At 37.7% G+C, this 72,089-nt stretch overlaps 3 protein-coding genes across 12 annotated transcripts; 1 reads left to right on the top strand and 2 right to left on the bottom strand.

Moving 5' to 3' along the window:
• Positions 1-11,235: 11,235 nt before the first annotated feature.
• On the bottom strand, positions 11,236-16,733 carry LOC112796853 (CMP-sialic acid transporter 1). Of its 9 annotated transcripts, none has more exons than XM_025839507.3 (10): positions 16,283-16,733; positions 15,162-15,209; positions 13,966-14,115; positions 13,726-13,809; positions 13,414-13,628; positions 13,216-13,294; positions 12,867-13,036; positions 12,261-12,447; positions 11,985-12,062; positions 11,236-11,571 (listed from the first exon to the last, which is right to left on the bottom strand). In XM_025839507.3, exons 3-10 carry the CDS (start codon positions 14,014-14,016, stop codon positions 11,422-11,424), a joined length of 1,014 nt encoding a protein of 337 aa, XP_025695292.1. In that variant the 5' UTR covers positions 14,017-14,115; positions 15,162-15,209; positions 16,283-16,733; the 3' UTR covers positions 11,236-11,421. The 9 variants fall into 9 exon arrangements, with proteins under 9 accessions (XP_025695292.1, XP_025695291.1, XP_029153714.1 ...); XM_025839506.2 differs by having other exon boundaries at positions 13,966-14,107; XM_029297881.2 differs by having other exon boundaries at positions 13,966-14,036; positions 16,191-16,729.
• An 18,819-nt stretch (positions 16,734-35,552) lies between these two features.
• Positions 35,553-47,489, top strand: LOC114927663 (1,4-dihydroxy-2-naphthoyl-CoA synthase, peroxisomal-like). Its single transcript, XM_029298104.2, has 3 exons — positions 35,553-35,864; positions 35,941-36,063; positions 47,357-47,489. Exons 1-3 carry the CDS (start codon positions 35,571-35,573, stop codon positions 47,432-47,434), a joined length of 495 nt encoding a protein of 164 aa, XP_029153937.1. The 5' UTR covers positions 35,553-35,570; the 3' UTR covers positions 47,435-47,489.
• A 5,736-nt stretch (positions 47,490-53,225) lies between these two features.
• Positions 53,226-68,250, bottom strand: LOC112796852 (uncharacterized protein At5g02240). 2 transcript variants are annotated; one of them, XM_025839504.2, is made up of 7 exons: positions 67,670-68,250; positions 66,113-66,384; positions 65,977-66,013; positions 65,786-65,883; positions 65,643-65,704; positions 59,374-59,497; positions 53,226-53,523 (listed from the first exon to the last, which is right to left on the bottom strand). In XM_025839504.2, exons 1-7 carry the CDS (start codon positions 67,908-67,910, stop codon positions 53,518-53,520), a joined length of 840 nt encoding a protein of 279 aa, XP_025695289.1. In that variant the 5' UTR covers positions 67,911-68,250; the 3' UTR covers positions 53,226-53,517. The 2 variants fall into 2 exon arrangements, with proteins under 2 accessions (XP_025695289.1, XP_025695288.1); XM_025839503.3 differs by lacking the exon at positions 53,226-53,523 and adding an exon at positions 58,083-58,601.
• Between the last annotated feature and the right edge of the window lie 3,839 nt (positions 68,251-72,089).

Below are 72,089 nucleotides of genomic sequence, written 5' to 3'. Positions count from 1 at the left end.
CCATCATAGAAGATACCTATGATGCTCCATTCAGAAAGCATGTCAGAAGGACACCTTCTGATTAATTGTTTGTATCTTTCCCAAGCTTCATAGAGGGATTCACCTTCCTTCTGTCTGAAGGTTTGGTCTTCCACTCTAAGCTTACTCAATTTTTGAGGTGGTAAAAACTTTGCCAAGAAGGCATTAACTAGCTTTTCCCAAGAGTTCAGGCTTTCTTTAGGTTGTGAGTCCAACCATATCCTAGCTCTGTCCCTTACAGCAAAAGGGAATAGCATAAGTCTGTAGACCTCAAGGTCAACCCCAATGGTCTTCACAGTGTCACAGATTTGCAAGAATTCAGCTAAAAACTGATGAGGATCTTCCAATGGAAGTCCATGGAACTTGCAATTCTGTTGCATTAGAGAAACTAATTGAGGCTTAAGCTCAAAGTTGTTTGCTCCAATGGCAGGGATGGAGATGCTTCTCCCATAGAAGTCGGGAGTAGGTGCAGTAAAGTCACCCAGCACCTTCCTTGCATTGTTTGCATTGTTGTTGTTTTCGGCTGCCATGTCTTCTTCTTTGAAGATTTCTGTTAGATCCTCTATAGAGAATTGTGCTTTAGCTTCTCTTAGCTTTCGCTTCAAGGTCCTTTTAGGTTCAGGGTCAGCTTCAACAAGAATGCCTTTGTCTTTGCTCCTGCTCATATGAAAGAGAAGAGAACAAGAAAGTATGGAATCCTCTATGTCACAGTATAGAGATTCCTTGATGTGTCAGAGGAAAAGAAGAATAGAAGGAGAAGGTAGAAGAATTCGAACTTATCAAGAGAGATAGAGTTCGAATTGTGCATTGAGGAGGAGTGTTAGTCCATAAATAGAAGGATGTGAGAAGAGAAAAAGAAATTTTCGAAAATTAAAGTGAATTAATTAAAAGAAATTTTGAAAAATTGTAATTGATTTTCGAAAACTAAGATTGGGAAAGAAATTAAGTGAAATTTGAAAAAGATTTTGAAATTAGAAATCAAAAAGATATGATTTGAAAACTATTTTGAAAAAGATGTGACTGAGAAGATATGATTGAAAAGTTATGGTTTTAAAAAGATATGATTTGAAAAGATATGATTGAAAAACAATTTAAAAAGATTTTATTTTTAAAATTAATGACTTGGCTAACAAGAAATTTAAAAGATATGATTCAGACATTAAACCTTTCTCAACAGAAAAGGCAACATACTTGAAATGTTGAATCAAATCATTAATTATTAGCAAGTATTTTGAAAAATGAAAGAAATTGATTTTGAAAAATTATGAAAACTTGAAAAAAAATTGAATTAAAAAAAAACAAAATCTTCCCTCTTGTGCCATCCTGGCGTTAAACGTCCAGAATGGTATCCATTCTGGTGTTTAACGCCCAAAACTCTATCCTTTTTGGGCGTTAAACGCCCAGCCAGGCACCCTGGCTGGCGTTTAAACGCCAGTTTTCCTTCTTCACTGGTCGTTTTGAACGCCCAGCTTTTTTGTGTAATTCCTCTACTGTATGTTCTGAATTTTCAATTCTCTGTATTATTGACTTGAAAAGACACAAATAAAATTTTTTTTTGGATTTTTAATAATGAGGAATAACCAAAATGAAACTAAGATCAAATAAACAATGCATGCAAGACACCAAACTTAGAAGTTTGTATACTATTGACACTAACAAATTGAGAATGCATATGAGAAACAACAAAACACTCAAGACAAGAGAATTTAAAGATCAGAGTAAGGAAATCATCAAGAACAACTTGAAGATCAATGAAGACACATGATTGAATTCGAAAAACGTAAAAAGAACAGAAACATGCAATTGACACCAAACTTAAAATGAGACACTAGACTCACACCAGGAATATTTTTGGTTTTTATGATTTTGTAATTTTTTTGGATTTTTTGAAAATTATATGGAAAAGAAAATAAAGAGATTCAAAACTTTTAATAAGAATTCCAGGAATCATGCAATGTTAGTCTAAAGCTTTAGTCTAAAGAAATTAGACATGGCTAGCCAAGCTTCAGCAGGACATTACATTCAAGAGATAAATTGATGAAAATCAATCAGTTTTGGTGATGATAAGAACATCACCTTGAAACTCTAGAATTCATTCTTAAAAATTCTGAAGAGAAATACCTAATCTAAGCAACAAGATGAACCGTCAGTTGTCAAAACTCAAACAATCCCCGGCAACGGCGCCAAAAACTTGGTGCACGAAATTATGATCATCAATGGCGCCATCAACATGGTATGCTCAATTGCAATCTCATCTCTTTATCAAAACTTCGCACAACTGACCAGCAAGCGCACTGGGTCGTCCAAGTAATAAACCTTACGCGAGTAAGGGTCGATCCCACGGAGATTGTTGGTAAGAAGCAAGCTATGGTCATCTTGTAAATCTCAGTCAGGCGGATTCAAATGGTTATGGAGGATTAATGATTAAAAGATAAATAAAACATAAAGTAAAGATAGAGATACTTATGTAATTCATTGGTGAGAATTTCAGAAAAGCGTATGGAGATGCTTTGTCCCTTCCGTTACTCTGCTTTCCTACTGTCTTCATCCAATCCTTCTTACTCCTTTCCATGGCAAGCTGTATGTTGGGCATCACTGTTGTCAATGGCTACAGTCCCGTCCTCTCAGTGAAAATGTTCAATGCACTCTGTCACAGCACGGCTATTCATCTGTCGGTTTTCAATCATGTCGGAATAGAATCCAGTGATTCTTTTGCGTCTGCCAGTAACGCCCCACAATCGCAAGTTTGAAGCTCGTCACAGTCATTCAATCCTTGAATCCTACTCAGAATACCACAGACAAGGTTTAGACCTTCCGAATTCTCTTGAATGCCGCCATCAATTCTAGCTTATACCACGAAGATTCCGATTAAGGGATCCAAGAGATATCCACTCAATCTAAGGTAGAACGGAGGTGGTTGTCAGGCACACGTTCATAGGTGAGAATGATGATGAGTGTCACGGATCATCACATTCATCAAGTTGAGGAACAAGTGATATCTTAGAATAAGAATAAGCTGAATTGAATAGAAGAACAATAGTAATTGCATTAATACTCGAGGTACAGCAGAGCTCCACACCTTAATCTACGGTGTGTAGAAACTCCACCGTTGAAAATACATAAGAACAAGGTCCAGGCATGGCCGAGAGGCCAGCCTCCATGATCTAATAACTAGACATCCAAAGATGATCCTAAGATCTAAAGTGATCAAAAGATGAAAATACAATAGCAAAAGGTCCTATTTGAAGAGAACTAGTAGCTTAGGGTTTACAAAGATGAGTAAATGACATAAAAATCCACTTTCGGGGCCACTTGGTGTGTGCTTGGACTGAGCATTGAAGCTTTCATGTGTAGAGACTTTTCTTGGAGTTAAATGCCAGCTTTTGTGCCAGTTTGGGCGTTTAACTCCCATTTTTGTGCCAGTTCCGGCGTTAAACGCCAGAATTCTTGAGCTGATTTGGAACGCCGGTTTGGGCCATCAATTCTCGGGAAAAGTATGGACTATTATACATTTCTGGAAAGCCCAAGATGTCTACTTTCCAGCTCAATTGAGAACGCGCCAATTGGGCTTCTGTAGCTCCAGAAAATCCACTTCGGGTGCAGGGAGGTTAGAATCCAACAGCATCTGCAGTCCTTTATAGCCTCTGAATCAGATTTTTGCTCAGGTCCCTCAATTTCAGCCAGAAAATACCTGAAATCACAGAAAAACACACAAACTCCTAGTAAAGTCCAGAAAAGTGAATTTTAAATAAAAACTAATAAAAATATAATAAAAACTAACTAAAACATACTAAAAACAATGCCAAAAAGCGTATAAATTATCCGCTCATCAAGGCTCACGTATGGGCACAGATTATGTCCCATTACGTCTTCCCGAGCACTCATGAGTCCTCCTTCACCGCAGACATGGCCGTTTTACTATGGTGCATCCTCACAGACCAGCCTCTAAATTTACCGAGACACATCCGGAATGCTATGGAACACGTGCAAATCGCGGGCAACCTACTTTTTCCCGCCTTAGTCTCTGATCTTATCTCAGCAGCCGGAGTTTCCTACAGAGCTGGGAACACCAAAGCCATACTTCCACGGGATGATCAGTACATCCCTAACGGGAGATATCTTAAGCCTCCACTTGCCACTACCATCCAGTCCACAGAAGATACTGCAGTTCCTCCACCATCCACTAGTCAGCTGCTGCATCAAATACTGAAGAGGTTGGACCAACAAAACTAGAAAGCAAAGCTCTGAGAGCGCCGTAACCACCGCCGTTTCAAATACCTCAAGGAGCTACTCACAGGCAACCATAGACCTGACGAGGATCCAGGCACTCCGAACTCCACTTCCTTTACCATCACGGGGAGCCATGACGGTCCCGACTGTGGAGATACTGCCACCAGCCCACCCTTGTTCCTGACAGATGGCACCGAGGACGGTTCAAAACCTTAAGTGTAGGGAGGTCGGTCAGTACCTGACTTCCGGAGGTAATTCTTTTCCCCTAACACCAATTTCTTTCTTCTCTAGAATAGGATAGATTGCATATTAGTAGGCTATTTGCATGCATGTTCTACCTGATTAAAAAAGACAATAAGTTTCTTTTAAGACCATATATTTTTTTTGAAAATTTTACTAATTTAAATCAAAACATTTATGTTAAATTTGTTTGAAGTTGAAATTGGAATAGGATTTTTGAGCTAAAAGAACACACAACCCGTGAGACCTTGAGCCTAAATACATGGTTAATTAACCATAAACATTTCTTTCTTGTGTATTTACTTCTCTATGATTGTAATCTGAATTTTGTTTTATCCTATATGTCCAAAATTAATGTGTTATGTGCATGCATATGATTGAGGCCATTGTTTGTTTAGCTCACGTATCTCAAATAAGCCAACCCTTTTAATTATCTTTGTTAACCACTTTGAGCTGTTTTCAATCCCATTCGTTCTATATTTTACCACATTACTAGCCTTAAACGGAAAACAATTGAAAATCCCAATTGAATCTTTGGTTAGCTTAAGATAGAATTTGTGTGTTAACTGAGTATGGGAAAATTGTGGGAATAAAGGGCAATAAAAAATATGTCATAATAGAATAAAGGGAATTTGGGTACCTATTCATGTGAAACCATAAAAGAAAAATTACAAATCTATGTGCATTGATAAGCTATAAAATTAATAATAAAAAAATATATCTTTATTTTAGTAAATAAGGGGACAAAATCACCCCAATGATAAGTCAGAATTTAATAATAAATGCACATGTGATAAAATTAAAATAAAGGTTGATACATGAATATGGAATGTGAAAAGGAGATTTTGGGTAGCTAAGATGAATATTAAATTTATATGGAGTATATGTATGTTAGGTAGGAGCTTAGGTTAATTAAAGATTCAATATACAAGCTCACTTGGCCATATGTGTATCCTCACCTTTACCTTAGCCCCATTACAACCATGAAAAGACCTCATGATGTTTGCATAGGCATTTTAAAATTTTTGATTGATTAGGTGAAAAACAAAATTTTTGAAAGCATGATTAGAGAAGGATAGAGTGATTAGAGTGCACATGCACCAAGAGTAAGGGTTCAATGCTCAGTCTTGTATTCCCTGCTTTCACAAGCTATCTTCTTACAAATTTATTTGTTTTTACAATATGATTTGGATTAGTGAAATCTGCCCCACATTTTGTCTTAGAGAACTTATCTATTTTTAATCATGTAGACAAACTCATATAGTTGCATTCATATGTATATAGATTGCATTGCATTACATGAGTCTTACATGTTCCTACTCATTCATATTCATCTCCTTCAACTTAGCATGAGGACATGCTAATGTTTAAGTGTGGGGAGGTTGATAAACCACTATTTTGTGACTCATATTGTATTTAATTGTGTGGTTTTATCAGGTCTTCACCCACTTATTCATATAATTTGCATGTATTTATAATTCCTTCCTAGAAATACTCTATGATTGAAAACTTGTTTCCTAAAGACCTTTTAGTTGTATATTTTTATCTTCCTTTGTACCATTCGATGCCGTGATTTGTGTGTTAAGTGTTTCAGGCTTCATAGGGCAGGAATGGCGTAAGGAATAAAGAGGAAGCATGCAAAAAATGGAAGGAACACAAGGAATTGAGGAGATGACCAATGAGAAGTCACGCGGTCACATGGCTCACGTGACCGCGCGAAATGGAAGAAATTAAAGTGACGCGCCCGCGTGCCTGATGCGGCCGCACGGATTGGAAGCTGCGCGAACGACGCGAGTGCATGGACGACGCGCACGTGTGGTACGAGAAGCGCTGAGTGACGCGATCGCATGGACGACGCAGCCGCGTGATGTGCGCGATCTGCAGAATTACAAAAGTCAATGGCAGAGTTTTTGGGCCGCATTTCAACCCAGTTTTCGGTCCAGAAACACAGATTAGAACCAGGGAACATGCAGAAACAACAACAACATTCATTCCGCTTAATTCTTAGTTTTGAGATCTGAACTTACTTCTCCCCTAGGTTTTTCTTTCCACATTCATAAATTAGGATTTGAAGACTTTTGGCTTTAGCTTTTGAGAAGAGTCTACCTCCGATACTAGTCATTATAGCTTGTTATTTATTTTTCATTTACTTTTCCACATTCATAATTTTTCCAGAAGTTTACACTGGATTACTTTTAGAATTTACTAATACAAGAACTATTTTTATTTTTAATTGATTCCTTTGATTATTATTTATCATGTCTTCCAATATTTCCTTTTATTATTTCGTGGTTTTTACAAACATAATGAGCGAGTAGTTCCATAACTTGATTGGGAGATCATTGAAAGGAAACCTTGAGTTGGATTACTCAAGAGAAAAATTATAATTGAGTTTATTGTTGGATCACCCTCCAGTCATTGACACTAGTCCTTTCCAAGGGAGAGGATTAGGACTTGTGACTAGAAATAGCTTTCCAACTTGCTTGACTTTCCTTTACCTAGTAAGGGATAACTAAGTAGAGCAACCCTCAATTATCAATTAATCTTGAGAGTACTTCAACAAGAATAGGGCTTCCAACTAATCTACTCCCAGTCAAGGATTTATTTAAATTATCTAAATTCTCTTATTTAATTTCCTGTTTATCAACTCAACCATTTTTGAAAATACCTGATTAATAAAATAGCACATCTTTCTGCAACTCGTTGGGAGACGACCTGGGATTCATACTCGCAGTATTTTAATTTCAATATTGTGACAACCCTTCTAAATTGATAAGCGGAATTTCGGCTGGTTAAGGAATGTACTTGCAACGTATCTCTTATAATAATTTCAATATTGTGACAACCCTTCTAAATTGATAGCTTGTGAAACTGTGCAGTGGCTAAAGTCAAGAAAAAGGAGCTCAGCAATAATTAAACTAGATTTTCAAATAGCGTATGATAGTGTCAAATGGAGTTTTGTGGATATTGTTCTGCAGAAGATGGGCTTTGGACATAGGTGGCGGGGGTAGATTAAGGAGTGTGTATGGTCGGTGTCTATGTCAGTTCTTATTAATGGAACCCTCACTAAGCCTTTTAAAATAGAAAGGGGTCTATGACAAGGAGATCATTTGTCACCCTTTCTATTTGTCCTAGTTGTTGATGTTCTTCATACGATGATTGGGGAAGCGGTGAGGAATGGGTGCATATCTCTGCTCTTGGTTGGTCAAGATAACATTGAATTGTCGCACTTACAGTTTGCAGATGACACTATACTCTTTTGCCCTCCAGAGGAAGAGACCATACGAAATTACAAGCGTCTTCTGCGCTGCTTCGAGATGATGTCTAGGTTGAGCATTAATTTCGAGAAGTCCAGCTTTATTCCAGTTAATTGTGATCAGCGTTGGGCGCGTAAGATGTGTCACTTTCTGGGATGTAAGGAGGCCTCCCTCCGTGTTCGGTATCTTGGCATATCCTTGGGAGCGAATCCGAGGCTAGTGAAGACATAAAAACCAGTGATTGATAAGGTGGAAGAAGAGCTGAGTCTGTGGCAAGAAAAGACCATCAATAAAGCGGGTAAGCTAGTTTTTAAAAAATCTATTCTTAATAGCCTACCTATATACTATCTAAGTTTGTACAAGTTGCCAAAGGCAGTAGCGAAGAAGTTGATCGCCTTACAAAGACGGTTCTTGTGGAGTAAAGAGGACGAATTGGGAGTGATGGCTCCTAAAAAGGTGGGTGAATTGGGAGTGGGAGATGCAATGCTTTGGAATACAGCCCTTCTGTTCAAATGGTGGTGGCAGTTTTCAAAAGAGGATTGCTCCTTATGGAAGAAAGTAGTGTGTTCTTGTAATAGCATGAATCCTTCTAAGATGCTGCGTGGTCAATCGTTGCCTCCAAGAGGGGGTCCTTGGAGGAATATTTGTCAGCTTCGAATAAGGGAGTCACAAATCAGGGAGAAGATGATCAGAGGCCTGTCAATGGATATAGGGAATGGCAGAACAACCCACTTTTGGGAGGATGTCTGGCTACCTGGTGGTGTCTTGAAGGATATGTTTCCAATACTTTTCTCGGTCTCAAACCTTAAAAGATCTGTTATAAGTGACTGCGGGTTTTGGGATGGGTTAGAGTGGACATGGAGCTTCCAATGGAGGAGACAATTGTTTCAATGGGAACTGGAACTTTTGAACCAACTCCATGAGTCCTTACTGTCAGTGAAGCTAACAACTAAGAGAAAGGATAGGGTCGTTTGAAAATTTGATAAAACTAGTATTTTCTCGACTAACTCTTTTGTGCAGGTGATGTAGGAAGCAGTCCTCCCGGAGAAAATAACTAGCTATAGCTTCACTAGTACTATTTGGAGGGGCTTCGTCCCGTACAGGGTCGAACTATTTACTTGGTTTATGTTGATTGAGAGGATTAATACTAAAGAAAGACTATCCAGACTAGGTGTTATTGGTCAGCTTGATAATATCTGTGCTTTATGCTGTAAGTCTGTTGAGTCTGTTTTTCATCTGTTTATTGGTTGCGAGCTCACTTGGCAGATGTGGTGTGCGTGGATTTTCACCCTTGGAAGGTCATGGCCCATACCAGGTACACTGAAGCAACACTTTGAGAGCTGAATGCATGCTGCACAGAGAAAGATTGAGAGAAAGAGGTAGTTGGTTGGATTCTATGTTGTAGTTTGGGCAATTTGGCTAGAGAGGAATGATATAGTCTTCAATAATCATGGCTCAGGAGTAGTGGAAATCATCAACAGGCCTTTTATGCACTCTGACGAGTGGCTTGGTGATGCTCCCTTTGGTTGTTGATGGCAATACCGAAGATGACAAGGGGTTGATATCACTTTTAGGGTTGTTAGTAATGTTTGTATTTTGAGATTTACTTATGTTTCCTGGATTTGGTTGCTCCACCATGTTGTGTTGAGCGCTTCTTAATTCAAAAAAATAATAATATCAAATATATCTCAAAATCAAAACACAGAGAGAAGAGAAGAAAAGAGAGGAAGAAAGGAGGAGGAGACAGCGACAGAGAAAGAGAAGCCACCGATAGGTGCTGGGTGACGGCGATGAAGTGCGAGAGAGAGTGCGTGAAGGGTGCGAGAGAAATGTGGGTGCTGGGCAACAGTGACGGAGCGCGAGAACGACCTAAGTACTGGGCAACGACGATAGAGTGCAAGAAAGAACGTGCGGCCACGAGAGAGAGAGAGAGAGAGAGAGAGAGAGAGAGAGAGAGAGAGAGAGAGAGAGAGAGAGAGAGAGAGGGGAAGTGAAATCGGCAGTAAAGAGTGGAATAAGGGGTGTGATTGTTATTGACAGAGGCAAAAGCCACTAAAATCGGCAATGAAGAGTGGAATCTGCAACGAAACGAAGAAGGGGGAATAAGGGGTGTGATTGTTGAGATCCAGTGAAGAGAGGAGAAAGACCAAGGGTAGGCAGGTTTTTTTTTTAATTAGTAAGGGTATTTTAATAATTTTACTTATTTATGTCTCTGTAGTTATTTTAAACCAAACAGGATACTAAACATAATTCAGTCTTGTACACTTTTATACCAAACACAATACTGAGACTTATTTCAGTCTCTATCTTTCAATCTCAGTTTCTATCTCTTCTAAACGCTACCTAATTGCTACATTAAAAAGCTTCGAGTTGTGATATTTTAATATTGTAATATGGTATCTCTAACTCTAGACTTAACCTTTAATTTATTACTTTCAGCCATGTTTTATTTCTCTAATTCGATTCTCTAAGAAGAAAATAGAGTGAGAATTCAAAAAAAGTCATACATATAATAAATTCCTTTTGGTATCCAATTTTTTTTTTCTATTTGATTTTCATTTTGATATTTAGAGTAGAATAGCGTTAAAGTTGTCATTGTCTAATATTAAATACTCATATACATAAAATTTTAAAAATTATTGCTTATTTACAAATATAATTTGTTACGGCCCAGCCCAAGTGACTCGCGGGTCAACCCGACCCGATGATGACCCGACCCGAACGGTCGGATGCAAACGGTTCACTGCGCGACCCGGACACGCGTCCCTGACAGCTCCCCACTACAGCTGTGAGGAAGCTTCGAGGAAGGTGGACCTGTCCTCGTAGGACCCACCTCTGACACGATATAAATAGGGAAGGACCTGCCCTCCCCTCGAGGTACGTCACCTTTTCACGTAACATTTCTCCGCCTGCACACTGACTGACTAGATCGTCGGAGTGTCTTTGCAGGTGGCACCCCCCCTTTTTTCTCTCACGACAAGTGCTCGACTTCACGGCAAACCGGAGCCCGACACAACCGCGATTGAGGAATCCTCGCTCCCATCAATCATCACCCGACCTGTCCGGAAACCGACTACCGAACATAATTTATAAAAAAATTTCGTATATTAATAAAAAAATTTGATGTGTTCTAATTTTATACTTTATGTTATGTGTATATTATATGTAAAAATTAAAGTTAATACCAGACTCGATTTACAAGAATTTCATATAAATAATGATATGTTGGACTTCAGTTTTTGTTTTTTCATTTGATGTGTTTTAAACTTAGCTATAGAACACATACAATTCTTAGAATTTTGAATTTTTCATGAATAGTATTATAGATTAATTCATATGTATATTCAAAAGGAAATATTAAATAGCCAAAAGATTTTAATAAAATTAGTATAAAGTATAATAAACAGGGTGTCAAAAATATTTTTGTTTGTATATATTTATGTAATATATATTTATCCAATGAACAAAAACAAGTAGTTACTTAATTAGATTTTAGTATCAATATATATTTGCTATTTTTTATTAGAATCCAACACACAACGAACAATATTATGGAATAAGTATTTAGCCAGCGCATCGCGTGGGAATTTTTCTAATTCAAATAAATGTGTCGATACCAAAGCATTGAATGACATCATGAATGTGTTCTTCGATCAACAGACAGCATTGAATGACATCATGAATGTGTTCTTCGATCAACAGACACTTCAATAAGCTTCTCCCTCTCTTCATCCGGTTTAACTGTTACTGGCATATCTAATAGCATATTTGATGGGGCAAAATACATGTGTAGAGACATCATACAAATAATAATACCCAAGAAAAGCTGCAAAGAGAAACAGGAAATTAGTATCCAGCGTCAGCCTGATAATAGAGCATAAATGGTTTGACAAACATATCAATATTCTTCAACCTCCACACAAGAGACAACTCAACGAGAATAACAAACAACGTCATTTGCTTATAAAGAATGGACAATTGTCTAAACAAAGAAACATCATCTTTTAATACGTATAATAAAGATAAATTTGCCTATTGAAATACGTTATTTAGATAAGACTTCTTACAAAAATCACACCAAAAGATTCAATAGAAACCAAACGATAAATGAAAGCACTAGATAAAAGGTTGCTTATCCTGTGAAGCAGCATCCTACAATTAAATCTCCACGTGGTCTATAAACTCCAAAATATTATGTTCAATAAATTATGCAGGCCATGCTTAGTTAAAAAATTTTACCTGCAACGTAGGTTTGAAGCTGAATAGGAATATTGATATTATCATTGTCAGAAGCATTGCCATTGATGTGGAATATACCTAAGGAAGATGACACAACTATGAGTAAATGGAGAAAAATTGCATGAAGAAACCAACAAATGCTGTGACACAATACTAAATTACTACTTTCAGGGGCTCAACAAAAATCCACAAAATGATATGCATCATATTCACAATGTGGAGAAATACATGATAAAAAAAGGGACTTGCAAGAGCCAAGAGCACCAAAGGATTTACCTTAACAATATTGTCAGCATGTTTCATCAACCAGGAAACCAAAAGACCAGTAGACCCTAGATTTAATACCACCATCCAAGTAGTGATAGTGTATCCATTGAATATACGTTGCCACCAGGGTCCATTTTCAAATCCACCTCTAAAATCATCCAAAGCAAGTCGTGCCATATTGAAGATTGTACCAAACCTGGATACAACTTAGGGAGTTCCTATTAGTGCATTTCTAAAAGATATCTAACCAGTATAATAAGTTGCACGGAAGAAAACAAGGACAGTAATAATCTTATCAGAGAAAACAGTGCAGAAATGCATTCCTCCTAATTCTAAAAGAAAGTTCAGAATGATTAAGTAAACGTAGTACAGAATGATGATGCACCAGATATTCCACCACTGATGGAAATCCCAATGCATTGTACAGAAAACAAGATTCACAATCAAAGTAAACACACCACATTCAATACTTGCCAAAATACAGTAGCAACAAGATAACAATATTCATTTAATATTTTAAAGGAGAGAAGATAAGGAATAAATATCTTTGATAAAACCAGGTTAACCAATAACCGAACACATTTGGCATGACATATTTAAGAAAAAAGTACCTACGTGTATAACTGTATATTCTGCCAGTATAAGCTATCATTGTTTTTCTTCATCAAGAACTCGGTATAAATTCCAGCTAAAGCTGAGAGACAAGCTGACAGAACTCCTAACATGTAACCCTGTATTGGTGCTGAGAATAGTGAATCACATGAAGCCTCTCCACAGCCCCTAACCTAAATCAACAAGCAGTAAAAGTTCCACTCAGCAACACCAGCATGAAGTTTTCTTATATACTAACCATAAGTAATGATAAAAACGAAAACGAGTGAAATATACTTCAAGCATCTTCTGATAAAATAACTTATAACGGTTAAACCAGAAAACTAGAGTTGCAAGACTGAGTTTCTGGCACCTGGCTTGTGGTTGTCCCAACAGCCAACAGCACGATCGCCATCCACTGCAAGGTTGAAAGCTTCCTCCCTAAGAACAACCTAGAAATATCTGCTTGACATCAGCACTAATTGAGAAAACAAATCATACCATACACAAATTGACAGATAAAAACAGCTTGAAGCAGACACTGCTCCTAATTCCGAAAGAGAGAAAGCACCTGAATAGTATTCCAGTGGTCACAATCTTTAGATTGCCCATTATCTGGTAGGTGGAAGTGTCAACATATGTGAGGGTAGCAAACTGCACATTGTTGTGGATCAGATATATAATTGAAGGAATGGGGTAAAGAATCACTGTTCTCCACTCAGTTGTCATCTTTGGCAGAGGTGATTTTTTACATTCCCTCCATAGAAAGAAACTTGACACCGCAAGCTGTTACAAACACCAAACAATGTGAACAAAACTCAAAGCTTTGTTGCCATCAACTAAAATTGATAAAAAAAAATAAGAGGGGAACAGTGATTCTGACCTTGAAAACCTCAGCAAGAAATGGGATAGTGGCATAATCATACTTATACTTTCCATTACTTTGCGAGAGGGTTGTCAATATTCCCTGCCATATGAAATAATCAAAATCAGTGAATTGAAGTTTTAAATTACTCTATTTTTTGTTATTGTTTTTATGCTTTGAGTGGAATACATGATAAGAGGCATGGGAAAGGGATGAGATTATGGTAGAAATTTAGATTTGGGGAGAATGGAGGTAAACCTGAGAACTGGTGAGAACGGTGAGGAGCACCGCGACAAAGTACCACTGCATCTTCTTCTTCTTCGAGCAAGCTGTGCAGTGCAGATCCACCCCGGAAAGGAAATGTGCTTAAACACAGCGTTTTATCACCCGATCCCAAAACCTTGCATTCTCAATATTTGAAAAAGAGTAATAAAAATAAGGATAAAGTACTATTTTGATCCCAACGTTTGAGCCGAATCCTAATTTGGTCATTAACGTTTCAAACGTCCTATTTCACTTTCAAAAAGTTTTAAACAGGTTTGATGTGGTCTTACTATTAAAATTGACACTAATAATTAACGAAATGAGTGACTTGGACGTTAATAATGTTACTAGTTAAACCATATCTTCTTTCATGTGTTAGAAAATTATAACCAAACCTTCTTGTAACATTTTTTCTCCTTAATTTTCTTGTTGTACAAAAACTTTAAATCCTAACCAAGGTTGCAAGAACCAAAACGGTCATTAAACCGGTCATGTGACTGGTTTGATGGTTTAATGGTCTAACCGGAATCGAACCATGGTTAAACCGGTTTAATTAAATATAAAATAAAAATATTAAAAATTCAATATAAAGTTTTAAATATTTAAATTTAATAACTTTCAAATTAATAAAATTCAAAATTTTGCCTAATAACTTGTCTATAATTTATCAACAAAAATTCACAAATTCAAACATTAAAATTTATGACTAAAAGAAAAATCAAAACACACATAATTAACAAACACATTATGTTCTAACACTAAAAAAACAAATTAGTTTAAAACACTACTTACACAACTTTCTAATTATCAAACTCAAACTTACACAAATTACATATAGTTAACAACTAAGTATTGATTATTCAACACAAATTACCAATGTTCTGAAAACTGGACCGATCATCAAGCCGCTCTAATTACTGGTTCATTGGTTCAACCGGTTCAACCAGAAAAATCGTTTTATAATAAACACATGATTCTATAAAAATTCAATGAATAAAGCAACTGATTCTAAACACTCTTCTACTGCATTTTTTTTACTTCAAAAGGGGATCATAAACAACTAGTTCTATGAATAAACAAACTACAACGATATGCAATGCCAAAAATAGGCCAATGATGAAATAATAAAGGGTTTCTCTCTTCAATTCTATGTTCAAGCTTGTAGCAGACCAGAATCAATAGAATAATACCGTTGAAATAGTCTTCCTTCTTAATTCTTACATACCTCAAAGAATTTCCTACAAAATGAAAATTGAACACAACACACAGCCTTAAAACAAAAACAAAACAACACTCAGAAATCAATCACCTCTTCCAAACACAGCCTTAAAACAAAACAGAACAACATTCAGAGTATGAGCATTGATCACAAAATTGATTTCTGAAACAAAACAAAAACAGCAGAACAACATTCAGAGTTCGAGCATTGATCACAAAATTGATTTCTGAAACAAAACAAACACAGCAAAACCAGCAGAACAGCATTCAGAGTTTGAGCACTGATCACAAAAAATTGATTTCTGAAACAAAACAAACAATCAACAAAACAATGAAAACATGAAGCATATAATAAATCAATGATCACCAATATCCAGCAGTAATCTCAAAGATAACAATAAATACACAACAACAATTTAGCAAATAAACAAGAACAAGACCTAAACAGAAAATCCAACAAATTAAATCACAGCAACCTAACAATTTGGCAAGTTAAAAACAACAGTAGCCCAACAATTTAGCAAATTATCAACTTAACAAGTTCAAGAACAGAAAATCACAACAAAAACAAAAAATAAAAATAAAAATAACAGAAGAACAACAGAACAACAAGACAACAACACATGAACAATTAGCAAATTAACAAGTTAACAATAACAGTTGAAATTTACCAGAAGAACACTAATGCAAGTGGAATCATCATGCTAATATGTTTTCTGCAAGGATGCTATTTGTGCAGCTAAAATTTCCTAATTACTGAGATCCAATTATCCTAATTTCACATGCAATCAACTTACTAAGTTTCTAAAAGCTAGAAATTATAAAACCAACCAGAAATATGGTTAAAGCATTTCATCAAACATGTTGAGTGCGGTGAAATTAAAACGAAATAAGAGAATTCTAAGCTTAGTATCAATGTGATAAAGAAGAGAACATAACTATTGTATACTTTAATTCAGTCTATGAAAAAAATCCAAACCACTACCAAATCAAATAGTTACTTATTGTAATGGAATACAGAAGTTGCAGAGTTTGAAGCAGAGTATTGGTGTTGTGTGAGTGCATTGTCTGGTGGCGGGTTTAGGGAACTCACGGCGGCGACAAAAGAGTGCATTGGTCGCGGAGTTTGAAGCAGAGCAACGTGGCTTCCAGACGAACGCGAATGCGAACTCGAACGGTGAACGGCGAGTGAACGCGAACGGTGAACGCCGAGCGAACGTGAACGGCGAAGAACGCGAGCGAAGACGACGGTTGAACGAAGACGAACGTGAACGGCAAACAAACGGCGGCGGAAGCGCGGCTGAGCAGACAAAGACGACGGACGCCGAGCTCGAGGAAGCAGCTGCGATCGGTGACAGCGAACAGGGGTTGAAGACTTGGAGCACGAGGGAAGCTAGATAGACGGACGGATGGCGAACTTTGAGTGCGACGGACGGCGGCAATATGCCACTCCTTGCGGCGGTGGTGTAGGCTTACAGTGCTAGGGTTTTTGGGCTGAGTTTCTGTGATTTCTTTCTGTATGAAAGAAAAAATGAAAGGGAGACAGAAACGAAGGAGCTTCCATTTGTGTGTAAACCGGCCGGGTTCCGGTTCGGTCCGAACCGGCCGGTTCAATGATTTTTAACCAGTTTTTCAATAGTTTTACATATCTGACCGAACTGTTAACGGTTTACGGTTGGATTTGTCCGACCAACCGATCCGGTCTGATTTTTAGAACTATGCAAATTACACACAATTTCTACATATCTGCAACAACCCAATGATACATACAGTTTCAGAATGCAAAATTAACAATTATATACAGAACTTAAACTCATATGTTAGAATTAACAATTACCATCACTAATCAACAAAATTATTTTAAAAATTAACTTCCAAAAAACTATAAAAAATTAGAGAAATTAAGAAGAATAATTAACTCAGAACTATAGATTAATTATAACTAATTTCAGACAAAATTTAGGATTGAAGAAGCAATGGAGGAGTACTCACTAGAGAAGAAAAGACACTCGAGCAATAGAGACGTCCGTGAAGAGGTGACGGCTGAGCAGTTAAACGGAGGTGACAGCCAAGCAGTTAAACGAAGGTGATGTCAAGGAGGATAAGCGAGCATAGAACTTCGTGTTTCGCGTGAGGTAGAGTGAGATCAGAGAGAGAGAGCTTGAAGAGAGAGAAGATGAGCAGAGACGTCCATGACAGTGACGAGAACAAGCCGAGCACACGTCCCCGACGGCAACGAGAACAAGGACAAGAGACCTTCGCGACGACAATAGTGTGCTCTGTATAACATAATGTCGGCAGTTGACGGCACCCTCTAGCCGAGAAGAGGAGTTCAACGATGACAATGGAGAAGGTGGCTACAAGTAGGGGTGGCAAACGGGCCTAAACCCATTGGACCGGCCCGCGTAACCCGCCAAAAAAGGCGGGCCGCACTAAAAATTTGGGACTGCCAAATAGTAAAAGCCAGCCTAACCCCGCACTGCTTAAACCGCAGGTTTTGGCGTGGCGGGGCGGGATGGGCTTCCCCCCCGGGCTTAGTGTTTTCTTGATAAGAGGGTATTTTTGTAATTTTTTTGCCAAAACCTAACTTTTTTCAACCTAACTTACAAGAGAATAAAGAAGAAAATTGAGTGTTTTGGATTATGTTTATTTTGTTTTGGGGATAATATTTATAATTATGTTTTAAATTATGTTTATTTTGCTTTGAAGACAATATTTATAATTACAAAGACTTTAATGTTTGTAAATATAGAAATTATAATTTTTTTATACCTTTAGAAATTATAAATTTATTAAAATAGTTGTGAAATTTTGTATATTATTTAATAGTTAATAGTAAAAAAAAGAGAAGATTTGGCGGGCTAGACGGCCGTTAGGCGGGGCAGAGTGGGATTTTAGGACCGCCTCACTAGGCAAGGCGGGGAGGGCTAGCCCGCCAAAGGGCGGGCTTTTGGCTGGCCGGGCGGGACAAGGCGAGGCGGGCTTCCCCGCTTACCACCACTAGCTACAAGGATTATTGATGGTGAGTGTGAATTGGCTACTAGGGTTGCGCCATCTAGGGTTTGGTTCAATTCATTTATAAGGAAAGAAAGGGGATGAGGGGGTGTTGCGTCGTTTTGGGCTTTCTGTTTTTTTTTGTATATTCAAAACGACGACACTTTATGTTGAGTAGCAATCCGAACCTTTGGAAAACTGGTCTGGTTTATCCAATTCATCAATTAACTGCCGGTTCGATCGATTTTTTATCGGTTTATTGCAGGACGATTTTAAGGACGACTAGACTGGCCAGAGAATCGGTTCCCGATTAACCTGGTCTAAACAGCCGGTCCGGTTTGGTCCTCAGAACCTTGATCTTAACAATCAATCATTTCCGCTTCAAAATTAAAGGAAAAAGTTTTATGTTAGAGATCGTTAGTTCATCGATTTAATGTACGAATTGTTTGTGTCAAATTTAATGGTGGGATAACATTGAAGCTGCTTAAAACTTTTTTGGGATTGAAATAGGACGTTTAAAAGTTTTTGGGACTAAAATAGGACGTTTAAAATGTTAGGGACTAAATTAGGATTCAATCCAAACGTTGAGTACCAAAATAATACTTTTTCCTAAAATAAAAGTATAGTGTTATTTTTGTCCCAAATAGAAATAAGTTCTAAAGTTATCCTAAAAATTTAAGTTTTTAACATTTTAAATTGTCTCAACGTTATTAGTGATCTGTTAATAGAATTTATGTTAGGACAATATTGAGACAATTTTGGAATGCTAGAAATTTAAATTGGACGAAAATATTAGGACAAAAACGATACATTATTCTTAAAAGAATTACCATATTAAGTAAAATAATGGTAAATTTTAACAGAATATATTGCGTTAGAAATTCAAGATTTTTACTCATGCTTGTTGAATGACTAATAGATAAACTTTTGAAAAAGAAAAAAAAATTTGGTACATATACAATAAAGTATAAATATTATTTTTTTTGTCTCTAATATATCAAATTTTTTAATATTTAATTTAATTAAACTTTATTCTTAACTTTAAAATAAATTTTAATTTTATCCTTTAATAATATCAATTTTTTACGATAGATAATTATTCAATTAATTTTTTTAAATATTACAGTTAATGAAAAATTAATTTACTTAGAATGAAAGTGATGTGATTAAGAGTAAAATTAATTTATTTAGAATGAAAATAATGCAATTAAGAATAATTTACTTAGATGTGATTAAAAAATTAAGGTTTAATTACTTTATTGGTCCCTATAATTTTATTGAATTTTCAACTAGGTCTCTATATTTTTTCTTTCCGAGTCTCTGTACCATATCAGATTTTGTAATTAAATCCCTATCGTTACAAAAACGTCGAAATTAGCAGAATATTTTGTTAAACAAAACGAATATGCCTAACACTTGACTGAATATTTTGTATAGTTTAATAAAATATTTTGTTAATTCCAACATTTTTGTCACGGTAGGGACTTAGTTACAAAATCTGATACGGTATAGAAACCCAATTGAAAAGAAAAAAAGTATAGCGACCTAATTGAAAATTTGGTAAAACTATAGGGGCTGACAAAATAATTAAACCAAAAATTAGTTGAATAATTATTGTTCCGAGGGTTACTTGAAAATGGATTGCCTTTGGGCTTGTATGTGAGGCCCAAATCCTCAATGCAGCAGATTCCGACTTAGCTCGCAAAATGCTCTGATGCTTAAGTTAGCAAGGGTCTTAGCAAGTTTTAATGCATTGGAACTTAAATGTACCTGAGTGTGTCAGGCTATTTATAGGAGATGAGCCAATAACCACCGTTGAAGTAGTTCCACTTCTGATGGTGGATAAATGTCCCTTTATCTTAGGGTTGTTGAGATCTCCCTTCTAGAAGTGGGTGAGAGATTCAGGGAGGTAGTTGCTCACTCAGTTTAAGTGTGAGCTGCCTATTTCAATCTGTTGCGACCTCTTAAAAGAGGTCAGACACGTGGATGAGGCCATTCTTCCTGATGGGGCCTTTTACCTTTATTGGGCCTGACTTATATTTCGGGGCAAGATATGAATAGTTCCCCTACTCGAGTTTGATCTCTTTATTTGAGTCGGATTCGAGTATTTAGATGAAATCGGCAATGCACAATTTGACAGCTCTTTTTCAAGTCTTAAAACCGACGTGATTTGAATTAAAAACCGATGTGACTTTAGGTTGTCAACCGTCGCTTCCGTTGGCTTTTCAACTTTGACACGTGGAGGGCGGTTACATTGGTAACGGCGCACTCTTTTAATGAGTGGGTCATTTGACAATTGTGCCCCCTGGGGTCTTATAAATAATTTCCTTCTTTCCCTCTTTCTTCTCTTTCGTCTTCCCTTCGAACTTCCTCTCTCTCTTTTCCATGCTTTGCTCTTCAAACCTTTGGCTTCCCAGTTCTTTGGTTCTAGTTTCGTCTTCATCGACAATCTCCTTTCTTCGAGAAAAGGTTAGTTTCTCACTACCCACACTTTTCTTGGCCTTATATTGCTTCCCTTACCCCTGCTTGACGAACTTGGGTGCTTGATGAAAGAGATATTTCTTGTGCAATCTTTTATGTCGTTTCTGATGCTGTATGTATTAGGAAACTCTAAGATTTTTTCACTTTTTCTTTCCCAAAGATTGTTCCTTTGTGGTTGTTGACTATTCCTTTGTGAAAGAGAACTTTTTTAGAAAACTTCCACGGTTTCATATTTTTTTGATGATTTATTTTCTTTGTGTAATGTAGGTATATCCTCTTTTATGTGCCGCCAATCCGTTTCCTAAATGTCTTCGAAGGTTCCTATGGATTTGTTGAGATGGATAGATGCCTTAGTTCTTTGAGAAATTTTTTTGGTAGATAGCATTTTTGTGGATGAGTTTTGAAAACATCATAGACTTTGTAGTACTGAGGAGGACAAAGTGAAATACGAACTAGTTGCCCCTGTCCCAGAGGACCGGGTCTGTTTTGGCAAAGTTGTAGATTCAGACCCTCCTTTCATTTTTGTGTATGACTGTCTTTTCACCAGATTTGGGGTGACTTTTCCTTTCTCCAATTTTAAAACTGAAGTCCTTTCTTACTGTCGGGTTGCTCCTTCTCAACTGCATCCTAATTCCTAGGGTTTCATGAAGATCTACCAGCTCGTTAGTCGCGAGCTGGTTTTTCCGATTTCTCTTAGGATACTCTTCTTTCTTTTCCACCTTACGAAACCTTTCAGTGGTTCTTCTAAAAACAAACCACATTGGGTTTCCTTCGTATTTATTCGAGGTCGGAAAGTGTTCTCAATTTTTGATTAATCCTTCCATGATTTCAAAAATTTTTTTTAAGGTCCGAGTTGTAGAGGGTCACCATCCCTTTTTTTCTTAATGAGAATAATGAACCTCGCTTTACCCTATACTGGATAGAGGCAGCCTCTGTCGAGATATACCATTTAGTAGATTTGGATGAAGTCGAAGAGGCTATAGTTGATTTCTTCCAAGAAGCTTAGGGGCGGGCTCCAAATCTCAATACAAAAAAGTTACTCCTCAGAGCTCCGAGTTATGCTCGTACCGAATTAGGTAGTTATTTATTTTTAGTTTTGCATATGATTATTTGCTTCTCCGACTTGTTTATTGATGTTCCTTCATTTCCTTTTGTAGAAAAAATGAAAAGTGGATCTAAGGCATACCAAAAATTCCAGGAGGCGAAGAGGAACGCTCGCGCCCGTGCTGCTCAACTGCAGGAGGGTGGGATGTCGGCTATTCCTTCTCCCCTAAAGTTGGATTTGGGGACCTCCTCCTCTGCTTTGGCTAGGTCGGTAACTACTCTCCCTCCTCCTCCTCCTCCTTCCCTTGTCCCTTCCCCTCCAGTTCCTCCCTCCTTGGAACTTATTTCAAAGAAAAGAAAGACTTCGGAATCTGGTGTCTCCAACATTGGGGAGTCAATTTTTGATGGGGTGAAGTTTTACAAGAGGCACGTCCTTTCTCATTATTCTATTGCTATGGATGATGCCTTCATCAGAAACCATCTTCAAATCTTGCTCCGAGGAGGGATACGTACTGCAGGAGTTTGCGCTTCTCTCTTGAAAAAGCTGGAGAGGGTTCCTTTGAATGCCACCCAGCATTCTTTGGAGGCTCTTTAGGGCCAGTTGGCCATTTTTTGAGAGGATGAAAAGCGACTGTTAGGGGAGAAGGCCCGCCTGGAAGATGAGCTCTCCAAATCTCGTGAGAAGGAGAAACAGTTGATGGCTTCTTTAGCTATGGCTGAGGGTTTGAAGGAAAAGGCCAAGAAAAACTACGTCTGTTTATTTTCAGATAAAATAGAGATGAAAGAGAAACTAGAACGGCTCAAGGAGGGGTACCAGGATTTGGAGGAGTCTGTGGCTGAAGACACCGCGGCAGTGTTGGAGGTGTTGAAAGAGCAAGTCTGAGTTTTGGCTCCCGACTTGGATTTGTCACCCCTTCACCCGGACAAAGTTGTTATTGACGAGAAGATTGTTTTTCCTCCTCGTCCTTCCACTGACTTCGAGTTGAAGACAGTTGGACAACATGTCATTGAATCTCCTCCCCGTGAGGTTAATACATCTGAGGAGTTGCTGTCGAGTTCTTCTGTTCAACTTGATGCTGTTTCGACCTCTGCTGTCAAAGAGGTTCCTCCGACCTCTCCGACTTCTGTGGCCAACCCGACTTCCCCTTCGGATGGTGACTCCAATTCCCTTATTGGCCCTATTTGAATTTGTTCTTAAGGCCCGACTTGTGGGTCCTTTTTAAACTCTCTTATATATATCTTTGTTATTTGCGTTGGTCTCTGACTTTCGATCCTTAAGAAAGGGATCTTTAATAACTGGTACTATTTACTTTTTGGATGCTTAATCATAGAGTTTTTAACGAAGTAGCTGTTTTTGTGAAAAAAAGTTTTATTCACTTATGATTGTTAGCGCTTGATTAGTACTTTTAGGCTTCGTAAAGCTTTTGTGAAAGCTTTCACTTGGATAATTCTTTTTCCATTACTTAGTGTAAACGTTCAACTTTAGTTTCTTGTTGAATCGTTTTCAGAACTTAGGTTATTCTTATTGCCGACTTGTACGTCATTTGCCTTCTTATTGCTGAGTTGTTATGATCGTCTGTTTACAACCTCTTTACACCGACTTGTACCTCGTCGCTTTATCCTGTCGACCACATAGGTCGGGCAAAAGATTTTTGCGATTTTTTGAGCTTAAGTCGGTGCATATCGTAGTAAAGGTAATGGAATTTTTAAAGAAAGAAATACTATTATTAATGAAATATAACTTTACAAATATGCTTTGACTACTAAGGGAATAAATTCCCCTAGCCACCGCTTTGATGCCTCGTTAAAACCCCCTTCGGGAAAACCCTCCTCGGAAAAAAATTATGGAGTCGGGAAAAAGAGTACATCAGGGAACAAAGTACGCTTCTAGCTATAATATCTTTTCATATTGCACGCGTGCCACGATTTAGGGAGCTTGGCTCCACTTAGGCTGGACACTTTATAATAGCCCTTTTCCAGGACTTCAGCTATCTTGTAAGGTCCCTTCCAATTTGCACCAAGCTTCCCTTTTCCCGACTTGTTTACTCTGATGTCATTTCGTATTAAGACTAGGGCGTTTACCACGAAGCTCCTTTGAATGACTTTTTGGTTATACCTTGTCGTCATCCATTGCTTTAACGCTGCTTGTCTTATTTGTGCTTGCTCTCGAACCTCTGGAAGTAGTTTGAGCTCTTCTTTTTGGGCTTGGATGTTGTCCACTTCGTCATAAAATCTCACCCTTGGAATTTGCTTATTGATCTCAACAGGAATCATGGCTACTATTCCATATGCAAGTTGGAAGGGTGTTTCTCCAGTTGTGGAGTAAGGTGTTGTTCTATAAGCCCATAAGACTTGAGGAAGCTCTTCCACCCAAGCTCCTTTTGCATCTTGTAGCCTCTTTTTTAGTCTTTCTAATATAACCTTATTAGCGGCTTCAGCTTGTCCATTGGCTTGAGGATGCTCTACTGATGTGAATTGATGTTTGATCTTCATGCTGGACACTAAATGTCTAAATGTGGAATCTGTGAACTAAGTACCATTGTCTGTGATGATAGAATGGGGGACTCCGAACCGAGTAATTATATTCCTGTAAAGGAGTTTTTGACTTTTCTGTGCCATGATAGTGGCTAGGGAATCTGCTTCTACCCACTTGGTGAAGTAATCTACTCCCACAATCAAATATTTGACCTTTCTTGGAGCTTGGGGAAAAGGTCTGAGTACGTCCAATCCCCATTTCGCAAAGGGCCAGGGAGAGGTAACGCTGATAAGCTCTTCGAGGGGAGCAACATGAGAGTTTGCGTGCATCTGACAAGGTTGGCATTTTTTAACAAAGTCGGCAGCGACTTTTATAAGGTCGGCCAGAAGAACCCAGCTCGGATCACCTTCCTGGCTAAAGATCTTGCAACGAGGTGATTTCCACAAATGCCATTGTGTACTTCATCCAGGAGCTCCTCTGTCTTAGAGGTTGGAACGCATTTTAATAATGGCATAGATATCCCTCTTTTATAAAGGACATTTTACACCAAAGTGTAGTTCTGTGCTTCCCTTTTAAGTTTGTGAGCCTCCTTGTGTTCCTCGGGAAGGATGTTGAATTTCAGATATTCGACTATAGGAGTTATCCATCCGAGGCCTAATCCTGAGACGGGTAGAATGTCCGACTTGTTATCCGTCTTCATGACGGAGGGATCCTGAAGAGTTTCTTGTATAAGGCTCCTGTTGTTCCCCCTTGGCTTGGTACTTGCTAATTTAGAGAGAGCATCGGCTCTACTTTTGAGATCTCGAGTTATGTGTCTGACCTCGGTTTTCCGGAATTGCCTAAGATGCTCGAGTGTTTTTTCCAAGTATCTTTTCATATTAGGATCCTTTGCCTGGTACTCTCCATTGATTTTGAGAAGTCACTACTTGGGAGTCATTGAAGATGATTACCTTGGTCGCACCGATTTCTTTAGCCAGTTTTAGTCATGCAATCAGGGCTTCATATTCGGCCTGGTTATTGGAAGCAGAGAACTCAAATGTCAAAGACATCTCTATTTGAGTATCCTCTTCATTGACCAATATTATGTATGCTCCACTTCCAACCTTGTTGGAGGATCCATCTACATAGAGCTCCCAAGTCGTGGAGGTTTCAATCTGGTCGCCTGTATATTCTGCGACGAAGTCAGTGAGACATTGGGCTTTGATTGCTGTCCGAGTTTCATATTTCAAATCGAACTCGGATAGCTCTATGGCCCATTGAACCATTCTGCCCGCAATATCCATTTTCTGAAGGATCTGTTTCATGAGTTGGTTCGCTCGGACTCTTATGGTGCCAGCCTAGAAATAAGGTCCGAGCCTTCTGCATGCTACAATTAAAGCGTATGCCAACTTTTCAATTTTTTAATACCTTAACTCGGGGCCTTGCAACACTTTTCTGGTAAAGTAGATGGGAAGCTGTCCACCTCGTCTTCTCGTATCAAGGTTGACGCTATGGCCTTCTTGGAGATAGCTAAATATAATACCAGTTCCTCTCCCATTTTTGGCATAGTGAGGATGGGAGATTGGCTCAAAAATTTCTTAAACTCCTGAAAAGCCTCTTCATAGTCAGGTGTCCATTCAAACTGGCATCCTTTCTTAATCAATGAAAAAAGTGGCAAGGATCTTAGGGCTGATCCTGCTAAGAATCTGGATAAGGCTGCAAGTCGGCAATCCAACTGTTGGACTTCCTTTAGACAGGTCGGACTCTTTATTTCTAGGACTTCTCTGCACTTGTCGGGGTTAGCTTCGATTCCCCTTTGTGTAAGCATAAATCCCAAGAATTTTTTAACTTCTACTGCAAATGTGCACTTGGTAGAATTTAGCCTCATTCCATGCTTCCTTATGGTATCGAAAACTTGAGAGAGGTCTGTCAGTAGACTGACTTCATCCTTGGTCTTCACTAGCATGTCATCTACGTATACCTCTATTAGGTTTCCAAGGTGAGGTGCGAACACCTTATTCATCAACATTTGTTATATGGCCCCTGCATTTTTTAATCCAAATGGCATGACCACATAGCAGTAGTTTGCTCTGGGTGTGATGAAAGAGGTTTTCTCCTGATCTGACTTGTACATTAGGATTTGATTATATCCTGAGTAGGCATCCATGAATGATAGATATTGATACCCCGAGCTGGAGTCTACTAAGGTGTTAATGTTGGGTAGACGATACGGGCCTTTTGTTCATGCTTTGTTGAGGTCGGTATAATCGACACACATCCTCCACTTTCCATTCTCCTTTTTGACTAACACTACATTTGCCAGCCTTGCTGGGTACTTGAATTGCTGGATGAACCCGGCTTCTAGCAAGGCTTGTACTTGCTCTTCGACCACTTGAGCTCGTTCTATCCCAAGCTTTTGTCTTCTTTGTTAGATAGGTCGAGATCTCGAGTGAACTGCTAACTTATATGTCATAAGCTCGGGATATATTCTGGACATGTCGGAAGCTTTCCAGGCGAAGAAGTCAGAATTTTCTTGTAGGAGTTTTACAAGCTCTTGCTTCAGATTTTCCTTTATGCTGACTCCTATATTGGTGTTCTTTCCAGCTTCTCGTCCAATCTGGACTTCCACCATTTTCCCTCTGGGTTGGGGTCGTAGCTTTTTCCTTCCTCGGACTCCTCTGAGTTCAATTGCATTGACCTCTTTACCCTTTCTTTGGAGGTTCAGGCTTTCATTATAACACTTTCTTGCCAAATTTTGATCTCCTCTAATGGTGGTAATTCTATCTTCTGTTGAGAACTTCATGCAAAGATGAGGAGTGGAGACGGCTGCTCCTAGTCAGTTTAAGGTCGTCCTTCCAATCAAAGCGTTATATGCCAATGTCACATCGACGACAATGAAGTTGATGTTTAAAGTCTTGGACCTCAATCCCTTTCTAAAGGTTGTATACAAAGGGATGAAGCCCAGTGGCTTAATAGGAGCATCTCCCAATCCGAAAAGAGTATCCGGATAGGCTTTTAATTCCTTCTCTCTAATCCCAATTTATCAAATACTGATTTGAACAGTATGTTGGTGGAACTTCCTTGGTCTACCAAGGTTCTATGTAGGTGAGCATTGGCAAGGATTATGGTAATTACCACCGGGTTATCGTGCCCGGGTATGATCCCCTGTCTATCTTCTCTGGTGAAGGAGATTGTGGGAAGGTCGAGTTCATTATCCCCGACCTGGTAGACTTCTTTCAACTGCCTCTTATGAACGTGTCATTTTGGAGTCTATAGGGTCAGACCTCTCCATTCGTGGCCTTCCTCATCTCTCTTCCTTTTTCCATGATTGTTCGACCTTTCCATGAGATATCTATCCAGCCGACCTTCCCTGGCCAGCTTTTTTTATCACATTTTTTAGGTCGTAGCAATCATTTGTGGAATGCCTGTACAGCTTGTGGTATTCACAATATTCGTTACGATTTTCACCTTTTTTGTTCTTAATGGGATGCGGAGGAGGAAGCTTCTCGGTGTGAAAGATTTCCCTATAGATATCCACTAAGGAAACTCGTAGCGGAGTATAGGTGTGGTATCTTCTGGGCTTCTTGGGCCCGACTTCTTCTTTTCTCTTAATCTCCCTCTCTTTTTCTTTCGACTGTTGAGGGTGCCCTGGTCACCAACTCGGCTCCTGTAGCCTGGCATTTTCTTCTATATTGATGTACTTTTCATCTCATTTTTGTACATCACTTAGGGAAGTCGGATGTCTTTTTGACATAGACTGGGAGAATGGGCCTTCTCAGAGGCCATTGACAAGTCCCATTATCACTACCTCAGTAGGTAGGTCTTGGATTTCCAAGCACGCTTTGTTGAATCTCTCCATGTAGTCTCTTATGGATTCTCCAACCTCCTATTTTACTCCGAGTAGACTGGTTGCATGCTTGACTTTGTCTTTTTGAATTGAGAATCGCATGAGAAACTTATGCGAGAGGTCGTTGAAACTGCTTGTCAAGTATCGGAAGCCTGTAACGAGTCGTGTCCGAGGCATCGGCCAGATACATTCGACTTTTGAAATTACAGAGGTGATGCTTTAGGCCAGTGGTTCCATCGTAGAAATTCATGTCGAGGATTTTAAAGTTTCTAGGAACTCGTGCCCGTATGATATCTTCTGTGAAGGGATCTTCTCCCCCCAAGGGGGTATCTTCTTGAACTGTGCGGGAATTTTTATTCCGAAGATCGGATTCTAATTTTGAGAGCTTGTCTTCGAGCTCCCTTTGTTGCTTGATTTCACTTCTTAAACTCCTCCCCGCCTCACGCTGTTGCTCTAGCTCTTGCTCTAGTTGCTCGAGTCGACCTTGATGCCCATGTAGCAACCCCATAAAATCGGTGGAATGTGTTCGCTCCTCCCCTTCCGGTTGGTGAATCTAAGAAGGGATCCTTTTCTAGTCTTGGACACTTGAGGGGCTTTCACCGTGCGGTCCCTCCATTCTCGGGGGAGGTACTATTATAGCCCGATCGTTGTTGACCATATCTTGGTATTCTTAGTCTGAATCGGATGCGGTGCGTCCGTCTTCATATTGGTCGTCTGCCATGAAGCGTTGATCTCCAGGTCTCCAGCAACGGCGCCAATATTCCGAGAGTTACCTGAAACTGGATTGCCTTTGGGCTTGTATGTGAGGCCCAAATCCTCAATGGAGTAGATTCTGACTTAGCTCGCATTCTATGGCCGTCATCCGAGTTGTTTGTGGGAAGGTGGAGGGTGGTACCTGCAAAACGCTCCAATGCTTAAGTTAGCAAGGATCTTAGCAGGTTTTAATGTATTGGAACTTAAATGTACCTGAGTGTGTCATAGTATTTATAGGAGATGAGGCAATAACCACCGTTGAAATAGTTTCACTTTTGATGGTGGATAACCGTCCCTTTATCTTAAGGTTGTTGAGATCTCTCTTCTAGAAGTGGGTGAGAGATTCAGGGGGGCAATTGCTCACTCAATTAAGTGTGAGCTGCCTATTTCAATTTGTTCCGACCTCTTAGAAGAGGTCGGACACGTGGATGAGGCCATTCTTCTTGATAGGGCCTTTTAACTTTATTGGGCCTAGCTTATATTTTGGGTCAGGTATGAACAATTATATACCATACAAAATTGATATTATTAAATGATAAAATTAAATTTATTTCAAAAATAAAAATAAAGTTTAATTAAATTAAACATTAAAGAAGTTTGGTACATTAGAGATAAAAAGACATAATTTATATTTTATTGTACATGTATCATTCTTTTTTTTCTTTTTCGAAAATTTATCTACTAATCATTCTACAAGTATTTTATGACGAATAAAAATCTTTAAGATTAAAATTAAAAAAAATATTACTTAGAATGAAAGTAATGTGAGTAAAAATAATTTATTTAAATGTGATTAAAAAATAGAATAATTATCAACCATAAAAAATTGATATTGTTAAAGGATAAAATTAAAATTTATTTTAAAATTAAAATAAAATTTAATTAAATTAAATATTAAATAAGTTTGGTACATTAGAGTAGAAAGGGATAATTTATATTTTATTATACATGTACCATGCTTTTTTTTTCTTTTTTTGAAAATTTATTTACTATTCATTCTACAAAGATTATATGATGAGTAAAAATATTTAAGAGTTAAACTAAAAAGATAAATTTTACATAGAATGAAAGTAATGTGATAAAAAATAATTTACCTAGACGTAATTAAAAATAATTGAATAATTATTTACCATAAAAAATTAATATTTTAAAAAGATAAAATTAAAATTTATTTAAAAGTTAAAAATATATATTCTTTCAAATTGAAAAATCAAAAAACACCAAAAATAAATTAATCTAATATAATATAACCAAAAGTATTAGGATTTTTTATTTAAATTAAAAATATAAAATATTTACCGATTTAAATAAACGTACAACTATTTACTAAAATACATTTTGGGTCACATCTCGGATGCAATGGGAGAAACCACACTAAAAACGTATTACGAATGCACTGCTACCGTGTTGTGACACATTACGTGCTAGTCATATTTCGGATGCACCCGAGATATGAACAAAACTATATCTCGGATGCAGTGCATCCGTGATATGACAAAAATTAGTTTTTACCCACTGCATCCGAGATATGCACAATTAGAGTGATAAGGGCAGTGCATTCGAGATATGGTCTAAAGCGTGGGTAAAAACTAATTGTGCATATCTCAGATGATGGAAAATCCGCCTGTAATTAAATAGACAAAACGCTGCATTTTATTAAATTATTATAGACAGAAAATCCGTCTATAATTTAAATTTTCCGTCGAAAATATTGAAAACCCTAATTTTATCACCACCCATATTCACACTCCATTCAAACACCATTCACACTCCATTCACACTCCTATTCGCCCTCATCCCTGGAACTCTTTGCCCTGCAGCTTGTCGCCCGCAGCCATCGCAGTCTCTGCCGCCACTGCAGCCACGCAGCCCCCACATCAGCCCTCGCAGCTCCCCGCAACCCCACAGCCTCGCAGCCCCGCAGTGGCACAGCCACCGCAGCCCCTACACAGACACAGCCTCCACCGCCACCGTAGAAGATCCGTTGCCATCGTAGAAAGCTGTGTCGCCTTGATTGGAAGCTCCCTCACCGTTGTTTGGAAGCTCGTTGGCCGTCTCCTTTGTTCGAGCGCTCTCATTCTCTCTCTCTCTGTGTCGGTGAGTATGATAAATTGAGTACGATAAATTGTCGCTCTCCTTTTGTGTTTCTGCCACTGCTCTTCCTCCTGCAGCCGGTGAGTACGATAAATTGAGAACATTGAATGATGTGTAATTTGTTAAACAGTCACTTTGTTGTTCATAATTTTGCTCATTTTTTTATTCATACTTGTTCATAAGCACTGATAATATTGGATGATGTGTACTTTGTGAATTTTGTTCATAAAATGTCTGTTTACTGTTCATAATATTGTTCATATTTGTTCATAAACAATGATAATATTAAATGCTGTGTAGTTTGTTAATTTTGTTCATAAAATTTTTGTTTGCTGATTCAGAGTTTGTTGATTATGGTGAAAGTGCTACAGGAGCCGTAGTTCACAGGACTCTGCAGTTAGTCCTTCAACATCAGGACAATATAGTACAACTCTTTCAAGATTGAAGCAAAAACTGAGTGGTTTTTGGTTGCATGTGGTTCAGCGATGGCCTATGGTATATTTATCCTCAATAAGAGAGCTAGCTTCTAAACCTTCTAATAATTCAATTTTTAATTCTTGTATTTATTAGGATCTTTATTTTTTATTTTCATTTTGGTGTTAATCCTATATATATTTTTATGGTATATTCTTGAAAACGATTACTCTGAATGCACTTCCCCTGCAGATAGAAGTGCTTCTTGCTTTCGATCACTTGCTTTCTCTGTAAGCACTATCATCTTTTATCTTTTATTTCATACATTCAAAACTTAATGTATTCCCTCTTAATCACACTTAATTTTATGCCAAGTTTTGATTTGTTATATGCTATTCATTATTAGTAATAACTAATGAAGTTTTGAGAGATTTTTGTTCAGTCTATGGCGCACAAGTTTTTTTCTGATATACTCTGTTAGTACAATTAACAAAAATGGGTGAATAAAAATGTGTGATCAAGTTTTAGTTTTGAAATTAGTACAAGATCTTTGATGTATTCTTTGTTTCTCATCTTTTTATGAGTCAAACACTTTGTAAAATGTATGTTATTGATGGTACTAATAAGTGATTCCACCATTAGAAATAATGAATCATGATCATTAATTTTCTGCATATAATATCTTTTATCATGCATGTGTTATAAATAAAGTGGAATTATTGTTCTATTTTCTCTCATCAACTTGGCAGCATACTTTAATTTTCTTCTTCATTATATTTCCAAAGTGGTTTCTGAATGAAATATATACTGGAACTCATTCCTTTCAATATAGCACTTTGTGGATTGCATTGAACGGCTGAGAAGTTTAACTGATATAAGCCTTTATTTCGGCTCAGGGGAAATTGATCGAAATTCATTTCAGCGCACTGAGGAAAATCTGTGGGGCTAAAATTCAAACATGCAAGAATTTTCAAGTTACTGATATATGCCAATTCCATTTCACTAACTTGAATAGTTTTGTTAGAAAAAGTAACTTGTGCCCTATCGAAACTTTATATGTAAATTCATCACCAATTTATTCATACTTTATAGTTTCCTCTGCAATGTGATTTCTTTAAGCTCAGTTGAAGTTGTAAGTATTTACTCACACCATTGATTTTTCTCCATTGCAGATAGGCTGAAGCTTAGAGCGGCTAGTGAATATAGATATCTTAATCACAGTGACTGAATGCAATAGGTGGTGTTAATGTTGCTAAAAAATTAAGACACATAAAACTAGTGAAAGAATGTTTTGGGATAGGGGTGCTAACTTTACTTATCAATGGTTTCAATTTGTAGTGTGATTGGTCTCTATGTTAGTCCTTAATAGTATAGTGAACAAGTTAAACAACAGTTTCGATTGGGTATAGTTCAAAGTGATGAGCATTTAAATAGTAAAAGGTGATCGTTTGGTCTAATATTTGTGGAGTTATGGAATATAAGAGAAAGGAGTCTTTGATAATTAGCTGGCCAAAAAAAGATGCCATATGTAATTTTTTTTTCTTTCTTTCTTCCATTTACGCTTGTGTAATGCTGTGTATTACTTGTGTTGTCACTAACAAGAAAAAAGTGTTTAATGGATACAATCAATAAGCTTTCTATCAGTAATTGAGGATAGGAACTATAAAGTTTGGTTCTATTTATATCAAGTAATTAGGGGGGAAATGGTACTTTTAAGACATGGATATTATTCTAAGAGTTTGCTAATTAACAAGTGTCTAATCAGCTAGTTTTAATACATATATGAAAGGTGTTGATGTGAGCTGTGTTATAATTATCTTCACATCCATAAATCCTTGTCTTTTTCATGACATTCTGCTTCTGCCCTAGCTACATTTGATTTTTCCTGGAATATAGTATATATTAGCATCTTATATTATTGTGGGAAGGTAGATATTTAAATCTGAAAGGGGATTAAATGTTAATTATTTAAATTTAATTTTGATTTAGGACAGGATACTATAGCCTTGTTTTGTTTGGTTCATGTAGCCATGCAATGTTTAGTAGTTATTGTTGTAGTGGTGGTGGTTTTTATGGTGACACATAATTACACTTTAATTAATTTCTATCTTGAATGAAACAAATAAATTGGATGACTCTTCACACTCACACCAGCTTCAAATTAGATTACACTTCTTCAAGTATCAACAATGAGCTTTCCTTTTATCATGCATCAAATTTACATTTGTTCCTTCTATTTTGCAGCGGATGAAAATAATATCTGATTTGCTGATATCGGTTTCAAAGGCTGTGAGACAAGAGGCCAGGTTGAAAGTGCGGCAAGACTCATTGAGACTTGGAAATGTTGGTGTAATCAGGTATGAGTGAAGAACAGTTATTTTCTTTTTATATATCTTTTTTTCTTTTATTTTCTTGATCTTCTCATTTGTATGCTGCTGCTCACCATAAATTTCATATTATGAACTTTTTTCTCCTTTCCCCCATTTGAGTGGCTAGTTTTATGGCAATGCAAGAACAAATTCTCTGATTTTGACTTAGTGATTTCATTCATTTGTTGCATCAAAATAGAACTAACCTGTTCAAGAATTTTTTTATACTGCTATTTTTTATTTGTTACTGAGTGTTTAATTCCAATTCATTCAGTCGTAATCCACTCTTAAACTAATACTTTTGTGATCAACTGATGCAATATCAATCATTTGTGTACAGTAATGCTTCTAATAGCAATGAGCAACATGACATGGAGATCAATTCTGCTTGTGTTGCAGCAAAGGAAGATGTTGCAAAGAACAGCAATGATCTCTTTAAGCAGTTTGATGGTAAGTGTATGGTTTCATTGCATAGCAAAATTGGTTGCAAAAAAGTAGCAAAATTATTTTTTATTGGCATTCTGACGTGTGTGTCCATTAGCAATCTGGTTTCAGAACTCTACTCTTTACCATTTTAGCATGTTTCATACCTCCCACCATATTCAACCTGTTCCTGCCACATTGTTTCATTATGCATATAACTAGTATGTTTTATCACTAGTTAATATATATATATATATATATATATATATATATATATTCCAAACTACTATTGTTTCATTATGCATATAACTAGTGTAGTTTTTATTGTCACTGAACATGGATAATCTCACAATGATTAGTAGAAAATTGAAATGAAAATTATGTAATTTCCTTATGAACTTTGGGTATAGTCTTGATTGTTGCTATGCAACTTTATAACTAGTGCAGGTTTCATTTACAATATTAGTTTCTTGCATTCTCAATATAGCATAAACTCATAAAAGAGTGACATTGTATTATATGTTGTAGTAAATTCACTGTCATGTTAGATTCATATATCTTGATGGCAATTGGTTTTATTATATTCCTTTGGTAATAATCAACATGCTATGCAAGAGTGCAGTTTGTGGATCTACCTTATTTTTTAATTAAATAAGCTTCTAGTATAAACTTTTCATTAATATGATCTATACAAGCACATGCCGCTTCAACAGTACTCAACTTCAGTGAGAACTGCACACGTGATATTTTAACACCCTACTTGAATGGAATTGTTAGCAAGTTGCTTGTAATTCTTCAGGTATGTTTATAGAATATTATTCCCAATTTTTCTTGCGTACTACTTGAATAGCATGATGAGGTTCAAAATTTTAAATTTCTTAACCCTGTGCGTTTCTTCTTTTTCACAGTTTTGTACAGGAATATGATCCCTAGTAACTTTACGATGAGATTAAATGCAAATCAGCAACTTTCACTGGAGTTGGATCTCTTCATGAAACAGAGGCTCTAAAATTATGAGTTAAAATGAAAGAAACTTGGTACTCGAATTGGACAGACTAAGTTCCCCTTCTGTAATACTCCGAAGTTAATTTTCGCTAACCTACGTGTTCACTCCCTAACAAGTTGCATATCAGAATAATTAATTAATAAACTGATGTGTTTATCTGAATTATTTCACATTAAACACCAAACTCACATGACATATATAATAGGCCATGGATTTCTTATATATTCACTTAGAAATTATTTATTTATTGTTTTCAATTTTCAGAAGCACACACTCTTTTCTGGCGCGAAGTCAACAGTAACTGTGCCGTTACAGTAACTCTCTTTCCCCTTATCAGCTTATCTTATCCAAAAATACGGTATGAAATCTTCTAATCTACTCTCTCCCTTTAATTTCAATAAAAGTTAGGGGAAAAAAGAAAAAAGCACCAATGCTTTATGCTTCCCTTCATTCGTGCATAACTAACTAACCATAACTTTTATCTCTCACAAAAAAGCTTCAATGGCAGAGAAGAAGAACCTGCTTGTACTTGACACCGTGACCAGGAGACTCGCCTCCATAGTCAACCACATTGGTACCTCTTCTCAATCTGATCACCCTTCTCTTCATCCCCACAACCAACTCCAACTTGGCCTCTATGACTCTTCAACTTCCCGAAATGATAGCTACGAACGTGCTCACGATGATGTTCCCTCCCACGACGTCGTTTGGAGGGTCATCGCTTCCGATGCTGACTCTGACAAGGAGTTCACTGACATCATCTACGAGAAGGCTGTTGGGGATGGCATAGCCAAGGTTTGGGTTTCAGCTTTCAACTTTTTTAAGTTCATTTTTATTTTGGATTTTTATGATTGGGTGAGTGTGGTTGCAGATTAGTATTAATAGGCTTGAGAGAAGGAATGCCTTTCGACCTAATGCAGTTAAGGAACTTATTCGTGCTTTCAATGATGCCAGGCATGATAGTTCTATTGGGGTTGTCATTCTTACTGGCAAGGTATGCCTCCTCCCTACTCCATTGTTTTTCAGAAATTCTGTAAATTGATGCGTTGACCTCAAAAAATAAGGTTAATTGAGATGGATTCAGGCCAAATAGTTGGGGTTGATGCCCCATTTAACTAGAGTTTAATTTTGATATACTATTATCCAATCAAATTTACTCTTAGAGTCGGATGATCATTCAAGTGATTGGTGTTAAAATGAGTTTAATGGAACATTGATGGCAGGGCATTTTGGCCAGTTTCACTGACCTTTTCGTTACTGTTTTAAGGTAGTTTCATTGCATTTTCTTAGGAAATAAGCTATTTTAGGGTAGAAAATCATTTACATCCTGATTCAAGCATGCATTGTGCATTTTACATGATTTCATGAGGATTTTGCATGATTTTAATGACAAAATTTATATTGCATTCCCCATGGCTTGGATTAGAACTTTGATGCACTTTATTGCTTGAGTTCAGGACAAAGGAAGCAAAGAATGGGAGTAACTTGCAAGGCTAAGGAGAAAAGTGATTGCCAATAACACTCTCAAAAGCCATCAATGCCACGTTAAGGAGTCACGTTAACTAAGTTAACGTGAACTCTAACGTGGAGAAGAGAAGTTGAGCCAACGTTAGTGACACTCAACATTGTCACTAACGTTGGCAATTGCTCACAAATGGCCACATTAGGAGCCATGTTAACCTAGTTAACGTGGCCTCTAACGTTAAAGAGGGAAGAGAAGCCAACGTTAGTGACACTCAACATTGTCACTAACGTTGACCTAAGGTGCAAAGTACCACGTTAACTCCCACGTTAACTTGGTTAACGTGGGAGCTAACGTAAGAGATGAAGAATTGTCGACAACGTTAGTGACACTCAACATTATCACTAACGTTGAAGCAACCACACAACCCCCAAGAGCCACGTTAACTTCCCCGTTAACTTAGTTAACGTGGAAGCTAACGATGAGGAACGAAGAATGGGCCAACGTTAGTGACATTCAACATTATCACTAACGTTGGGATGGCTAAGAGTGGCCACGTTAGAAGCCATGTTAACCTAGTTAACGTGAACTCTAACGTGTGACCTATGGGCACATTGGAACGTTAGTGACAATGTTGAGTGTCACTAACGTTCTCGAAGGTTGGCAAGAGCCACGCTAGAAGCCACGTTAACTCAGTTAACATGAGCTTTAACGTGAAGCAAAGGGCACACTGGAACGTTAGTGACAATGTTGACTGTCACTAACGTTCTCGAAGGTTGGCAAGAGCCACGTTAACTCAGTTAACGTGGACTTTAACGTGAAGCTAAGGGGTGCATTGGAACGTTAGTGACAATGTTAATTTTCACTAACGTTCTCGAACTTACACTTTCGCTAAATGTTAAACACCCCTGACGTCTTGAGCTAAAGTCTCTACCCACTTCACACTTTCTCTCTGCAAGTAAAGCCAAGCCCAAATGAAGAAAGGAACTGCTTCAAACTCAAGACCCAAAGGCCCAAGACTTGAAGAGCCAACTAGAAGCTGAGAAGAATAGTATATATAGGAGTAGCATTGAATTGTTTAGGGATGGACGGAGAGCTAGAAAATAGAACAACTCTTTGTATTTTTACTTTCTCTGCACTTCTAGTTTTAGGATGTATTCTCCATCTTTGAATTTGATTTCTAGAGCTATGAACAACTAAACCCCTTTCATTGGGTTAGGGAGCTCTGTTGTAATTTGATGGATCAATACTAGTTTTCATTATTCTTCTTCTATCTTTCCTCTTGATTTTACTTGAAAGCTTTCGATCTTCATCCAATTGGATAGTTATCCTGGAAAAGAAGCTATTCAAACTTGGATCTCTTCGGAACCTTGAAAGAGGAATGAAGAGATCAGCTAGAAATGCTTTCTCATGCTGGACCACATTGGGTGTGGATGGGTATGTGGCTATAACCCTCTTAACACTTGATTTGGGAAATGCATGTGGTATAATCAGTGACCATGCTTCATCTCTTCTCATGAGCAATTGACCAAGGAATTGGCTATTGATCAAGATTTGAGAGATTGAACCACAAGAAATTGTTGTTCAATCACTTAAGATTGCCAAGGAGATCAATGAGTGCATTGATTGAGGAAGAGATGAGAATGAAATTGATCCGGAGAATGCAACATCTCCTGAGCCCACTGGACTCCCCATTTCTGATCTTACCCATTCTCTTTAATTTCTGCAATTTACTTTTATGAGCAATTCCCCCATTCCCAATTACAATTCTGCAATTTAATTTCAGTCATTTACTTTACCGCCATTTTATTTTCTGCAAGTATCAACTCTATTCATGGATTCGCTCAACTAGAACATTCCTCTAATTAAAGTTGCTTGATCAATCAATCCCTGTAGGATTCGACCTCACTCTATTGTGAGTTTTTACTTGACGACAAATTTGGTACACTTGCCGAATGGAGATTTGTTGAGAGACAAATTTTTCCCCGATCAAGTTTATGGCGCCGTTGCCGGGGATTGGTTGTGCATCAACAATGATTACATTAGAGGATCACTAGATTGAGCATTTTTGTTTTGTTTGATTTAATTTTTTGTTTGAGTAATTTGCTTTCTGTCTTAGTTAATTTCTCCCCTCCCCTGTTTCTTAGTTTTTCTTTGTTATTTACAATTTAGTTTACTAACCCCACTAACTGTTTGATATAATGCATCACTGACACTAACAGTAATCCTAACAAAATACTCTCTGCATTTCTTTTCTTTGCTTGTACTCTGTTGGTTGTATGACAGGGAGAAGAGGCGGGGCTTCAACTACCTTTGATTCTGAACATGAGAGAACCTTCTTGAGATTAAGAAGGGTGGCAAAAGAAAAACGTGTGGTTGGTACTAAAGAAGAGGAGGAACACTTTGAAGAATACTTTGAAACAACCATGGAAGACCATCGTGAGGAAGAGGTTCACAACCATGGTGGAGGAGGTAGAGCAAATCCTGGTGGGGAGGATAGAAGAGTCTTGGGCTCTTATATCAACCCAAACCCAGGGAACTGCGAAAGTAGCATCCAAAAACCAACCATCCATGCCAACAATTTCGAGCTAAAACCTCAGCTCATCACTCTTGTGCAGAATAATTGCTCATTTGGAGGAGGAGCTCAAGAAGATCCGAATCAACACTTGACCATCTTCTTGAGGATTTGTGACACAGTGAAGTCCAATGGAGTCCACCAGGATGTCTATAGGCTGCTTGTTCCCTTTCTCACTCAGGGACAAGGCATTCAAATGGCTCAAATCTTTCCCAAAAGAAAGCCTGACAACCTGGGAGGAGGTAGTGAATAAGTTTTTGGCAAGGTTTTACCCCCCACAAAGGATCAATAGGCTGAGAACTGAAGTACAGACGTTCAGACAGCAAGATGGAGAGACACTTTATGAAGCTTGGGAAAGGTCCAAAGACCTAACAAGAAGGTGTCCACCAAATATGTTTAATGAATGGGTGCAGTTGCATATCTTCTATGAAGGCTTGTCATATGAATCAAGGAAGGCAGTAGATCATTCCTCTGGAGGATCCTTGAACAAGAAGAAGACCATTGAAGAAGCCATAGATGTCATTGAAGCTGTAGCTGAGAACGACTACTTCTATGCTTCCGAAAGAGGGAACACTAGAGGGGTGATGGAGCTAAACAATGTAGATGCTCTGCTGGCTCAAAACAAGCTCATCACCAAGCAGCTAGCTGACCTCACCAAGAAGATGGAAAGAAGTCAAGTAGCAGCAATCACCACCTCATCATCAACCCAAGAAGAAGTTGAAGAAAAGGACCTTGAGCAAGCCAACTACATTGGGAATTCACCTAGACAAAACCATGATCCATACTCAAAGACCTACAACCCTAGATGGAGGAACCACCCAAACTTTGGGTGGGAGAATCAGCAAGAGCAAAGCCAAGACCAGAGACGTTACAACTCCAACAACAATGCAGCTCATCAACAATTCACATAGAGGGCATATCAACACCCCCACATCAACACATCTCATCCATCTACCCCTAATCCCAACCTACCATCATTTGATGACAGAATCTCAAAGATAGAAACCCTCCTTGAAAGCATATGCAAAGACATTCAAGATAATAAGGTGTTCAAAGAGGAGGTGCGAGCCAGTATGAAGAATCGGGGAGAAGCAATCAAGAAGCTGGAATTTCAAGTGGGATATTTATCTGAGAAGATTCCCAGACCCACTGATAGCTTCCCAAGTGACACGGAGAAGAATCTGAGAGGTGAAACGAAGAAAGTAAGATGGGAGGATTGCAACATGGTCACTACAAATGATAAGGAGACTGAAGACAAGCCAAGCAATCTGACAGAACAACCTGGAGATACCTTAGTAGAGAAGGAGAAGAAAGACCATCAAGGACCAGAAATCTCACAACAGGAGCTGCTGAGACTATATGCACCATTTTCCCAACTACTTAAGGGTGCTGTGGGAAAGAGAATATACTCAAGGTTCTTGGACTTGTTTGCATCCTTGAATGTGAACATACTATTCATCAAGGCCATTCAGCAAATGCCAGCATTCAGCAAATATATGAAGGAACTTCTTTCCAGGAAGAGTTCACTCAAGGGGGGCCAGACTATAGTGATGAACAAAGAATGTAGTGCTCTGATTCAACCTGAGCTACCTACAAAAAGAAGAGACCCAGGGAGTTTTCACATCCCTTGTGCCATAGGGGAGACACTTTTTGAGAGAGCACTTTGCGATTTAGGAGCAAGCATCAACTTAGTGCCCCTATCCCTGGTGAAAAGGATGCATATCAATGAGATACTACCCACAGATGTAGTCATAAGGTTGGCCGACAAGACTCAAAAGCAAGCAATAGGAGTAGTGGAAAATATGTTGCTCAAAGTTGGAAAATACTTTCTCCCAACAGACTTTGTCATCCTGGACATGGAAGAGAGTCACCTGCACCCAATCATACTGGGTAGACCATTTCTCGCTACTGTTAGAGCACTCATAGATGTGGAGAAAGGGGAGCTAATACTGAGAATCCATGATGAGCAACTCAGCTTTAATGTCTTCAAAGAAGAAGACCAAGAGTACAAGGAATCAAGCAAACATCATGATGAGATGTTAAAGGAAGAAGCAAGCACTGAAGCACAGCCAGCTCATCCTGAGATTCACTAGGTTGATGGACAAGGCAAACAGCAAGTGCCACAGGTCAAGAAAAAATTGGAAGAACCTAAGCCACCAGAGGCATGTGAGGACATCAACAAAAGCTCATCAAAAAAGGAGGTCACCAAGAATAAGAAAACAGCACCAGGGGCAAAGAAGAAGGTACCAAGGGGGTGGCGGAACAAGAAGATCCCTACGGAAGATTTCTCTCCAGGGGATAAAGTAATCTCAGCCTACTTCATAGACATCCCCCCTAATCTCCCTAATGTGCCATCTCAGTTACCTAAGGTTTTCACCATCAACAGAGTTCTCTCTTTGGAGCATGTAGAGATAATTGATCCAACCAATGGATATAAGTCCACTGCCAGAGGAGAAGACTTCAAGCACTACCAACCTCCTTGATGAAAGCAAAACGTCAAGCTAGTGACGCTAAAGAAACGCTTCATGGGAGGCAACCCATGTTTTATATGCATTGAGAAAATAGTGAATAAATCAATATTCATGAATTCCAACCGAAACTTGACAAACACATGTGAAATTCTTGATATGCAGAATATAGTGAAGAACAAGTTTGGTGTTCAAAGCATTATTCTAAAGGCTTTGAACACAACTTTTCATCACAGTGCTCAAAACTAAGTTTGGTGTCACCTTATGGTGCCACCAATATGCATATAAGGATACGCAGTTAGTTAGTTAGTCGGAGTTCATGAATAAACAAAAAAACCCTTTTTCTTGCTTTTATTATGCTAACCGTAGAATTCAATTTGGTTCAAACATTCCTTTTTACTTTTCTCATTTTATTTTATAGGGAAAAGAAGAGGAGCATTGAAGGTGATTGATTGGGCAATCAAATGTGGAAGTTCGAGCACGCAAGGAGAACAAGAAAAAGAGCATGGACAGCCACAAAAGTAAAAGGTGGTGGAGTTCCTTCTTTACTCCATCTTTTCTCTATGCTTGAATAAGGAAGATCTTGTATGAAATAGAACATGCTTCCATATTAGCTTAAGCACTTTTCAATTTCGTCTTTTAAGCTTTTGATTGAAAATGGTTTATGATTCTGGTTGGAGTGTCACTGCATCTTTCATTTACTTACTTGTATGCTTGTCTTTTAAATCAAATGAAAAGAGAATGAGTGTTTATGTTTCTAAAAGACTAGAGTGGAGCCCATAATGTGGAAGTGTATTCATGAATCTTTGGGGGGTAATCATAAGTTAGCTAAGTTGGTTCAACCACAAGGGTAAGATGACAACTATCTATCCTGAATATTTTACTTTTGATATACCCATGAGACTAAGATAACAACAAGATCCTAATAAGAGAAAAAGGAAAGAACAACGGGAGTGAAAAACAAAAGACAAAGAATAAGCAATAAGGCTAGGCACCAATGGTTTACCTTAAGACATGTGTCTGTGGTGCTCCTGTGTGAGGGATCTACTTGGATGAATAAGCTCTTAGGGGTGCTTTATCACTTTGTAACTTGGGTTAACTAACCCAGGATTATCAGCTGAAAATCCACTATCAAGAGTAACCCTCACTACAGAACACTTAGTAAGCCAAAGAGGTGTTGGACACCAAGGTCTCAAGGAAGAAAATAAATGAACCAGATGCCTGTGGTGTGTATGTATGGGGGAGAGACTTGAGGGAGTAAGTCCTTAGGGGTGTTTCAACACCTAGCACCTTGAACCAACTGGCTCGGGAGTGTTGGCTGAAAACTTATCTTAAAGAGTTGCCCCCTTACAGAGCACTTAGCCTGAAGAACACAAACAACCCTTGAAATAACAATAAAAGGATCAATAAATAAAGGTCTCATGGGATAGAACAAAGTGAGTATGTTAGGAGATGATAAAGGTCTGAAAGCCAGCAGTGGAATGAACCTAAGTTGCTATGCATGAAACCACCATAAAATCAGTAATATGACTTCTACAAGAATGACTCATTTCTCTGGAGATTACATTCATCATTCTCTTGTTCCAGTACTTGCTTAGGGACAAGCAAGCTTTAAGTTTGGTGTTGTGATGCCAGGGCATTTTGGCCAGTTTCACTGACCTTTTCGTTACTGTTTTTAGGTAGTTTCATTGCATTTTCTTAGGAAATAAGCTAGTTTTGGGTAGAAAATCATTTACATCCTGATTCAAGCATGAATTGTGCATTTTACATGATTTCATGAGGATTTTGCATGATTTTAATGACAAAATTTATATTGCATTCCCCATGGCTTGGATTAGAACTTTGATGCACTTTATTGCTTGATTTCAGGACAAAGGAAGCAAAGAATGGGAGTAACTTGCAAGGCTAAGGAGAAAAGTGATTGCCAATAACACTCTCAAAAGCCATCAATGCCACGTTAAGGAGTCACGTTAACTAAGTTAACGTGAACTCTAACGTGGAGAAGAGAAGTTGAGCCAACATTAGTGACACTCAACATTGTCACTAACGTTGGCAATTGCTCACAAATGGCCACATTAGGAGCCACGTTAACCTAGTTAACGTGGCCTCTAACGTTAAAGAGGGAAGAGAAGCCAACGTTAGTGACACTCAACATTGTCACTAACGTTGACCTAAGGTGCAAAGTACCACGTTAACTCCCACGTTAACTTGGTTAACGTGGGAGCTAACATAAGAGATGAAGATTTGTCGACAACGTTAGTGACACTCAACATTGTCACTAATGTTGAAGCAAACACACAACCCCCAAGAGCCACGTTAACTTCCCCGTTAACTTGGTTAACGTGGAAGCTAATGATGAGGAATGAAGAATGGGCCAACATTAATGACATTCAACATTGTCACTAACGTTGGGATGGCTAAGAGTGGCCACGTTAGAAGCCACGTTAACCTAGTTAACGTGAACTCTAACGTGTGACCTGTGGGCACATTGGAACGTTAGTGACAATGTTGAGTGTCACTAATGTTCTCGAAGGTTGGCAAGAGCCACGCTAGAAGCCACGTTAACTCAGTTAACGTGAGCTTTAACGTGAAGCAAGGGGCACACTGGAACGTTAGTGACAATGTTGAGTGTCACTAACGTTCTCGAAGGTTGGCAAGAGCCACATTAGAAGCCACGTTAACTCAGTTAACGTGGACTTTAACGTGAAGCTAAGGGGTGCATTGGAATGTTAGTGACAATGTTAATTGTCACTAACGTTCTCGAACTTACACTTTCGCTAAATGTTAAACACCCCTGACGTCTTGAGCTAAAGTCTCTACCCACTTCACACTTTCTCTCTGCAAGTAAAGCCAAGCCCAAATGAAGAAAGGAACTGCTTCAAACTCAAGACCCAAAGGCCCAAGACTTGAAGAGCCAACTAGAAGCTGAGAAGAATAGTATATATAGGAGTAGCTTTGAATTGTTTAGGGATGGACGGAGAGCTAGAAAATAGAACAACTCTTTGTATTTTTACTTTCTCTGCACTTCTAGTTTTAGGATGTATTCTCCATCTTTGAATTTGATTTCTAGAGCTATGAACAACTAAACCCCTTTCATTGGGTTAGGGAGCTCTGTTGTAATTTGATGGATCAATACTAGTTTTCATTATTCTTCTTCTATCTTTCCTCTTGATTTTACTTGAAAGCTTTCGATCTTCATCCAATTGGATAGTTATCCTGGAAAAGAAGCTATTCAAACTTGGATCTCTTCGGAACCTTGAAAGAGGAATGAAGAGATCAGCTAGAAATGCTTTCTCATGCTAGACCACATTGGGTGTGGATGGGTATGTGGCTATAACCCTCTTAACACTTGATTTGGGAAATGCATGTGGTATAATCAGTGACCATGCTTCATCTCTTCTCATGAGCAATTGACCAAGGAATTGGCTATTGATCAAGATTTGAGAGATTGAACCACAAGAAATTGTTGTTCAATCACTTAAGATTGCCAAGGAGATCAATGAGTGCATTGATTGAGGAAGAGATGAGAATGAAATTGATCCGGAGAATGCAACATCTCCTGAGCCCACTGGACTCCCCATTTCTGATCTTACCCATTCTCTTTAATTTCTGCAATTTACTTTTATGAGCAATTCCCCCATTCCCAATTACAATTCTGCAATTTAATTTCAGTCATTTACTTTACCGCCATTTTATTTTCTGCAAGTATCAACTCTATTCATGGATTCGCTCAACTAGAACATTCCTCTAATTAAAGTTGCTTGATCAATCAATCCCTGTAGGATTCGACCTCACTCTATTGTGAGTTTTTACTTGACGACAAATTTGGTACACTTGCCGAATGGAGATTTGTTGAGAGACAAATTTTTCCCCGATCAAGTTTATGGCGCCGTTGCCGGGGATTGGTTGTGCATCAACAATGATTACATTAGAGGATCACTAGATTGAGCATTTTTGTTTTGTTTGATTTAATTTTTTGTTTGAGTAATTTGCTTTCTGTCTTAGTTAATTTCTCCCCTCCCCTGTTTCTTAGTTTTTCTTTGTTATTTACAATTTAGTTTACTAACCCCACTAACTGTTTGATATAATGCATCACTGACACTAACAGTAATCCTAACAAAATACTCTCTGCATTTCTTTTCTTTGCTTGTACTCTGTTGGTTGTATGACAGGGAGAAGAGGCGGGGCTTCAACTACCTTTGATTCTGAACCTGAGAGAACCTTCTTGAGATTAAGAAGGGTGGAAAAAGAAAAACGTGTGGTTGGTACTAAAGAAGAGGAGGAACACTTTGAAGAATACTTTGAAACAACCATGGAAGACCATCGTGAGGAAGAGGTTCACAACCATGGTAGAGGAGGTAGAGCAAATCCTGGTGGGGAGGATAGAAGAGTCTTGGGCTCTTATATCAACCCAAACCCAGGGAACTGCGAAAGTAGCATCCAAAAACCAACCATCCATGCCAACAATTTCGAGCTAAAACCTCAGCTCATCACTCTTGTGCAGAATAATTGCTCATTTGGAGGAGGAGCTCAAGAAGATCCGAATCAACACTTGACCATCTTCTTGAGGATTTGTGACACAGTGAAGTCCAATGGAGTCCACCAGGATGTCTATAGGCTGCTCTTGTTCCCTTTCTCACTCAGGGACAAGGCATTCAAATGGCTCGAATCTTTCCCAAAAGAAAGCCTGACAACCTGGGAGGAGGTAGTGAATAAGTTTTTGGCAAGGTTTTACCCCCCGCAAAGGATTAATAGGCTGAGAACTGAAGTACAGACGTTCAGACAGCAAGATGGGGAGACACTTTATGAAGCTTGGGAAAGGTCCAAAGACCTAACAAGAATGTGTCCACCAAATATGTTTAATGAATGGGTGCAGTTGCATATCTTCTATGAAGGCTTGTCATATGAATCAAGGAAGGCAGTAGATCATTCCTCTGGAGGATCCTTGAACAAGAAGAAGACCATTGAAGAAGCCATAGATGTCATTCGGAACCTTGAAAGAGGAATGAAGAGATCAACTAGAAATGCTTTCTCATGCTGGACCACATTGGGTGTGGATGGGTATGTGGCTATAACCCTCTTAACACTTGATTTGGGAAATGCATGTGGTATAATCAATGACCATGCTTCATCTCTTCTCATGAGCAATTGACCAAGGAATTGGCTATTGATCAAGATTTGAGAGATTGAACCACAAGAAATTGTTGTTCAATCACTTAAGATTGCCAAGGAGATCAATGGGTGCATTGATTGAGGAAGAGATGAGAATGAAATTGATCCGGAGAATGCAACATCTCCTGAGCCCAATGAACTCCCCATTTCTGATTTTACCCATTCTCTTTAATTTCTGCAATTTACTTTTATGAGCAATTCCCCCATTCCCAATTACAATTCTGCAATTTACTTTCAGTCATTTACTTTACCACCATTTTATTTTCTGCAAGTATCAACTCTATTCATGGATTCGCTCAAATAGAACATTCCTCTAATTAAAGTTGCTTGATCAATCAATCCCTGTGGGATTCGACCTCACTCTATTGTGAGTTTTTACTTGACGACAAATTCGGTACACTTGCCGAATGGAGATTTGTTGAGAGACAAATTTTCCCCCGATCAAACACCAATGTATTTAAATCCTTCCTTGATTATTTTAAACATGATGCTTCCAGTGAAAAGGACATTTGGCCATGTTGTTGTCACTTTGACATGAATGGAATATTCATATTTTATGTGCAAACTAGTGTGAACTTGATTGATGTTGATTTGCCGATTTATTTTGTAGGGGACCAAGGCATTTTGTAGTGGTGGTGACCAAGCTTTGAGGACAGCAGATGGTTATTTTGATAATGAAGATATCTAATGTGTTGGACTTGCAGGTTTATTGATTGTTGGAATTTTTTTATGAGGCAATTATTAGTATTTTATGCCAATATATAAGTATGATTCTTGATCCCTAGTGTTGTTGAATCTTACGATGAGATTATATTTCCTGAACCGTCTGAGGGTTTTCTGGCGTGTGTGCAGAATCATCCTGCTGTTGTTGTGCCTAAGCTTCCTGCTAGTTTTAATTTGCCTAGCCCAGGTGAGTTCTTTCCAATGTTCTTTTTCATTCTGCACTCTCTGAAGAACCCTTTAATTATTTTATTTTTGTTCTGATCTCTGTTTGCTTTTGTTGTTCTCTCTGTTTTTCTATGTTCTGATTTATTCCAATTCCAATTCGAATTTTAATTCTATTTCAGTCAGGAGATGTCAAGATTAACTTTCAATATGGAGCTTGATACTGCTAATGCAACTTAGTTATCTATTAATATTTTAGATTATCCTATCTTTAAGTGCTAAGTGTAATTTGTGACATTCATGTAACATTGGGATGGTCATCTCATTTTTTTTGGGTATTTTTTTATTAAGACAATGAGATATTGGCCAATAATGTTGAAAAATAACATCCAATTTTATAGGTATCATGTAGTGAATATTATGTTTATTTATGTGATTTTTGGCTTTCTTTTTTCAATTTACAGTGTTTGATTGAGTAAATTTAGAAAACAAATCTATAGTATTCATTTTGCAATAGAAAAATCTAAAAAAAAAATTATATTTTATCTTACTGATGGATTTACAGACGGATTTTCTGTCTGTAATCAGAACGTGGGATGATTTTCCAAGGTTCAAATTACAGACGAAAAATTTGTCAAAAAATCCATCTGTAATTACAGACAGAAAATCTGTCTGAAAATCTGTCTGTAATTACAGACGGAAAATCTGTCAAAAAATATGTCTGTAATTACAGATGGAAAATTTGTCAAAAAATCCATCTGTAATTACAGACAGAAAATCTGTCTGAAAATCTGTCTGTAATTACAGACGGAAAATCCGTCGAAAAATTCGCCTGTAATTACAGACGGAAAATCCGTCGGAAAGTTCGTCGCCTTTGGAAAATGGATAGAAAATTTACAGAGGGAAAATTCGTCGGTAATTGCTAAAAATAAGTTTGTAATTTTTCGATGGAAAAAAATCCGTCGGTAAATAATTTCCGACGGGGCTTTTACAGAGGGACAAATTCGTCGGTAATTTCGTCGGTAACCAAAAATCCGTCAATAATAAAGACTAAATCTGTCTGTAAATCTGTCTGTATTAATCCATTTTCTAGTTGTGACAGCTGTACCAGCAAGTGCATAGAGTCGTCCAAGTAATACCTGAGCACGTCAGGGTCGATCCCACGAGGATTGTGGCTTGAAGCAAGCTATCGTTTTCTTGCAGGTCTTAGTCAGGCGAATCAGAAGAGTTGGCTTAATTTGTATTTGTGATATCTAAACAAAATTGACATGAAAGGAATAAAAGTGTATAAAATACTTTGTAAATTAAATGAAATCAATAATAGAAATATGGTTAAGGATTGGAGTTGCTTTGTCTTTCTGAATTAACTCTGGTATTACTGTCTCCTTTGCTTGTGAGTGATTTCTTCTATGGCAGGCTATGTGTGTTCAATACCGTATTCCCGTGGTCTTTAATCTCCTCTGCTTCGGATCAAACGCCGTATGGCCGCGGTCATCCAATCTGACCGAAGGTGAAGCTCCAGCAGTTCATTTTCTTTGGTGATCTTATTCAAAATACCACAGACAAGGTCGAATATTACGGTCAGAGAATAATGCTCCTTTGGGTTCTAGCCTTTACCACAGAGACCTTAATCTCCCTGGAAATTGGCTGAACTGGTGTTTCAAGAAGTCCCCAACGAAGTCATGAATTAGCCGTCTGAGAGATGTATAATCAAGCTGGCGGTTCGCACTTTTCAGCCACGTATTTACACGAACCCAAGTAGACACGGGTGGTTGTCGGGCACACGGTCCTAGTATGATGAATAGAGCTGATTCTCACTGACCATCCTATTTACTATGTTGAAGAACGAGTATACATCTTATAATAAAATCAAACATTGATTGAAGGAAAATAGTAATACTTTTCTTAATTCATAGAACTCAGCATAGCTCCTCCCCTTAACCTAGGAGCTTTAGAAACTCATACTGATAGAAAATACAATGATAAAATGAAATATGGTGTGCGTCCTAGTTTTTGTCATGCGAATAACATAAATCTAATCCCTTAAATACTAAACTAATGACTAGTAAGGGTAAAACAGTCTTTTTAGTACTAAAATCCACTTTTGGGGCCCACTTGGTGGGGGTTTGAGCTGAGCTTTGATGAGATTCACATGCTAGGAGGCCTCCAGGGCGTTGAACACTGGCTAGGGGGTCCTCTTTGGGTGTTTAGATGCTGGTCTGGACGCTTGAAAGGGGGCAGGAGGCTGGCATTGGACGCTAGTTTTAGGCCTTTTAATCTAAAGTAAAGTATAGACTATTATACATTGCTGGAAATCTTTTGAAGTTAGCTTTCCATAGTCGTTGAGAACGTTCCATTTGGACATTTGTAGCTCCAGAAAAGCTCTTCCGATTGTAAGAGGTCAGATCCGGATAGCATCTGCAGTGTTTTCTCTGTCTCTGAATCAGACTTTTGCTCCAGCTCCTCAATTTTAGCCAGAAAATACCTAAAATTGCACAAAAGCACACAAACTCAAAGTAGAATCCAAAAAATGTAAAGTTAACACTAAAACCTATAAAAAATTAATAAAAACTAAACAAAACATACTAAAAACTATATGAAAATGATGCCAAAAAGCGTATAAAATATTCGCTCATCAATCATCGGAATCAATCATATCTCATTCAGAATTATCAATGCCTTATTAATTCCATTATTCACTTTGCAAATCTCCCTTAATATCAAACCAACTCCCTCAATATGTTTACTCTTATTCCACAGCCTAAAAACCAATTATTAGACCTCTAACAGAGTTTACAGAGGCTTGAAAAACCAGAGAGGTAGTTGAAAATCTAAAAAAATACAACTTTGATAAAATAGCATGGTCATGCCTACGCATGCCACCCGCGCACGTATGATTTGAAAATGACAGTTCCACGCACGCATGCACTGTCCTCGTACGTGAGATTGCAAATTTGACAGTACTGCGTATGCGAGACTATAACCACGTACATGAGACTTCTGAGCAGAGCCCAAAACTTGTGTACGCATGACCCTATTGCATACGCACGCATATCAATATTTCCAAAAAGATATTAAGTTCATAAATTAGTTTTCTACACCAAACTTCAAACGTACATAACTTTTTCGTAAAAGTTATTTTCAGTCCATTCTTCAAATATTAAAAACTTCACAGACCCAATTTTTATTCAGGACAAGTTTTACAAAATTCGGAGGTCCGGAAACCAAGTTAGGGCCCATCGAAGTTGGTTAAAGATAGGTTGTTAACAAAATTCCTCAAGTTTCCAAAACACTCATTCCAAACTAAACAATCCACACCCAATTCATTCTCTATTACTCCTATACATTATCTCATACTTCAATCACTCCATATTCAGTCCAACAACTAAGTCCTTCAATTCATTCAATGATATCCACTCATAAATCTACCAATTTCGACTATTATCATCAACCATTATTGACAACAACAATTAACATACATTCCACCACATAAAAAATCACCATTAATCACATTTTATCCACACATCAGATCAAACCTTTATTCAAACCACCAATTCAATTCACCATTCAAAATCCAATCAGAATTCATATATTAACCACTAATTCCAATGCCATTATCATAATTACACTCTTATCATACTCTTCGATTCACCTTTAAGGTGATTACTTCTAAAATCCTTGAGCTATTTTTGAAATCTCTCTTGTATTTGCATTTTGGGTCTGTGGTTAGATTTTTGTGATTTTGGTACTTTAGGAGAAGCTCAAGCACAATATCTAATGGGGTGTTGACCCAAGTTTGAGCGATACAAGGTAAGGGAGCTCAATCTCCTCTTTATCCCTAATTTTGAGTAAATATCCTAGTGAAAGTGTTGAATAATTAGTGTAATTAGATTATATGGAGTAGCTTGTCTTGTTTGGTGGTTTTGGTACCTGATTGGGTGCTCGCTATGGTTGCAGAGCAGTTATGGAAGCTTGGTTTGGCTAGAAAGTGAAAGATTCAAGGGTTAGAGCCACCGTAAAAAAAGTACAGATTTTTGTTTCGAGTAGCCATTATATAAAGTTACGTGAAAACCTAGGTTAATTGCCTTAAGATAGTATTGAATGGAAATAGTGGTTGTTATGATTAATTGGTTGTGATTTGTGAGTTGAAATTGTTGTTGAGTGACATAGATTTTCACATGTGAATGAAATTGAATAAAGTGTTGTGGAATGTTAATTAATGAGGTTGTTTGATGGAAATTGATTGGTTAGATATGAAATGGTTGGAAATTTATAAATGAGTGTTTGGAATATTTAGAAATGGTATTAGAGTGGTTTTGAACCAAATCACATTGAGAGTTTGTGAAATTTGACAATTTTGTGAATTTGGTAAAAATAAAATTTTGACCAACTTCAATAGGCCATAACTTGGCGCTCGGAGTTCGGAATCGAATGAAATTTTTCTTAGATTAAAGCTAACAAAAAGTTCTTTAAAATGGTTTAAGAAAATTGTAAAAGGTTATAGAAATTTAAAAACTTATGTTTTAAAATGAAAATCTAAGGTGTTGCAGAAAAACCATAATCTTGACCTATGTGTGCATGCACTACTCAAACAGGTGTATGAACTCGTGCATACTCACGATAGTATGCGTACGCTCACCAAGAGAGTTTCACAACTTGTGTGTATGCATGTGGTGATGTGCACACACAAGCTGTGGATTTGCCTCTGATCAGTGCATACGCATAAGGGTAATGCGTACGCACATGTCCTATTTTCTCCAAAAATCTCTATTTTGACTATTTGGCTTTCCCAGCAAGATTGTAAACCCTTGTAACCCTTATAAAAGGTTTGTTAACTAGCTTTTAGGCTCTGAAATGAGTGTGAGTGAATTAAACAGAATAAAATATATTGAGGACCTCAATGTGGAGAAATTATGATCTGATTGGCTGAATTGGGCAAGGTATGGGTGTCATTCTGCTTGCATGTTGATTTGATAAATTCTATGACATACTCCCTGGATGCGGTGTGATGTAATTCTTTGATACACTCCATGGATGCAGTGTGATGCAAGACAAGGACAGTGGTTGAAGCCCGCTTGCGTGTTCCGGGCAAGGACAGTTGGTGTTACGCCGCTTGCTTGTGGAACATACGAGTAAGGAAGGTTGGTTAATCCCACTTGCCCGAGTCGGGTTTGGCAACATAACCGACACGTGAACTCTTGGCCAGTTGGACAAGAATGCATCATGTATATCTATGTGTTATTGCTTGAGTATACATCTTTTATATTTCTGTATAACGACACATTTACCTTTAACGCTACGTGTGTGATGACGATTTTATCGCTTCTGATTTATCTTTCCTTCACAGGCTCCTAGTTGCATTATATTTCTTCAAATATTATGTATGTACTTTTCTGTATTAGAGGTTATAATACATCTCCACCTCTGATTTACGACCATAGCTTAAAATTTTGTGTGGTAGAGTATTACATTAACACAATGCAATTACTAAATTAATGTAATTTTCCATAACATCTAAATTTATGAAATAAAGTTATTATAATGAAAAATTATAGTTTCAATATAAAACTACATTACCACAAAACATAAATACAAAAAAATAAAGACAGAATATATATATGTGTGTGTGTGTGTAATAGCCACTAGTCACGACCTGCGAAGTTTAGGTCGACTAGGATTACAGTAACAAAAGTAGTTGATAACAGTTTCTATCTCCCCCAAATATACATCAAAGCCTCTATAGACAAGGTTTCAAAAGAAAATATATACATATACATCGTTAAAGTTTTCCAAGATAAGGGGGAGAGAAATCTAAACAAAATACAATATAGGAGTCAAAAGAATTTTGCTGTCTTCCAGACGAACTCTAGCTCACCATGGCAGGACCTATATCTAAAAAATAAGGAATATATACAAAATGAGAACCCCAATCCACGGGTTCCTAATACGGAAAAAATGCCAAATAGATACAATATAAGGCAACACGAACTCTCTAAGCAATCCTAAGCTTCCATACAACAATCTTTTCATCATAGGTTCTCACTAATCTGTGATTAGGCAACTATCATAGGAAATTCTAATTTAATTCACATTTCTCATTGTTTTTACAACTCTCCAAGCGCCAAGCAGAGCAGCCCCTCAACGTCAACCGACGCCAACATGAGGGACCTCTCAGCTATTCAAAAACAAGTAAGACAAATAATACACAAGTAAATTCAAGCAATTAGCACATAGTAACTTAATATGCACAATTAAACAAGCCATGACAAGTAGCAAACCCAAACAAAATAATCAAATGCAAATGAAGCATGCTTGTCCTATGGCCGATGAGCTCATTTATCAGTTACACAGCCAAATCCGACATGTCCGGTAGCTAACCCTCGACAGTCCCTTGGTGTGTGCATCTCTCAAGAGGAATTCACATCTCTTGGAGGAATTCATCCAAAAAGGTATAAGTGTCGGGCCATATCTTGCAACGGAGGGTCAACAAATTATCAAATCTCAACCTGAAATAAGTGGGGTAAACCACTGCATTTATCCAGGGAGACTCACGAATTAGATATCTCAATTACCAACTCGGAGCAAGCGGTACAAAATCACAATCCTTGCGTCTATCCAGCCGGTTCCAAACCTTAACTCGGAGCAAGTGAAACAATGCCACTGCATCTGCCTAGATAGGTACATTTCACCACATCCGAAAGCAAGTGGAACAATGCCACTACATCTACCCAGGTAGGTAAATTTCATATTAGACTCAAATTTCACTATCAAATTCATTCTCATTTGTATTTCACTTCATTCATAGTCATAATTATAATCAATTATCATCATCCCTCAATATCCTAACCGTCCTCATCATATCTTAATCAAAGTCAATCATCATAATCTCTCAATATCGTATTCCATCTTTCATCGATTTACTATCTCGACTCATTAGGTCTCATTCCTAACCCCTCTACCCTCTAGTACACTGGATCTAGACTCATAATTGAGTTTACAGAGGTTTAGAAAGTTATAGGAATGGTTGAAAACTACAAAAATTCATCTTTTAATAAAAAAGCCTGGTCGGGTATACAAGCATCTTCCGCGTACGCATGAGTCCAATATTTGGCAATGTCACGTCACAAAAATATTGTCAGAAACATTTGCTCGCGTCACACAACACTATTGCGTACGCACGAGTTCAAAAATGACATTGTCGTATACGCGGACCACTCTCGCGTACACGAGAGTACTGGGCAAAACCATTTACTCGCGTCGTGTGATACTTTTGCGTACGCACGAATGCATGATTTTCAAAAACCTGTTATGTTGCAGAAAGTACAGTTTTTTTTATCAAAACTTTAAATGCACATAACTGATCTGTTAGAACTCATTTTTCCTCTGTTCTTTAAACTCATAAACTATTTGGGCCCAGTGTTAATATAAGACAAGCTTCACAAAACTTGAGGGTTCGAAAACCAAGTTATGGTCCGTCGAAGTTGGTTAAAATTTTTGCTTTTAGCAATTCCATACTATTACTCAAACTCACTGATGAATCCACATTTCATGGTATTTATTTACTCTAAATGGGTGAATTTTATTGACTTCTTTTTCATTTATTCACTAAAATAGCATGGTTTTGTGAATTCTTCCTAAATTGTGCTTAAGATTGAAAACATGCTTTTTAGATCCTTAATTTGCTAAATTTCATTCACTTTGATTCCACTCGATGCCTTGATGTGTTTGCTAGTGATCTAAGGATTAGGAGACAAAGATTGGATAAAAAAAGTGAAGAAAAAGCATGCAAGATGGAGAATTCATGAAGAAATAAGGATTTGGTGAATTCATGGCTACACATATACGTGCCTCACGCGTATGCTTGAGGAAGGAATTCGCCAGGCCACGCGTACACGTGACATCTCGTGTAGGCGTGACAAACATCATATGACCAACTTAAAGGAACACGCTGGGGGCGATTTCTGAGCTCATCCAAGCCCAAATCCAACTCAATTCTGAAGTATGTGAGGCCAAATTCAAGAAGGAACAATGGGATGGTAATTAGGTTTAGAATAGAAATATGCTTTAGGTTATATTCTAGAGAGAGAAGCTCTCTCTTCTCTCTAGAATTAGGGTAGATTTAGTTTAATTTCCTTAGATTTAGATTTTGATCTTGCCTTGATTTAGTTTCCTTTACTATTTCTTGTTCTAGCATCTTGATTCTCTTAGTTTTACTTGTTATTTCTTGTATTTGGTTACTTTTATGCTATTGAACTCTTGTTGATTTTCATTTTCTTTAATGCAATTGATGTCTTTTTATGTTTCTTATTGTTTAATTGAGTTGTTATTATTGTTATTTTACATTTGGTAGTTTTAGATTTTATATTTCTTGCTATTCTAATATGCTTTCATTTTATGCCTTCCAAGTGTTTGATAAAATGCTTGGTTGGATTTTAGAATAGATTTTTATACTCTTGGCTTGGGTTGAGTAATTGAAGACTCTTGAATTGTCAAATTCTTTTATTGATTGGTGATTGAAGATTGCTAGGTGGCCTGAATTCCACTAAAGCTAATCTTTGATTAGGACTTTTGTTCTAGATTCAATTTTTCTCACTTGACTTTTCTTCAATTATTAGAGGATAACTAAGTGAGAGCAAAAGACAATTACCATCATAATTGAGGATAGGATTTCTAATTCTCATCTCTTACCAAGACCTTTCTTAGTTGTTATTTTTACTTTCTTGCAATTTACATTTCTTGTTATTATATCCAAAGTCCCCAAAATATACTTTTCCATAACCAATAATATGCACACTTCCCTGAAATTTCTTGACCTGAAAAGGGTTTCGATTTTTTTTTACCACGTTGTGATTTTTAAAATGAAAAGGACTCTGAAATGAATGTGTGGCCATAAATGATTCGTCAATCAAAGTTTCAGATCAAAAGTTATGATCAATCAAAGTGGAGGATGAATAGTGTATTAGCTAAGGCTCTCTTTGTACTCCTCTCTTCCAAAAGGGGGAACGGGATGAGTTTTGCTAAGTTTATGAGGGTTATATATGTAAGTTTGGGCCCAACATGGACCTGGTTCACTCATTTAAGCCTGTTGGCCCAATTTTTTGCCAAAACTTTTAAGATTAGCATTTTAATTCGTATTCTAAATATTTGCTTTTCCAAATTATAAAATTTAATTTCTTAATTACCTTGGCTTATAATTATTTTATTAGTTAATTATTCATTAATTAACTGAAATTTACAATGATAATCTCTGTAAGTAACCTCGCCTTACAGAAGTCAAGCTCTCTTGACCTGATTCTATGGAAAGAAACTCTCAGTGAAATTACCACTATATCTCTGTTTGTTTCTAGAGCAACCAATATCTTTACTTGCTGGTTCAATTGTGGACATTCGAAATCCGCACCAGAGGCACCATTCGGCCGAACCACCAAGGGAGACAAAAAACATCACCATTGATTTCTCCCGAAAAAAATTGGCATCAATATGAAGGGGAGGAAGATACGAACACGTTAATCGAATTAGATTTTTTATTGGAATTATAGAGTTTAAAAAATCGAACTTAAAAGGTTTTTGTTCCCTCTCACTCACAACTCTCTCTTTTTTTCCCTTATGGTTTGGTGAATGAGAGAAGAAGAATGAAGTGATGATGATGTGGTGGCAAGGGAGAGGATGTATCATGTCTTCAGCCCCTAAGTCAGCGATTCAGGTTATAAATATCTTAAATGAATAATTACAAAAGTTAGATTATTAAAACACAAGTAATAATATATATAGAGGTAAATATATATGAGTTACTAATATAAATAACATTAGTAACATGATTGATGATCATAAGAATAGAAGATCTATGATGAAGCATTAGTAAAACTAAGTTCATCGAACAGTGTCGATATTTATGCATACCATTACCAGTAGATTTTGAACTTGAAATATTAATGATCTAAATTAAATTATAAAATATTTATTATTATTAAATTATTAAAATTATAATTTTAATTATATAAAATATCTTATTATAGTAAAATTATATAATAAACTTAATTAATTCAAACTCGAATGATAATAATTAAAAATTTAATTTAATTTTGACTATTTAAAATAATTTTTAATAAATAATTTAAACTAATAGAATAAATTACAATTAACTTAAATTTTAATAATTATAAAATTAATATAATTATTTTTAATAAAATAATACCTTAAAAATAATAAGTTTAGATTAATAAAGTAAATAGTAAATAATTTTAAAAACACCACAAAAAAACATGACGAGATCTTAATAAAATGATAAATATTTTATACATTTTTTTTACATTTCTAATAAAGTGAATATATTACAAATTATACTTTTAAAATATACTCTGAAAACAGATACAATTTAGTTAAATAACAATAATAATAAAAATATTATTATGGGGACAATTAGGAAACTGATGACAATAAACACTACTTCGGACAACAAAGGCAGTTATATTTTTGTTCTTCCAAAGAATTGATCCAATCATGAATTCCATTTGTAATTTGTTATATCACGAAATTGAGAACAATGCCATGAAATCATAAACACTAATAAAGGTGTTGATTGACTTTGTCAGGCTTGCTGTGCTGGTACCATGAAAGTCAATAATTTTCTTTACACAATCTTTTAATGAACTGTCATGACAGTGATTTTTCTAGCTATGGAGGTCCAATCCCAAATGTTGGGACTAAAATAGATAAGTGTTTTTTTTGGTTGCCCACCGTATCCCCCAACCCGACGAATCAAGGACTAATCCGTCGCAGATCGAAGCTTCATTTAAGGGTCTGCCGCTGGCCAACGAGTTATTTTGAAACATGACAACACCACTCAAAATTCAAAAACGGGTAGTGATCTGAGAAAACAAGGCCTTGAAGTCCTTTGTTGGTGAACCAGCTCCCTCAGGTTTTGATGCCAAGTCAAATGCCTTAAACTGAGCCTCCACAAAATTTAGTGCCTGTTAAACAAGAGGAACAACGGGATGCAAAAATCTCAGACTCAATAAGAATCCAAAAAAAGGGGAATTTTCAGGGAGCTGGTACAGACTAACAAAATAACTAAGTCGTGTTTCACTAAATAGGTTCATGTGGTTAAAATAATGGAAAAGTTTGGTATTGTAAAACCAAAGGTTCTGAAAACCGAATTAGTCATTGAACCAGTAGAGTCAGAGGTTCAAAGATCAGTCGAGTTCAACCGATGTTGAACTGGATATAATAAAATAATATATTTATGTATAAAATATATAATTTCTTTAAAAAAATGATTTTTTTTTTGTGATTTATTATTTTAAACGGGTTCACCGGTAAAAAATCAACACTGTTCAATTGGTTATCCTGATTTTTGACCAATTCATTGGCAAGCGGTTTGTATCTTAAATTGAACTGGTCTGATGGCCAATTCTTGGTTAACTGAGTCATATCGGCCAGTTCGATCTGGTTCTCAAAACCATGGTAAAACCCTGTCAACAATTTGTGATAGGTTTAGTTATATCGCAAGTCCATATAGTTTAAAATTTTTTAATCAAGTCCTTACAGAAAACCGAATATGCAAAACTTTCTAAAATTTCATATAGATTCCTATCTAAGTTTGTATAGTTGAATATGAAAAATTTTGTGACAAGAATTTGCTCTAGAGGATTGACTACTGACATATTCAATGTAATGATTATGATATGATTGAATTCTTAAGATGTATAGATTAATTAAACCTTCAGAAGATGGAGGGGATACCTGAATACAGACTTCTGCGACATCGGGTCTAGCAATGGTTCTGGTTTCTGTCTTGAGAAGCTCATCATCCTTCCCAACGAGTAGTTCCCGAATACCACCTTCTTTATCTTGCAAGCCACCAGCCCTGAGGCCAAAAAAGAAAGAGGAAAAATATCAGCATGCTCATAAGAATGCCCCAACCAGAGACTTTAATGTACATTAACAATAAGAACATTAAAAACAAGTTCCCACAAAATATTAAAAAAGAATGCTTAATGAAGAGTAGTAGCCATGGAACTAAATGTAGCATGCAAAAACCTTTCTGGAAGGAAGGAAAAGGCCCTTTTACGACTAGCCCTACTTTTGACATTATCTTTATTTAATCTAGAAACTTCTTGTTTTCCGCAATGGTATACACCCAAAGGACTTAAATCCACGTTGGATTTTCTTTCACTAACAATAACAAAGGCTACTTCAGCTCTAGCTGATACAAGTTGTTACAGTTAAATGTGTGTCCGGGAAACATGAGAACAAGTAATATGGATATGTACAAATGTGATGGGTTAGAGTAACATGCAAGTGATAACTGTTAATTAGAACAAGTATCCTATGCCTGCCTGTAATTTTATAAGTTTCAAACGGTTGATTTTATCAGTGACAGTTATTAGTGCTGCATTATACTCTCCCAAGTTCACCCTTAAATTTAATATCTAAATCCAAGTAATAATATGTTACACTGGTATTTATTTTAATGGAAATACAGAAATACAATAGAACAGTAAAAGATAATAGAGGAATTTCGAGAGTCCTCTTCTCTCCTAGCCTAAGCCTTTCCAAATCTTTTCCTACCTCTCACCTAATCAGCTCCTCCTTTTTTGGCTGCCTTTGCTGCTGAGTTAGCATTCTCTCTCTCTCCAGGGTATGTAACAATACCTTCCCCTTGAAGCATCAGCTTGTCCTCAAGGTGAAAGGAAGGAAAGGCTTCTTGAATTGCAGCTGCTGCTTCCCACGAGTTCTCGAATTCTGGAAGGTCCCTCCACTTGATCAACACCTCCAATTTACCAGCCGCATTTTTCCTAACAGCTAGGATTTCTTGGGGTTCAGCTTGTAGTTCATACTCTTCTGTTAGAGTCGTAGGAAGTGGCTGAATCTGAGCAGTGGGCTTGACACACTTCTTCAATAAAGAAACATGGAAGACCGGATGCACCCGAGCTCCTTCCGATAATTTAAGCTTGTAGGCAACCTGCCCAATCTTCGTAAGAATCTCATAAGGGCCATAGAATCTTGCACTCAGCTTTTAGTTGACCTTTTTGCCAAGGTTTTCATTCAACAAGGCTGCAATTTGAGGTACACAAACTCTCCTGGCTCAAAAGTGACGTCCCTCCTCTTCTTATCAGCATATGTCCTCATTCGGTTTTGGGCCATTTCTAGTTGAAACCTCAATTCATCCAACATCTGATTCCTTTCCTCCATAAGATTTCTTACTTCTTCAACCGCAGCTTCGCCCTGACCCCGCAACAGAACCGGGGGTTCCCTTCCATAAAGGGCCTTGAAGGGGGTCATTTTGATCGACCCATGATAATTGGTGTTATACCAATATTCTGCTCAACTCAGCTATCGGGGCCATTGCTTTGGCGTAGACCCCGCGAAGCACCTGAGGTAAGTTTCCACGCACTTGTTGACCGCCTCGCTTTGCCCATCATGGGCTGAGCTCATCTTTAATGATGTGCCTGCTGCCTTTGAAGACTTCGGACCAGAAACCACTCATGAACAACCGCTCATGGTCGGAAACAATCGATGTAGGGAACCCATGAAGTCTCACCACTTCCTTCACAAACAGGTCTGCAACTTCCTTTGCTGAATAAGGGTGAGATAAGGGAAAGAAATGAGCGTACTTCGTCATCCTATCAACCACAACAAAGATGGTGTCCTTCCCTTTTGCCTTTGGTAGTCCTCCAATGAAGTCCATAGCTATATCCGACCAAATATTTGTTGGAATAGGGAGTGGCTGTAGCAGCCTAGCTGGAGTCAAGGTGGAATGTTTGTTCCTTTGGCATACTTCACATTGTCTCACATAATCCATGATGGCCTTCTTCATTCCCTCCCAATACAGTACTCCAGCTATCCTCTTATAAGTTCGGAAAAAACCAGAATGTCCTTCCAACTTTGTGTCATGGAATTCTTCCAATATCTTGGGAATCAACTCCGAATGCCTTGGAATAACTAAACGCCCTTGGTGCAGCAACCTCCCATTTTTCAATGCATATCCAGCAGTAACCTCCTTTCCAAAAATAAAAAATCAGATCCTGCATGATGCTCGAGTTTTGGGTCATGTTGCACCTCCACCTCCTCTTCTAAGTTTGCCCATTCAGCAGCTGAAACCATGGAAACAGCAGCAAATTGGAATTTTCTGGAGAGGGCATCAGCTACTTGGTTGTCTTTCCCTGCCTTGTATTTTATTTCGAAATCAAACCCAAGCAACTTGGTCATCCACTTCTGTTGTTCCTTGCCTCCAATTCTCTAATCAAGAAAGAATTTAAGACTCTTCTGGTCCGTATAAACAGTGAACCGTTGACTCAGGAGGTAATGCCTCCATTTTTGAATTGCCAGGATCATAGCCATCAACTCCCTCTCATAAACAGATTTAGCTTGAGCTTGTTCAGAAAGTTTCTGACTCATGTAAGCCACCGGCCTGCCTTCCTGCAGCAGTACTGCCCCTAATCCCTTCCCAGAAGCATCAGTTTCCACTGCGAAGGGCTTTGAAAATGAAGGGACAGCTAGCACTAGGACTGTCACCATGGCAGTCTTGAGTGCTTCGAAAGCTGCTTGTGCCTCATTACCCCACTTGAATTGATCCTTTTTCAGTAGTTGTGTAAGGGGAAAGCTATGCCTCCATAATTCTTCACAAAACGGCGATAGTAACCGGTTAACCCAAGGAATCCCCTCAACCCTTTGAGGTCCCTTGGAACTGGCCAATCCACCATGTCTTGAACCCTTTTGGGGTCTGCTGCCACTCCTCCTTTAGATATAATGTGACCCAGGTATTCAATACGTTCTTGGGCGAATTTGCATTTCTTCTGATTGAGGTAGAGCTGGTTGCACCGGAGGACTTCAAAAATCTGCTACAAATGACCCCAATGTTCTTCCAAACTCAAGCTCTAGACGAGTATATCATCGAAAAAACCAAAACAAACTTCCTCAAAAATGGCCGCAACACCTGATTCATGAGTGCTTGAAAAGTGGAATGAGCGTTTGTGAGCCCAAAGGGCATCACGAGAAACTCAGTGTGTCCCTCATGAGTTCGAAAAGCGGTTTGTGGATATCATCTTCTCTCATCCTTATTTGGTGATAGCCGGACTTGAGGTCTAGCTTAGGGAATACTTTTGCATTTCCCAATTCGTCCAGCAGCTCATCAATCACCAGAATTGGGAATTTATCAGCTATGGTCTCTCGATTCAATGCTTAGTAATCTATGCAGAATCGCCAGCCTCCATCTTTTTTTTAACTAGGATCACCGGACTTGAGAACGGGCTAGTGCTCGGACGTATGATGCCAGAATTCAGCATCTCTTCTACAGTTTTCTCAATCTCGTTTTTCTGATATTGTGGGTATCTATAGGGTCTGATGCGAGGAATCTCTAACCCTTCCTTCAAGATGATTACATGGTCCTTCTCGCTGACCCTTCCTTCAAGATGATTGCATGGTCCTTTTCGCGTTTGGGTGGGAGGCCTACAGGGGTCTAAAACAGGTCCCCATATTGTTGTAGAAATTGTTGAGCTTCAGCAGAAATCACCTCTTGCTCTTGCTCCTCGGTGGCAGCAACCCTGGTGGTGATAACATAACCCTCCCCATCACTTTTCAGACCGTGCAAGGTCTTCTTCCATGAAGCCCTGCTTCTGCTCAAGGAAGGATCACCTTTTAGTTGCATCTCCCTACCATCTTGCTTCCAGTTCAATGTTAATTCTCCATAATATCCCACAAACCTCCCTAGACTTGCCAACCATCCTGCTCCTAACACCACCTCCGAACAGCCCAGCTTCATTACAAAGAAGTTTTGGATTATTCGGACCCCTTGAACATTCAAGTGAACTCCTTCACAGCCTTCATTCCCCTTTTCTACAGCACCGTTCCCCACCTCCACTTGAAACTCCCTTTTCTTTCTCACCGGTAATGCCAGCCGCCTAACCACCTCGGTGGCAATGAAATTTGCTGAAGCCCCAGGGTCGATGAGCACCACCACTGTTCTTCCCCGAATCTCGCCTTGGACCTTAAAGATCTTGTGAGTAGTAAGTCCCCAATAGCTGTATGATGATACTTGCAGCTCTTCCCGTTCAGGTTCCCCTTCATGGGCTTCTTGGTTCATCCCTACATCTCCTTCTGCCTCCTCTTCTGCATCTTCTCCTAGGAGTATGATTTGATAGTGCTTCATGGAGCACCTATGATCAGGTCCCCACTTCTCTCCACATCTGAAGCACAACCCTTTCCTCTGTCTCTCTGCCCACTCTTCGTTTGAGAGCCACCGTGTGCCGCTGTTACGAGTCGTCTGCGAATGAGAAGTTCTACTTCCTCCGTTCGAACTGGTGTTGAGGCCTGTACGAGGAGTAGGGGTGCCTCTGTTTGTGTTGGATCCAATCTCGCTCCTCGCTTCGCCTCTGCCGTCGTGGGTGTTGCACTTCGCCGAACTAGAATTTTTGAAAAATCCAAATCTAGCTCCCACCGAACCAAATCTACCTAACCTGCTCCCTTTCGACAACCCCTCCACCCTCCTGCCGTTAGGGTCAACCCTGGTCTCCTTCCATGCTTGATTTCTCCATTCAATAGCCGTTGCTCTATCCAGTAAAGCTGGTAAATTATCAAACCGAGCCACTTCCAACTCCGCCTGAATTTTTTTTTTAAGTCCATTTGCAAAGATGCACATGAGAGCCTCTATTCCCAGGTTTCTCTGCATTCGTCCTGCAGCCTTAAACTCTCGCCTATACTGAGCGACGTCCTCCACCTGTTTCACCTCTAGTAATGGAGCCATGGGTTGAGAGCAGCTCCAGGTTGAAAACGTTTCAATAAGTCCTCCTTGAATCGTCTCCATGTCTGAAATGGTGTGTATTCTTCCCACCACTCCATCCATGCGAGAGCCTCTCCCTCCAAAGCAAGAGTGACAAAGTCCATCCTTTCTGCCGGAGCCACCTGGGAGACACGAAAATATCTTTCCATCTTTACCAGCCAGCCATTTGCATCATCTCCCGAGAAGATGGGAATGTCAAGCTTCCTGGTAGGCTCAAATCTCCTCTGTTCTGTTTCACCTTCATTATTGCCGCCGCCCCTACCTTCTGAACCTTCTCCATCTCTCCCGTTGCTCCCTCCAGCCCCTTTTCCTCCCTGGTCATGGTGTTGTTGCGAAAGCTTTTTCCTCACCTGTCTCAGTAGGTTGGTGGATAAGAGTTCAAATGATCGGTTTTGAACTTCCAGCGAACAATTATGAGCCTCCCTCATCTCCTCCATTTGCTTCTCCAAAACTTCCAACCTCGACTCCATGGCAGCTCGCGTGGAAACCATGCACAGAACACCGAAGATCGGTGCTCTATTACCAGTTGTTACACTGGTATTTATTTTAATGGAAATACCGAAATACAATAGAACAGTAAAAGATAATAGAGGAATTTCGAGAGTCATCTTCTCTCCTAGCCTAGGCCTTTCCAAATTTTTTCGTACCTCTCACCTAATCAGCTCCTCCTTTTATTGCCTTCCCTCAAATTAATTATCATAATTAGCATTCAACTCCTACGATTACGCCTCCCTGATTCTCTCATCAATTATTGTCACTTATGATTACACGTTTCTCCTGCCTATTATTCCTCCCTTTTCTTTGTTGCTTCTTCTAGAATAATGATAAGGTAAAGGGATTATTTTCTTCCCTTTTTTGGCTGCCTTTGCTGCTGAGTTAGCATTCTCTCTCTCCAGGGTAGGTAACATAATACTTCTATACAAATTCACTTTGCATAAGCAAGGCCATTGTTATTTCCATATACAACTCTAACTTTTCAAATTTTGTACAGCAGAAAGAACAATATAAAAAATTCCGGCCAAAACAACCCGGTATGAAGATAATACTAAGCATCAACAGAGAGTGAGTTTGTAGGTGCTGTTAAATTTTAGTGGATTTAAACACTTTATTTAAAATGCAATTTCAACTCAAACCCGAAATATTCTTCCACTGAACAAACAAAAGAACGAAACATATAAGAAAAATCCTCGGACAGCTATATATGTCTAAGTACGGACAGAAATTGGTGCACCTTATGATTGTGTATGGAATACCAGAGTCTGCAAGATATTGCTCAGCCTTTCTTTTCCAAACCTGCAATCAATACAATATGAAACTTGCATCGTGCTCTAAAATGAAATGCAAGCTCTACTTGAAGGAGAAAAAATAACTAACCAATATATTCCCATTACCCAAGCTGTTCAAAGGATGGTTAAGGTCTGTTCCTCTCATAGACCCAACCAACACAACCTGCTTCACTCCTGCAGCCTTAGCTGTTCATATAGGTAAAACCAATTTCAATATTGCAAACATGGACAAATTTGTTATGTTCTACGATTAATCAAAAGAACATAAACAGACCCTACCAGCATCTATTTGGTTTTTCTGCCCAATCCAGTCAACCTAATAAGCAAAAGATATAGTACAGTATGAGTGAAAAGGAGATAAATATCAAATTTTAATTAAGTACATCTAATACATGGAAACTATTAGTAGTTGCACCTGTTCAGGATAAGCACCATCTTCAAAGTAGAACTCAGGTCGTTGACCTTTGGTTGGATCAAACCCAGCTTTCATCTGTGGCACTGCACTTGTAAGAATTATTAGAGCATCCACACCTTGAATTGCAGGAACGATACTATCAGCATTTCTTATGTCCCCCACGAAAACATCATCCGCAGCACCAATTTTCTGTTTGCTTTCTTCAGTTCTGACAAGGCCTCTTGCAACATACTCGGCTGACCGCTCTTTTAGTTTTTTATACACTATTTGTCCTGAAAAAGGTAACAAGAGTAAAACTATGTTAGGACCTCTAACGTATCACTACCCTCTTGTATTGTTAACCTAGGTAACTGCATATGTTCAAGTTCTATAAGAAATAGGAATAGGAGAATGCTAAGATAGAACATAATATAGGAGAATGCTAAGGGGCTAAGGGCTAGTGACTAAATTGATAAATTTTCTTAAACATATTTAGTTAGCATCCAATTGAACATATGTATGCTATCAGTTAACATTTTACATCATCAATCGTTGACAAAAATTATGAGTAGAGTAACTGAAAGACATATATAATTAATTCGTAATTTTTGAAGGACCAATTTGATTGAAAAAATCTTTTAGGGACAAATTTAAAGAATGTCTTGTCTTACAGGGACTAATTTGACTATTAACCCAAAAAATTTTCAATAATCATAAGTCAAAGTGTTTTTCTTTTCTATTCTAATTTATACAATCATATAATTTCAGTTTTCTTTTCATTTATATGGCATCATAAACCAACAACCTTAATCATTTGATACTACAAAACTATGAAGACTTTCAAGAGCAATGCACAAATCAACACATTTGATAATATGTAACCCAACCCCATCAGATTGGATAACTGCAGATCGGGTTTGTGTTGCCATCCCTATCGCGATAGAGGCATAGAACTTTAGAATGCATTCTTCACTGTAACAAAACCTCTGTGAAGTGAGGTTCTGAACTTACAAGTGCGATTTCTACAGAAATGTTTCTAATTGCACCACTTAGGCAGAGATTGGCAATCACTAGTGGTGGAGAGGACGTAATTGGTGCAATTGAGACCTGGACGACTATTTTAGTGCAGGCTTTAAATCTCAGGACCAGTTTGGGATTTAACTCCAGCAGAACCATATCATGCTGTAGCCTTATCCTTTACACACAGATTATGGTACATGCAACAAGAAACATAAAAAGGGCAACCCGGTGCACAAGCGTCCCGCATTTAACGCAGGGTCCGGGAAAGGGCCGCAACCAAGGTTGTAATGTACGCAGCCTAACCTGATAATTATATCAGTGGCTGTTTCCACGGCTTGAACCCGTGACCTTGAGGTCACGTGGAGACAACTCATCCGCTGCTCCGAGGCTCCCCTTCCAACAAGAAACATAACAGCAGCATATTTTAAACATCATTTAACTTCACCTAATACCTTAAAAACCCCAAAATGCCAATTTTTGTCTCGCTCTCTTTATCTATTGACAGGGAAAGAAAGCATGGAATTTGACTAAGCATACAACAAAAAGAGACTCACTCACCTGTACGGCCACCAGCACCAGTGACAATCACAGTTCTCTTTGATGAATCAGCCATGGTCGCAACACTGATTCCCACCCTCCCCTTCACACCCTTATGGCTCCTCCTCGTAGCAAACGATGATGAAAAAGACCACAAAGAAGAGGAAGAAGAAGAGAGAAGCCTTAATGAGGAAGAAGAAATCGGTGAGGGAAGTGAGTATTTATGGCATTGGAAAGGGACACGTGTATGAGCCATAGCCATCACGGTTGCTGTTCACAACTGCATTGTGCCTTAATCAATGAATGAAGATTGAATTCAGCTATCTGTAACACTGTGTTCCAAGATGCCACCCTTAGACAGAAATGTAAATGTATGAATCTGTCGTTGGTTGAGCCTCACTTCTTGTTGACGAACTTATTAATTATTCTTATGATTCCTTTCTTTAGATATTCTTTAGTGTTTACTTTCGGATTTCCTTATCCGCTTACCTTATCCGGTTACTATTAATTTGGATCTGTATTTTCCTTTTTTTTTCTGGTAAAATAGGATTTTCCATTTATTTGGGAAAAGAAATTTGGATGGGTAGTGTCGTGTTTAAGTCGACTTTTGTTCGAGCTAGACTCAACTTTTAAATTACTCATGTTAGAGTTGCACAATAAAATAGCTACTCATATTAAATATATTTTAAAATATAAAATATATATTTAAATACAAATATATAATGATTTTTTTTATTTATATAATATTTTTATTTTAAAATTTTACCAGTATTTATTTTAAATATTCAAATCTAACTTTAAACTAATCCAAAATAAATAAGATAAAATAGGGTTGATCGACATATAATAATTAGTATATATAATTTTATAAATTTTATATAATAACTTAATAAAATATGATATTTAAAGAGTAAATTTAATAAATATTTTAGAACATAATTGAATTCTTAAAAAAATGATTTACAATTCAATTCTTATAGCAATTTTTTAGTTTGAAACGAAAAGAATTAAGTTAAAATTAGAAAAAATGGTCATTTCTACTCATAAATATTTAGAATATTAACAAAAATATTTAAAAAAAGGTAAAACACTTAAATAAATCAATGAACCATCAATATTACTCAATAGTTCCAAAATAAAAAATGTTAAGTAGATGTTCCAATGCATATATCTATATAAATCGAATTGATTTAATTCGAATTACACATTCTGGTATCAAATCGAATCAATTTGATTCAAATGAGCAGGGTTATTGGTAAATCGAAATTATTTGATTCGAATTACCAATGATTGATATTCAAAATATAGCCCATGAGTAGTAAATCAAATCAACTAGATTCGATTTATATTGAACAACCCATATATAGTAAATCGAATCAGCTTAATTCGAATTAGTACTGATACAGATTATTGACATTTACTACTTTAAAGTTAATATATCAATAAGAAAATACTCCCATTTGAATTCAAATAAAATATCAAAAAATCATAACAAATATGAATAGAAATCTAATTTTTATGTTTTAGTTCAAATTTCAGAAAATCTATATTTTTATAAACTTATAAATTTAAAACAGAACAATAAACGATTTCTAAAAATTCACTAAAAAAACATTTTTGACTCATTAGCATCTAAAGAATCATTACCGGAACTTTTGATGTTGAAAAAGTTAATATAAAGTATAGCCCTCTAAGGTGACATAGGGGTTAAAACTTAATATTTTTTTTTTGAATCAGAAATAGTTATACTTAAATTGATGATTTGTGCTTAAATATTGAATGCTTTTGTGCTTAAATGGTATATTTCCTTGATCTTTTAATTTTATAAATCTTGTAGGAAATAAGAAGAAAAAGAAGCAAAGAAGCACAAAATAAGCTAAAAAGGAGAAAAAAAAAGAGTTTTGGGGCACACTTTGAAGTTGGAGCACACTTTAGAGCCTTAGGCCACACTTTTAAAAGCGCGGTCCATGACCAAACTAAGGAAGAAAAGCGTGGTCCAAGGGAAGAAAAGCGTGTCTCACAACAAGGAGCAAAGGCACAAAGCTCTTGCCAAGAGCCTAAAGCTCTTGCCAAGAGCTTTACTTCAAAAAGCATGGCAAAACTCAAAGCAAAGCTCTTGCCTAAAGCTCTTGCCAAGAGCTTTTTCCAAGAGCTTTTTCGGGCTTCTTCAAGGAAAAATCAAGGAAAATGAGCTTGGAAGCAAAATTTTCGCAAAGTTAAAATCTGGGCGCTCACAACATGACCATGCCTTCTTCAAAGGGCTATACCTTGAGCTACAGATGTCCGATTGATGTGCTTCCAGTTGCGTTGGAAAGCTGACATTCAGAGCTTTCCAACAATATTTGGCAATCCATATTTGGCATAGAATTGAGACACGAGTGAAAAGCATCTTTAAGGGCCAAAAATAAGCAAAAATGAATCAAAGTGCTTCCACCAGGATTCGAAGAGGGATACCAAGGGAAGCAAGGAAGTAGCGCTACTCATGTGCCAAGGAAAATGGCCAGCAAGTGCTTCACCCAAGGCTTGAACCATGGACCTCAAGGACAAGTAAAGCTCTTGCCAAGAGCTTAAATACGCACACTTTGGCAAGGAAGGGAACCAAAGCTCTTGGCCAAAGCTCTTGCCAAGAGCCGAGCCTTCCCCATGGTCCAAATTCAACCAAAAATCCAATTTAATTCAATTCTTCACTAAATTAAAAAGCCAACCGGATCCACTCTTCAAATAAAAAGAAAGCAAGGCCCGTTGACTCAAAGGCACAAGAACAAGCTAGAATTAGGATTTTCATTTTAATTGTAATTTCATTTTCATTGGGTAAAGCCTATAAAAAGGCATCTGTTTCATTTCATTAGAGGAGCTCTCCATTAGGGAAGGCTGGCTCCAATAGGGAGTTTTGTATTCTTTAGTTTTCATTTTGCTCTCTCTTTTAGTTTTCATTTTCTGTTTTGAATCTTGGGTGGAGAATTGAAGGAATTTTGTTTCATTCTCCCTTTGAGATTTCTCTTTGTTCTTCTTCTGCAACATTTTAGTGAAGTGTGATTTGAATCAAAGTCTCTTTACTATTTTCATTTCTCTTTCTTCTTCAAGTTATTTACTGTTGGATCAAGGAAGGAATTGAGATCTAGACTTGTTTTCTAGTCTCTTTGATTTTCTGAGATCTTCAATTTCATTTTGCAATTAAGCTGAGTTTCATCTCTATTTAGCTTTCTCAAGCAATTTTGCTTTGCTATTTTTTTCACTGTTTCATTGAAATTATCAAGTGCTCTTTGAGATTTGAGAATTGATCTCAGTCTTCTTGCTGGTTTACTTTTCTGCTACAATTTCCTTCTCTGCAATTTTTACTTTCTATTCTATTGCTCCCAATTTACTTTCCTGCACGTGTATTCCTCTGCATTTTACATTTGAGCTACTGTGATCTGAATTTAATTTTCCTGCATTTTAAATTTTCTATCACTTATTTTCAAGATCTCTTTGATTGCTTGTTTCATTGCCCCTTTAATTTCCAGCACCCAATCCCCTTTACATTCAATACAATTTACATTTCTTGTCATTTAAGATTCCATCAATTTACATTTCTTACTGTTTAAGATTCAGTCAATTTTACTTTCTACAACTTTTAATTCACTGCCATTTACTTTCTGTTGGTTACACTTCACACAATTCACTCAATGTTAGCTTGACTAAACTAATCACCCACTAAAGTTGCTTGATCCATCAATCCCTGTGGGATCGACCTCACTCTAAGTGAGTTATTACTACTTGATGCGATCCGGTACACTTGTCGGTTAGTTGTGTGTTTGGGAATTTATTTTTTCACAAAACACCATTAAGTTTTTGGCGCGGTTGCTGGGGATTGATTAGATCAATAATGATTAAGTGGGTGAGAAGTCTAGATTAAGCATTTTCTTTGTTTTGTTCTATGTTTTAAATTGAAACCAAGGTGTTTGTGTTTTTGTCTCACTAAGCAAATCTCATCTGAGACATGAATTTCAATTCTATTTGGTGTTGTGTTTTACAAAATTCAAATGGAGTTCAACTCATCTTGTGATTAAGCAAATTTTCTGGGATATTACCCACCATCACCAAGTGACTATTCTAAAGGTGGTTAGGAATATCACTGAGAAATTACAGATCCTGAGCACTCCAATCCATGGAGATATGCTTCAGAATCATAAGATGAGCAAGAGAATCATATGGGATATTTCTCACCACCACAAGGTGATTCAAGTCATTATTCTAAGGGTGGCTGGGAATATCACCAAGAAATTGTAAATTCTGAGCACTCCAATCCATGGAGATTTGCTCCAAAGCCACAAATTGATCAAGCTAAGCACATGATATACTGTCTAGAACCATAAAATGACTTATGTCATTATCCTCATGGTGGATGAGAGTATCAACAAGGAATGAGGGAGTATGAACAATCAAGTGAAATGAGCTATTT

The sequence above is a fragment of the Arachis hypogaea genome, chromosome 4 (assembly GCF_003086295.3).
Source record: "Arachis hypogaea cultivar Tifrunner chromosome 4, arahy.Tifrunner.gnm2.J5K5, whole genome shotgun sequence".
In the NCBI taxonomy this organism is placed as follows: domain Eukaryota; kingdom Viridiplantae; phylum Streptophyta; class Magnoliopsida; order Fabales; family Fabaceae; genus Arachis; species Arachis hypogaea.
This window is presented reverse-complemented; position numbering and strand designations above follow the sequence as displayed.

What these genes read in the sequence shown, in the direction of transcription:
- LOC114927663 (XM_029298104.2), top strand. Translation starts at nt 35,571, where the DNA reads ATGGCAGAGAAGAAGAACCTGCTTGTACTTGACACCGTGACCAGGAGA. An exon ending in TTGGGGATGGCATAGCCAAG is followed by an intron (nt 35,865 to 35,940) that starts GTTTGGGTTTCA and finishes GTGTGGTTGCAG; the next exon opens with ATTAGTATTAATAGGCTTGA. An exon ending in TTGTCATTCTTACTGGCAAG is followed by an intron (nt 36,064 to 47,356) that starts GTATGCCTCCTC and finishes TTTATTTTGTAG; the next exon opens with GGGACCAAGGCATTTTGTAG.
- LOC112796852 (XM_025839503.3), bottom strand. Translation starts at nt 67,910, where the DNA reads ATGGCTATGGCTCATACACGTGTCCCTTTCCAATGCCATAAATACTCA. An exon ending in TGGTGCTGGTGGCCGTACAG is followed by an intron (nt 66,385 to 67,669) that starts GTGAGTGAGTCT and finishes TACCTTTTTCAG; the next exon opens with GACAAATAGTGTATAAAAAA. An exon ending in ATGGTGCTTATCCTGAACAG is followed by an intron (nt 66,014 to 66,112) that starts GTGCAACTACTA and finishes TTTGCTTATTAG; the next exon opens with GTTGACTGGATTGGGCAGAA.
- LOC112796853 (XM_029297881.2), bottom strand. Translation starts at nt 16,254, where the DNA reads ATGCACTCACACAACACCAATACTCTGCTTCAAACTCTGCAACTTCTG. An exon ending in TTGGGACAACCACAAGCCAG is followed by an intron (nt 13,037 to 13,215) that starts GTGCCAGAAACT and finishes TTGTTGATTTAG; the next exon opens with GTTAGGGGCTGTGGAGAGGC. An exon ending in ATGCTGACAATATTGTTAAG is followed by an intron (nt 12,063 to 12,260) that starts GTAAATCCTTTG and finishes CATCTTCCTTAG; the next exon opens with GTATATTCCACATCAATGGC.